This window comes from Macrosteles quadrilineatus, unplaced genomic scaffold, assembly GCF_028750875.1.
Source record: "Macrosteles quadrilineatus isolate MER2022 unplaced genomic scaffold, UCM_ALF_1.0 Scaffold_5__1_contigs__length_97177068, whole genome shotgun sequence".
NCBI lineage: Eukaryota > Metazoa > Arthropoda > Insecta > Hemiptera > Cicadellidae > Macrosteles > Macrosteles quadrilineatus.
Window position 1 is genome coordinate 78,424,421 of NW_026542598.1, and position 64,078 is coordinate 78,488,498.

A 64,078-nucleotide genomic window follows, 5' to 3' on the forward strand; every position below is an offset into this window, starting at 1 on the left:
TCAACAATCATGTGTTCCCTGACGCAAAATATATTTACAATTGACAAATTCCAATACTAAGCTTTATTATACAGCTACGTTAGTAAATCTTCTTCATAAGATATACATTGGGATTTTGATAGAATGTGGGGCAAAGCCTATTTACTACTGGTTTTACTAACTGGTGAAAGGGGGCGCTACACAAAAATACTTAATTTTGACACATCGTTTGTAAAAACCTGTCCATTATTAACGGAGGAGTAGCGTTTCGTAGAAATCGCCTTCGCGTATTTTATATGTGGATATATAAGGATATTATTATATTATATTATATTATATTATTATTATTGTGACTTGTAGTTTTCACAAAAGTTCATGGGTACTTTGGGGGATTCGTACCATCCATTTTCTAAGGTAGTGGACTTTGTAAAAGTGGAAAAATTTAATTATTCTCGGAAAACGTTAAGAGACATAATTTCAGTACCGTTACCTAATAAAATAACTATGTATTCTTCTACAATACATACTCTTAGAGCATTTTAAAAAAAGCTTCAAACATGACCAAAATGTAATGGTTGTACATTTTGAGTTTTATTCACAATAAAAATTCAAAGACTAAACCTTTATAGTTAATTAATTAATCAAACAATGCATATCAGCTGATCGGCAATGAAGTAGAAAAAACAGGGATGCCAAATCATTCGCTAATGTTTGCATTAACAGTGACTCTTGGAACTTGTAATTTAGGTTGCTTAAAAAAAAACAGCTTGTGAATTGAAGATTTTAGTTTCAATTTAAAATAACTAAAAAAAAACCAACAAAGATACGAATTTCACTACATTAAAATTTTTAAAGATCATAATTGTATGAGTAAATTGAAGTTTATTGTAATGTTCTACCTAGAATAGTTCTCGAGTTATAGGCGTTTTAGTAAACGGCCCCCCGCCATATTGCCCCCCTGCCCCCCGGGATGTCGACCACGCTGGAGGGCGACAACATGCGTTTTCGTGATCACTATAGTGCCTATAACAACAATCAGAAATACAATTGCGTCACCCTTTTCATGCATGCTCAACCCCCTTTAGATCCTGGACTAATAGTTCAACTCTGTTCCTATACAGTGATCTGGATTTGAAGCAGTGATAGTTTAAGGTTTGGTCATTTGACCTAATTTCATAATATCTTCATATGAAATCAAGGGTTAGTCCATTTTCTGTCCTTTGTACATCAACCACCAATTTGATCGCCATGAAACGAGTAAAAAGGTTACCGCATAATTTCCGTTTAATATTGGTATCTTTGACTCCCGAACTTCCAAAGTTTCCATGTTGAGCCTATGGCAACTATTTCATCGATAATTTCCCACATGGCAACAAAAAAGTCTTAATTTTTCATTTTTTACAATAGTTATCAACATTAGAATCTTTTTGAAGCAACGAAAGTATTTCGTATGATATTGACTAGATGCTGCAAAGCTCATCCCAATGGATGAAATATGCAGGAGGCTGACCTGCTGCCTGGTCCACAAAGTGCTCACGCTGGGAGAGCCTCAGTACCTCAGCGAGAGGCTTAAGTACAGGGGGGAGATCTGCCTGCGTGGTACTCGTTCCGACCGCAGGCTTCACTTTCCTAAAGTGAGGCTTGAGGTTGGAAGAAAGTAATTTTCTTATTTTGGCCCGCAGTTGTATAATGGCCTCCCTCAGGACATAAAGAGCTCCAAATCGTATGGCTCATTCAGGGCCGCAATGCAGAAAAACAAATTTAAATTGTAAATGTTTTTTCTTTGTAGTTTTTTTGTATATTAAATTTCAGTATATATTAGGTTAGTTTAGTTTTAGTTTGACTTGAGTAAGTTTGAAAATCATGTATATGAAACTCGCTTATAAATAAAGGCCTTTTTATTTATTTATTTATTTATTTATTTATTGTGGGAAATTGACATTTTAAGACTTTTTTGAACTTCACTTGGTTTTAAGAACTTCTATCTATACTCTCTCCTAATAGGGGTAAAACTACTGAATAATTATTTCAGCAAAGTGATAAAATACTGTAACAGAAGCTGAAACGGATTAATGTGAGAGTTTAATAATTAGTCATATATACAAGAAAGTGAGCATTTTACAAGTGTAATCCAGAGCCATGAATCAAAATGTGTAATTTGTCCAGTTAATGGAGCGGTAGAGCAGGAAAAGCCACAATTGATGACTTTAGTAAAAACTGGCTGAATGTGGTTTTAACTCTACTACCACCAGGTTGTGTATTAATCACCAAAGGTCAGTTAACAAGATGGTTAGCTTGCAAGGTGTCTAGTTACTCTTTTAAACATTGGAGCAATGATAATAAGGGCACGAAACACCCCTTAAGTAATTCTCTACGCATGTTTTTGGCGGATTTTCTTCTCCTACAGTGGAAAACTTATTGCCGGAGGTTGTATGTAGCACCTAGACCACTGACCAATTTACTTGGTTTTTTATGGTCCCAGAGGACTAAAACCACATTCTTTCAAATTTGAATATATAATGCAGCAGTTGTAGTTAGATCTTGTGTCAATTTGTCATGAATAACTATGCTTACCTTTCATTCGTTTTTGAACGAGCAAGAACAAAGGAATATGAACCAAATATTAAAGAGTCTTGAAATCCTCCAATTGTCATTACAGTCATCATGTAGAGCTTTAAATTGCATAATTGTTCTAAAACATTCGGTTCCTGATAAATTAAAGTGTTAAATAATAAAATGCATACTTTGTATTATATGTTATCCTTAATATATCGATTTTAAATGTTGTAGTTTGTCTGGTTACGGCAATATTTGAGGGTGATTTGGCAAAAACAAGCAATCAACAGTTCCCTAAAAACACTTTATTACATTTCTTCATACGAATGAAACCAATAATAAATGTAAGTAACTGTTAAGAGGCATAAATTAATTGTAAATCTGTTAGTGAATTGATTTACGATAGAAAAGATTAATTACAGGCTAAATCTGTTTGTAGTAAAAACATTTCAATAAAACAACATTTTGGAGACAAGCCAAAATGTTCCATGTACAACAGGACAATAGAGAGAATATTGTATTGTAATACGTGTTGTCATGTACTGGTGCATCTTAATAGTATTGTAAACATTCCATACACGTACAAAATGTTAAACCTTACCATTTATATTTCCCTAAATTTAAATTGTATTTTTATTTAATATCTATATTAAATATTTCTTAATTTTAGATATTATCCAGATTTTTTTTCTTTTGTCAACATCTAGATTATTTAATACTCTCAATTACCAACAGGGTTGTTGTAATCATTAAATAATTATTTGTGTCTTGACTATACTGAAAATTATAATAAAAAGTGTATACTCGTATTTGTTACAAGAGTACTGCATTTACATAGCCTATAAGACTTAGGCCTAATGTATCTCACATTAATTAAATTAAATCATTGTCAATTTTATTGTATTGTTGTAATGACAAAACCTAATTAATTTCATTTAATAAAATACCCCCGCCACAGCAAACCTGCCGACTAAGCAAATTTCCATTTGACTGAATTGATTTTCAATTAAATATATTTTGATAACATTAGGTTTAACGAGTACCTAGGTTTGCTGCTACAAGGAAACTAATAAAGTTATTTTTTAGTAAAATATTGATAGTTTAGTACAAAATAAATAAATTTGCCAAGTTTGATCAAAATATATCCATAAACAAGCAAACTACAACGTTTGACAATATTCTCCATAAGAATAACATGGTAATTTTAAATTTACAATTTTTTTAATTTTCTCCGTTACTAATAACCGAACAAAAATACTTGTATATACTAAATTATTTGTTTTTTTAAGCTCTTTAAAAAGGTCTAAAGAGAAATTGGGAAATTTTGTGTTTTGAGTGTCAAAAGTGAGAAAAACCAATTTTTACCCCATAAAACCCCCCGTAAAGCCCCGTTCCCATGGTCCGATCATGCTGGTTCGCGAACCCATTCAAGTTTATCTTACACCTTTAAACCAAATTTCATCAAAATCGGACAAATATTACTCCAGTTATCGCGTTCACGGACTTATTTTATAAAATACATATATAAAAATTTGAACGAATGGTGTTTTTGGCCTCTGGGGACATCAAAATGAAAAAGTAAATCGGTCCCGGGCCTAGGTCTTACCTTGCCACCTACGGTAATAGCTACTTCCCTATAGGGAAATTCGCTGAAAAAATTGCAAACTGTTTCGTTAATGTTATTCATTTTGAATTAATACGAAATGTTGGTTGATGTTTGACGTCAAATGATTGATTGATCTAATGTTTGGTTGGTTGATCTGTCGGTCGTACGTCAACGCTGAGTGCGTCAATCGTTAGAATTTCACTAACAACGCAACCATTTCATCAGTAGAGTTTTCTTTAAAAAAAAAAAAACATTACTTACATACAAAGCCATTTCAATTCAAGCATATTACATGTATTACTCGATACAGCTGAAGGTAAATTCTACTTTGCAGATCGAAGCTAATCAAAGTTATTAAAACTAGACTTCACAATTTTCTCGAGATTGCCAGAGATTAACTTAAACTGCAGTAACAGTGAATTATATTTTCCCCTCAATTAGGAAAACTTTACTGAATTCTTCTCATCAAGTTTAATTGGTCATGAATCAACATTCAAGTGAAATATTAAAGAAAGGTTTGAACTCTTTTTAACAAGTCAAATCTTTTTTAATGGGGGGGGGGGGGTAGTTCTAACTTTAATTGCAGTTTTTAACAAGTATATTCAATGCTAAAACGAATGTTTTATGGCTTAGATTTATGATTTATGGAATGATTTTTTAGGGGGGACCAAATTAGTAAAAAAAAATTGTATTGATGAACACTGTCCACATTAACAAATTTTCAGTGTCAATGCTTCACGAGAACAATTTGAGCTGCAACAATACCCATCAAAGCTGTGAATAATTTTCCAGTTGTATAACTTACATCATGAGCTCATCATGTACACCAACTTTTGTCTGCAGAAACTTCAACTTTGTGTGTAGTAATTTAGACTGCTATAGTCGTACCTAGTACAAAGTTTAAACGTTTACAAATGTTCTAGACAAAAAAGGAGATTTCAACTTTTTGCAAAATTTCTAACTATGAGCTTAACATAAACTAAATACATAGCGTGGTTAAATTAATACATGAAATTCAATTTATGGACCGACATTATGGCAGCATTGTCAAAAATCCTCGTTTACAAGAGATAGCAGATCTATGAGAAACTGAGTTCCTGTTACACATAGTGCTCAATAAACTGTACATTGTACAAGTGGAGGAAAATACACGGTATATATAGATGAGCCCTTGATGAAAAAAACGAAACATTTTACATATCTGTGGAAACAAAACGTGTATAGCATTCAATAAAACCCGTACCAAGAAAACGTTTATACAGTAGATAACATGCCTCTCATAGAGATTATAAAATAAGACTTGTTATCAAGGTTGACTTCTTATCGAGGTTTGCAATAACATGTGATTAGGGAAAAAAAATTTCAAGGGGATTTGAAAATGAGACTTTTAATCAAGGGTGACTTACTATCGAAGGGTCTTGTTATCAACACTGTAGTTGGACCAATTTCAGTTTAGAACGTTAACATAGCATTCAAGTGTATGTAAATGATTGTATTTCATCATCTAAATTACAAAAGGAGTTCCTATTACTGGTCCAATCTGTTATCGATCACTTGCTACAATAGAATCACCAAATCACTTGAAAGACAATCAACGCCAAGTGATCTGAGACGCTTATACATTGTTTGGTCAATCACTTCCACATAACGTAAACGTCAGATGCTAACTCTCTGCTTGTGTTAAATGAGCTAATAATTTTCCCACTGCTAAAGTTTGTGATCCCTATCATATTTCACAATGACTGAGCTAATTCTTATAAATTTACAAATAATCTCGATCTGTATAAATATGGTATACATTTTCCCAAAAATGATGGACATATTTTCACCATTTATTAACAAAACAATTTACAAATTTGTAATAAAGACTTTATAAATAACAAAGCAGTACTAAATGCAGGTTCCTAATTAGTTAAGTTTGGATTAATATCCTTAATAAACCTGGATTGCCTTTATTAACACTAGGTTTATACTGGCCTCAATTAGTAGGAAACAGGGAGATTTAATGGTGTAAATAATTCAAACCCGCTTTACCGCTTGTATTACACTTAACATTTAACAGCACCGCAATGTGTACAGATCATTACGGGAATTTACTTCACAAAATGTGATCTCGGATTACTTGTGAGAGGTAAGATGATGATGTTGAATCTTATTGGACTAAAATTTTACGAATATTACTCATTATCGATCTTGTCGAACTCTACTAAAGGTGGTGAACGGGCGAAGAGCGAACTAAAACAGTGACAGGATTTTTGAACATGTATTCCACCAAATTTTATCAAGGATTAAGAAGTATAAATAGGAACAAACCTACTTAAATTCACAATAGTATATTACGTTACTAGTCCTGAAAATAAATGTTTACCGGACGAGTGTGGTCGTTCCCGTGCGAGACGAAGTCATGTACGGGATTACCATACGAGTCCGGTAAACACATTTTGGACGAGTGACGTACGATAGTTTACGCCATACTACTTAATTCGTACAAATCCTTATATATTTCCACCAACTAAAGGACTAAACATCACCACTAAGAGAGGTTATGTTTTTGTTTATAACCAATCATTGCCACGCAAATACAGTATAATCAGCTGATTAGTGTCCGGTAAAACTCATTGCAGAACAGTATTACGCAATGAAACCCCATTTGAATAAGCTGGCGGCAAACAGCTGTTTTCTGGACTAAATCCTTGCGTGGGAAGTTCGTAAAAATAATGTAGTGTGGCGTAAACTTTATTTCGCAATTACTTTCCCCTTAGGACAGGAAACAGGTCGATTCACACACATTAGTTCAGTCACAGTTCAGTCATCCACAATTCCTCAGTCAACTCAGTCAGTTGGTTTCAGTCAGTCTTCTGTCACTTTATTGACAGTGATGTTACAATCAAGATTGTTTTGATAAAATATAATGATTGCCTTATCCAACCACAGTCGCTGGTATGGCCACTTGTAAATTCGTTAAAGTAACTTCAATATGAAATAAAACAATCGTAATTAAGTAATGTACTCGGAAAATTCAAATTCCATCCAGGGATCCACAATCACTGTTTCTTTTAATAATAATCTAAAATTTAAATTATCAACAATAAAAATTCTATTTGATTTTTATAAGGGGATTTATTCAAGAAGGTGGGATTGAGTAATACAATCTTAAGTAATGTTATTTTACAGGTTTTTTTTATAATATGAACATGTAATTAAAATAATTTTTCACGTGCTGAAATACTGAGTTTAAACGGAAAGTTTGGTTTGTTGTTTCCAGATGAGTTGCAAGGTTTATTGTGCAGAAGTTAAACTTCTTGCCGTTACTTGTAGGCGGTTACATTTTTATCTCTATTTAACAAAATTATTTTCATACTTCTCGTTATTTACGTAATAAAATTGCATTAATATTTCAGTGTTAATGTGAGTTGGTTGATTGGTTTCAGTTGGTAAAACACGTATATTTATGTTTTTTACCCAAGTTTATAAGTTATTATCATATATTATTATGTTTTTATTCCTGTTATTTTTCTTGTTTAGTGAGATTAAACTGAATATTTTTTATATTATGTTTGCTAATTATTTCATAATTTATATGAATTGTGTTTTTATTACAAGCAGAGTTATGAGTTAGTAAACCTATTATCTATTTCTCTTATTATTCTCTCTTTATTTTTTCATCAAATTAGTGATTTCAACAATGAAATTTATATTTACTGTAGTTAACTAATAACAAGATATTCGTGAGTTTCAAAGTGGTATTCTTTTTTTCAACTCTAATAGTGAACTCAATACAACTTGAAGATTACGTATCAACTATTAAACGTTTTGCATTGATCAGTTTTGAAGACAAAACTACATCCACTAGATTTTTTACAAAAAATTACCCTTGTTTATAATTATGCTAAAAAAGGAATATATTTACACAAATAAGTTAAATTGTTTTTCCTGATGCATTTTTTTACAGAACTAATTTCAAGCAATCAGACGTTCTTCTGCATCTATTATAAAATTTGTCACACGTAATTCGAAAATATTTCAGTTTGAAATACATACAAGATTTTTAAGCTATGAACTATTTGAACTGTAAAACTCTGCAAAGAAGATTTCGGCAAAAGCCTCTCGATTGTTGTAATAATTCAACTGTAATTGCTGAGCCGGGGAAGATTGCCTCTTCTAAAACTTTGTTCGTTCTTAACAACTTGGAATATATCAAGCTGAGTTTGAGGCTCGCGTCGACATCTATTTAAGTGTTTTCAGATTTCACAACAAGTTTTGAAAGAGTTTACTGCTGTGTTTCATATATTATTAAGTTGAACAATTAATCACGTAACAGGAACAATATTAATAGGAATTGAACATTAACAATATTATTAGGAATTGAATTTAATTGAATTTAATTAATTTGAAATATACTGTCTTTGGAGTTTCAGTGTAGGGTTTAAACCCGATCACGTTTCATCAAGAATAGAAATGTATTCTGTTTTTCATATCATTACGTTTCTATACAATATTTAAAGAAACAAATCAACCAAAACTGCTGAGCTTGAAAATTATTAGACTACAAAACAATTTTACTTGTATTATTTTTTTAAATATTTGGATTAAAGTTACTTGTTAATATCATTTTAAACATATTGTGAAACTTTGGATTTTGTTGTACCCTGGCGATTGTACTTTAGCAGAAAAATACGACAGAAAAGCAATTAAGATTACTCCAGGAAGTTGGTCATCAGGAAACTAAGTTTAAGCTGCAGCGAGTAACTTTTGATTGTATTTTAAATTTATATTCAACATTCTTTTAAGTAGCCTTAGTATGCATTTAGAAGTTTTACATTGAGAGTTATGTATAAAGTTATAATTTGTAATATAACAGTTATCAACTATTTCATTTCATTCTAAATATGGAAACGTCCCCATTCTAGAAAGTTATACGCCAAAGTACAGGGTTTTGTTTTAAGTTTAGTTGAATTTAAATGGCATTAAATCTCAAATGAAGATTTTTATACTAAATTTGCTGTATATATTTGCTATTTAGTTTGAATTTTTGGGATGATGACAACTAATTATATACATTCGAAAACAATTAACAACTGTGTATCAAAAAACAATACTGTCACAATAAGTTCAGGAGTAGCCCGAATTCTACCAGCTTTTAGTAATAAATCACTTAGATAAAATCATGTTTGACAGCTGATATAGGTTGACTTATGTCCTAGCTTCAGTCTGGCACTGCTGTGGCATTGTTACAAGGGTATTGTACAACGTGATGTTCTGTATAACAGCATCTGGTGATACATCACAAGATAGCATCATGTTTGACAGCTGATATAGGTTGACTTATGTCCTAGCTTCAGTCTGCCACTGCTGTGGCATTGTTATAAGGGTATTGTACAACGTGATGTTCTGTATAACAGCATCTGGTGATACATCAATAGATAGAATCATGTTTGACAGCTGATATAGGTTGACTTATGTCCTAGCTTCAGTCTGGCACTGCTGTGGTATTGTTACAAGGGTATTGTACAACGTGATGTCCTGTATAACAGCATCTGGTGATACATCAATAGAAAGAATCATGTTTGACAGCTGATATAGGTTGACTTATGTCCTAGCTTCAGTCTGGCACTGCTGTGGCATTGTTATAAGGGTATTGTACAACGTGATGTTCTGTATAACAGCATCTGGTGATACATCAATAGATAGAATCATGTTTGACAGCTGATATAGGTTGACTTATGTCCTAGCTTCAGTCTGGCACTGCTGTGGTATTGTTACAAGGGTATTGTACAACGTGATGTCCTGTATAACAGCATCTGGTGATACATCAATAGATAGAATCATGTTTGACAGCTGATATAGGTTGACTTATGTCCTAGCTTCAGTCTGGCACTGCTGTGGCATTGTTACAAGGGTATTGTACAACGTGATATCCTGTATAACAGCATCTGGTGATACATCAATAGATAGAATCATGTTTGACAGCTGATATAGGTTGACTTATGTCCTAGCTTCAGTCTGGCACTGCTGTGGCATTGTTATAAGGGTATTGTACAACGTGATGTTCTGTATAACAGCATCTGGTGATACATCAATAGATAGAATCATGTTTGACAGCTGATATAGGTTGACTTATGTCCTAGCTTCAGTCTGGCACTGCTGTGGTATTGTTACAAGGGTATTGTACAACGTGATGTCCTGTATAACAGCATCTGGTGATACATCACAAGATAGCATCATGTTTGACAGCTGATATAGGTTGACTTATGTCCTAGCTTCAGTCTGGCACTGCTGTGGCATTTTTATAAGGGTATTGTACAACGTGATGTTCTGTATAACAGCATCTGGTGATACATCAATAGATAGAATCATGTTTGACAGCTGATATAGGTTGACTTATGTCCTAGCTTCAGTCTGGCACTGCTGTGGTATTGTTACAAGGGTATTGTACAACGTGATGTCCTGTATAACAGCATCTGGTGATACATCAATAGATAGAATCATGTTTGACAGCTGATATAGGTTGACTTATGTCCTAGCTTCAGTCTGGCACTGCTGTGGCATTGTTATAAGGGTATTGTACAACGTGATGTTCTGTATAACAGCATCTGGTGATACATCAATAGATAGAATCATGTTTGACAGCTGATATAGGTTGACTTATGTCCTAGCTTCAGTCTGGCACTGCTGTGGTATTGTTACAAGGGTATTGTACAACGTGATGTCCTGTATAACAGCATCTGGTGATACATCAATAGATAGAATCATGTTTGACAGCTGATATAGGTTGACTTATGTCCTAGCTTCAGTCTGGCACTGCTGTGGCATTGTTACAAGGGTATTGTACAACGTGATATCCTGTATAACAGCATCTGGTGATACATCAATAGATAGAATCATGTTTGACAGCTGATATAGGTTGACTTACGTCCTAGCTTCAGTCTGGCACTGCTGTGGCATTGTTATAAGGGTATTGTACAACGTGATGTTCTGTATAACAGCATCTGGTGATACATCAATAGATAGAATCATGTTTGAAAGCTGATATAGGTTGACTTATGTCCTAGCTTCAGTCTGGCACTGCTGTGGTATTGTTACAAGGGTATTGTACAACGTGATGTCCTGTATAACAGCATCTGGTGATACATCAATAGATAGAATCATGTTTGACAGCTGATATAGGTTGACTTATGTCCTAGCTTCAGTCTGGCACTGCTGTGGTATTGTTATAAGGGTATTGTACAACGTGATGTTCTGTATAACAGCATCTGGTGATGCATAACTAGATAGGATCATGTTTGACAGCTGATATAGGTTGACTTATGACCTAGCCTCAGTCTGGCACTGCTGTGGTATTGTTACAAGGGTATTGTACAACGTGATATCCTGTATAACAGCATCTGGTGATACATCAATAGATAGAATCATGTTTGACAGCTGATATAGGTTGACTTATGTCCTAGCTTCAGTCTGGCACTGCTGTGGAATTGTTTCACGGGTATTGTACAACGTGGTGTTCTGTATAACAGCATCTGGTGATACATCACTAGATAGGATCATGTTTGACAGCTGATATAGGTTGACTTATGTCCTTATGTTATGACTTATGTCTGGCACTGCTGTGGCATTGTTACACGGGTATTGTACAACGTGATGTTCTGTATAACAGCTTCTAGTGATACATCACTAGATAGGATCATGTTTGACAGCTGATATAGGTTGACTTATGACCTAGCTTCAGTCTCGCACTGCTGTGGCATTGTTACAAGGGCATTGTACAACGTGGTGTTCTGTATAACAGCATCTGGTGATACATCACTAGATAGGATCATGTTTGACAGCTGATATAGGTTGACTTATGTCCTAGCTTCAGTCTGGCACTGCTGTGGTATTGTTACAAGGGTATTGTACAACGTGATGTCCTGTATAACAGCATCTGGTGATACATCAATAGATAGAATCATGTTTGACAGCTGATATAGGTTGACTTATGTCCTAGCTTCAGTCTGGCACTGCTGTGGTATTGTTACAAGGGTATTGTATAACGTGATGTCCTGTATAACAGCATCTGGTGATACATCAATAGATAGAATCATGTTTGACAGCTTATATAGGTTGACTTATGTCCTAGCTTCAGTCTGGCACTGCTGTGGCATTGTTATAAGGGTATTGTACAACGTGATGTTCTGTATAACAGCATCTGGTGATGCATAACTAGATAGGATCATGTTTGACAGCTGATATAGGTTGACTTATGACCTAGCTTCAGTCTGGCACTGCTGTGGTATTGTTACAAGGGTATTGTACAACGTGATGTCCTGTATAACAGCATCTGGTGATACATCAATAGATAGAATCATGTTTGACAGCTGATATAGGTTGACTTATGTCCTAGCTTCAGTCTGGCACTGCTGTGGAATTGTTTCACGGGTATTGTACAACGTGGTGTTCTGTATAACAGCATCTGGTGATACATCACTAGATAGGATCATGTTTGGCAGCTGATATAGGTTGACTTATGACCTAGCTTCTGTCTGGCACTGCTGTGGCATTGTTACACGGGTATTGTACAACGTGGTGTTCTGTATAACAGCATCTGGTGATACATCACTAGATAGGATCATGTTTGACAGCTGATATAGGTTGACTTATGTCCTTATGTTATGACTTATGTCTGGCACTGCTGTGGCATTGTTACACGGGTATTGTACAACGTGATGTTCTGTATAACAGCATCTAGTGATACATCACTAGATAGGATCATGTTTGACAGCTGATATAGGTTGACTTATGACCTAGCTTCAGTCTCGCACTGCTGTGGCATTGTTACAAGGGCATTGTACATCGTGGTGTTCTGTATAACAGCATCTGGTGATACATCACTAGATAGGATCATGTTTGACAGCTGATATAGGTTGACTTATGTCCTAGCTTCAGTCTGGCACTGCTGTGGCAGTTACACGGGTATTGTACAACGTGATGTTCTGTATAACAGCGTCTGGTGATACATCACTAGATAGGATCATGTTTGACAGCTGATATAGGTTGACTTATGTCCTAGCTTCAGTCTGGCACTGCTATGGCATTGTTACAAGGGTATTGTACAACGTGATGTCGTGTATAACAGCATACATCACTAGATAAAATCATGTTTGACAGCTGATATAGGTTGACTTATGTCCTAGCTTCAGTCTAACAATGCTGTGGCATTGTTACAAGGGTATTGTACAACGTGATGTTCTGTATAACAGCATCTGGTGATACATCACTAGATAGGATCATGTTTGACAGCTGATATAGGTTGACTTATGACCTAATATAGCTTTAGTCTGGAACTGCTGTGGCATTGTTCCACGGGTATTGCACAACGTGATGTTCTGTATAACAGCATCTGGTGATACGTCACTAGATATGATCATGTTTGACAGCTGATATAGGTTGACTTATGTCCTAGCTTCAGTCTGGCACTGCTGTGGCATTGTTACACGGGTATTGTACAACGTGATGTTCTGTATAACAGCATCTGGTGATACACCACTAGATAGGATCATGTTTGTCAGTTGATATAGGATGACTTATGTCCTAGCTTCAGTCTGGCACTGCTGTGGCATTGTTACACGGGTATTGTACAACGTCGTGTTCTGTATAACAGCATCTGGTGATACATCACTAGATATGATCATGTTTGACAACTGATATAGGTTGACTTATGTCCTAGCTTCAGTCTGGCACTGCTGTGGCATATTTACACGGGTATTGTACAACGTGATGTTCTGTAGGCCTATAACAGCATCTGGTGAAACATCACTAGATAGGATCATGTTTGACAGCTGATAAAGTTTGGCTTATGTCCTAGCTTCAGTCTGGCACTGCTATGGCATTGTTACACGGGTATTGTACAACGTTATGTTCTGTATAACAGCATCTGGTGATACATCACTAGATAGGATCATGTTTGACAGCAGATATAGGTTGACTTATGTCCTAGCTTCAGTCTGGCACTGCTGTGGCATTGTTACACGGGTATTGTACAACGTGATGTTCTGTATAACAGCATCTGGTGATACATCACTAGATAGGATCATGTTTGACAGCTGATATAGGTTGACTTATGACATAGCTTCAGTCTGGTACTGCTGTGGCATTGTTACACGGGTATTGTACAACGTTGTGTTCTGTATAACAGCATCTGGTGATACATCACTAGATAGGATCATGTTTGACAGCTGATATATGTTTACTTATGTCCTAGCTTCAGTCTGGCACTGTTGTGGCATTGTTACAAGGGTATTGTACAACGTGATGTTCTGTATAACAGCATCTGGTGATACATCACTAGATAGGATCATGTTTGACAGCTGATATATGTTTACTTATGTCCTAGCTTCAGTCTGGCACTGTTGTGGCATTGTTACAAGGGTATTGTACAACGTGATGTTCTGTATAACAGCATCTGGTGATACATCACTAGATAGGATCATGTTTGACAGCTGATATAGGTTGACTTATGACATAGCTTCAGTCTGGCACTGCTGTGGTATTGTTACACGGGTATTGTACAACGTGACGTTCTGTAGGCCTATAACAGCATCTGGTGATACATCACTAGATAGGATCATGTTTGACAGCTGATATAGGTTGACTTATGTCCTAGCTTCAGTCTGGCACTGCCACGGCATTGTTACACGGGTATTGTACAACGTGATGTTCTGTATAACAGCATCTGGTGATACATCACTAGATAGGATCATGTTTGACAGCTGATATAGGTTGACTTATGACATAGCTTCAGTCTGGCACTGCTGTGGTATTGTTACACGGGTATTGTACAACGTGGTGTTCTGTATAACAGCATCTGGTGATACATCACTAGATAGGATCATGTTTGACAGCTGATATAGGTTGACTTATGTCCTAGCTTCAGTCTGGCACTGCTGTGGCATTGTTACACGGGTATTGTACAACGTGATGTTCTGTATAACAGCATCTGGTGATACATCAATAGATAGAATCATGTTTGACAGCTGATATAGGTTGACTTATGTCCTAGCTTCAGTCTGGCACTGCTGTGGTATTGTTACACGGGTATTGTACAACGTGACGTTCTGTAGGCCTATAACAGCATCTGGTGATACATCACTAGATAGGATCATGTTTGACATTTGTTATAGCCTAGGGTATAACCTAGAGTAACTAGGTTTAATCTGGCATTAATTTGGAACTATTTTTCCGGATAATTTCTAGGAGTCCTGGGATTATTAAGCTTTTAATAAATGGTCCTGACTAATGAAACGCGCCTAGGTGGCGTCCCTATCTCAATAAAATAATCATTCATCAAACTAGTATTGTTGTACAAAAGGATAAAATTTCTATTCTATGCCATAGCATTTGACAATAAATCACTAGACAGGCGTTTGACAGCTGATCTCCTTCGGCTTGCGCTCTAAATTTTTCTTGTCATTGTTGTGCAATTGCTGAACTATTTTATTACGCCAGATGTTTGACATTGGTTCTCTGGCATATAAAAGCGTAGTTACAAATTAGTTAGATTCTATACATAAAACAAAACATACTTGTTTGTGCCATTAATAAAAAACATGTTTACGTGCTTTTATAAACTCAAAAGACTGTTAGGTTTTCTAACAAAATAAATGAATTGCAACAATATATTTAAGCATCGTTGCTTCTTTTCTGCCCCTCACTAGTATATATTTAGAGAGTATCTTAAATTTAGATCAAACCTGTCAAACTAATCCATTACTACCATAATATCACTTAACCTTGAGTAATAAAACATTTTACCTGTTTCTATAAAAAAAGTACTTAGGCCTAATCATGACTTTTAAATCATTTAAAAGTTGTTTTTTTTTTACTTCTTTAAGAAGCTAACAGAATGAGTAAATGACTCAGACGTTTAGTTTTATTTTTGTAGACGAAGGTTAAATAAGTAGGACTAAGCTGTCTGAATCTCTGAGTAAATTGGATTCTTAAGTTACTCTTTCTCACTTTGTCGCTTCGACTTGATTTCAAAATTAAGTCTTTTCTTAAGTGTACAGTGGTATATTTTTACTTTGGTTAAGTGGTTGAGTTTGAATAGTATTTTCATTAATAGACAAGTTTTTCTGCAAGTTTTTCTAAACGTACATTGTTTTGCTGTGGTTTAAAATCCGTTCCAACTAAGAATAGAGTATATCTGTTACCTAAACGAACAAACTATTTATTTTTATCGTGAATTTTTCTTTACGGTTATTAGCACGTTTGCAGAGATAAGTTTTACGTTTAGTTTGTTAGTTGTTACAAATGATTATTTAACTATGTTGTAACGGAATAAATTTATAAATTTGTAGCCCAACACAATGTATTTATTACCTGTTAAACTATTTGCATGAAGAGAAAATATAATTTAAGATGGTTTTATATCGTTGTACCTGATTTGCAATATATTTGTTGTGTAATGTCAACATTATATAAATCATACAAGAGATGGAGATGCAACCCAAACAAGTTAAGATTAGCGTGGAATAGGCGAGATGCATTTGTAATCTTTTACAATGCACTAATCACTTATTTATAAGATAAACTGAAAATCTTACACGACTGCCATTTTGAATTAGTATCAATCCGGTAGTTCATGCAAAGATAGTTCCTACCGGTCACTATGAACTAAGTTGAAGTCAATCGTTTTTGGTGATCAAACGTTACATTTTAAAACTCACGTACAGACAAATATACAGAAAACAAGCATTTTGGACCCTTGGTCTCTGTGGACGATAACACGAAAAGTTACTCGGTCTCAGGTCCTAAATAGTCATCTACTGTAATAGCTCAATTCGCGAAAAAAAAAACTATTAACAAAGATTACAAGGATATAAAGCAACATTTCCACGTCGTATGATTCATTTAGTTAGCTAAATCCTGAACATTTAACTTGTAAAACATATCGGGGTTTGTGTACATTAAATCGTTCGCTCAAACGTAATGTGGACTCGCATTATTGAGTTAAAACCTCACATCACAATGGGATTTAACCGCCCACGCGTAAAATTATTAAACTTATTTCTTTATTTCACTGCAACGCAGAAACGTGTTTGTAAACCTTTCAATTCAATTTTATTCATTCGATAGCGTTGTAGAAACATTGTAAGTAATATTTTACCAATGAAATATCTTTGCTTATTCTGTATTTATATATAAAATCTTTAAATCGAAATACTATACGATAACGAAGTTTGTTGCCCTTTAAAGTGGTTAATCTGTTATGCATAATTATTTAGTATTACGCTGTTACATAGAAAAAATTTGACTGGGTTAAAATCCCAATTATTACCAAATATTACTGGTATAACTTTTTAATAGTTCAAAAAAGCATTATTTTAAATTTTAACTAAGAAACCTATTTGATAAAAAAGGTGCTCTTTTTCGCTGCATAAGCAGTGACATGAATACAAAACTGTATAATGAAAGAGTCACAAATATGCAAACAAATACTACCTTACCAAGCAAATACCCCCGCCGCAGCAAACCTGCCGACTAAGCGAATTTCCATTGGTCAGAATTGATTTTCAGTTAAATATATTTTAAAAACATTAGGTTTAACGAGTACCTAGGTTTGCTGCTACAAGGAAACTAATAAAGTGTGTTTTTGAGTAAAATATTGATAACTTAGTACAAAATAAATAAATTTGCCAAGTTTGATCAAAATATATTCATAAACAAGCAAACTACAACATTTGACAATATTCTCCATAAGAAATAACATGGGAATTTTAAATTTAAATTTTTTTTAATTTTCTCCGTTACTAATAATCGAACAAAAATACTTTTATATACTAAATTATTTGTTTTTTTAAGTTCTTTAAAATTGTCTTAAAAAAAATTGGGAAATTTTGTGTTTTGAGGGTCAAAAGTGAGAAAAACCAATTTTTACCCCATAAAACCCCCCGTAAAGCCCCGTTCCCATGGTCCGATCGTGCTGGTTCGCGAACTCATTCAAGTTTATCCCGCTTTACACCTTTAAACCAAATTTCATCAAAATCGGACAAAAATTACTCAAGTTATCGCGTTCACGGACGTATATATATATATATTAGATATATATATATAAGTCTATATATATATACCCCCGCCGCAACAAACCTGCAGACTAAGCGAATTTCCATTTGACTGATTGGATTTACACTGAAATGTCTACTTAAAAATATAACATTTATTCCCGATTTAAATAGAATTAGTTTAACAAGTACTTAGGTTTGCTGCATTAGGGAGGGTAAAACTGTTTTTTTTTTTTGTAAAATGTTAATAGTTAGTAAGAAATAAAAACATTTTCCAAATTTGATCAAAATATGTTCGTAAACAAGCAAACTACAACAGTTTACTCATTCTCCATAAGAATAACATGGGAATTTTAAATTTACAATTTTTTGGAATTTTCTCCGTAACCATTAGGCGCATAATAACGCTTCAATATACTAAATTATTTGTTTTTTGAAGCTCTACAAAATGGTTTGGAAATTAATTGCTAAATTTTATGTTTTTTGGGTCAAAATTGGGAAAAACCTATTTTTACCCCATAAAACCCCCCGTAAACACCCGTTCCCATGGTCCGATCATGCTGGATCGCGAACTCGTTCGAATAGACGTAGGTTTACACGTTTGTACCAAATTTCATCAAAATCGGATCATTTTTGCTCGAGTTATCGTGCTGACGGACACACATATATATATATATATATATATATATATATATATATGAATTTGAACGGATGGTGTTTTTGGCCTCTAGGGACCTCAAAACGAAAAAAAAATCGGTCCCGCGTCCAGGTCTTACCATGAGTACTACGGTAATAGCTTATTCCCTATATGGGAAATTCGCTAAAATGTAGGTATACCCCCATACACAAACAATTTTAAGTTAAATGGTAGTTTACCTACAGTCATACAAACATTTCCACAATGAAATATGCATATACTTACTGAAACTTACCTCATTGGTGTATTTTTAATTGGGATTTATTTTCATTTTATAACCAATTTTACAATTTGTTCACCCTAGGAAGAAGTTGTAAAAATATGATAATGGTAGAAATCCTGCACTCTTAGGTTCCGATCTGCTGGCAAAATTACATTTGATTTGATTTACTTAAACTCAGTGTTGACTGACATCTCTAAAATCTTAGTAGAATAAAAACTTACCATATCAATCAACCCGAGTATCACTAAATATTAATTCAAAGTCTCAATTAGGGCTTTCAAATACCGAAGTGTACAACACATGAAGAATATTAATTCTAAAAACTACTTGAAAGAGTTTACTTTAATAATTTGTATGCAGATTTCTCAAAACTAGCAACATGTAGCAAACCAGCTATAGTTTTTCCAGCAACACCAAAATTCTTCGGAAGAACTAGTTGCAGGTACCTCTGTTTTACAAAAAACAAATTTCTATGTATTATTTGCTGTGATTTAATTTGAAACTGACAAAACACATATCAGTAACCCGACGTATTATTCTGGTTCTCGTCGTTGTCCAGAACTTTGAGCAATGTTCAGAACAACACTGGCATCGTCCAATGTTCAGTTCAATAAACTAAACTTGTTTGTCTCGGCTAAGTTCCTAACTGAATTTAAAAGTAGAACGTTTCTTTTTGTACTATCACATTTATTATTTAATTTTAAAATATATACGTATATAGTGGCACTATTGATGAAAGAGAATATTATCATGGATGTTTGATATTTTTGTATTGATCTGATTTTTTAAATACAATTGAAAATTTACTTGGTTTAACAGCAATATGCAAATTTACCGTACTATTTTTATTAGTTTTACTATCTTGAATTACAATAATTTCATAACGTTACACAAGATAAAGAGAACATTCGACTAAGATAAATCAAACCCTGCAATTTGTCTAGTTAATGGAGTACCAAGATAAGCCGAGGATTAATGATATTAAAACACTCGTAAGGTGTCAGTTTAGTAAATTATATTATTAAAATATTATGGCAGGTTTGTTGTATTACTATTCACTGTAGTACTATGAACTAAATGAACTTAGTTGTTTGTTGAAATACTTGCAATCATGTAGGCCTAGGTTTAAGTATAAATTGTTGTGAATGGTACCAACTTTGTGTTTTAATATTTCATTAAAATATCTTAAACTATTGCTGTTTAAAGATATTATTACGTTTTTCATTGATTATAAGAGCAAAGCCTACTTTAAAAATCAAGGAGAGAATTTTAGGTATGTTTGCATCAAAAATACTTATAATAGTGTTAAATTGAACAGTAATAATTGTTAACCTTTTTATTGTAGATCAACTATTTAATTATGTACACTTTATTTACTTGTGACCCATCTGAAATGATTAGAGAGGAGACAATCAGAGTGGTTAGAATACAATTTAACCTCAGTTCTGAGTAGTACCAAATAGGAAGAAATTTACCTTGAACTATTTTCTTCTTTGTAAATCTTGATGTGTCTTGAGATCTAATATTTAGAGTTTAAGTGAAAAGAGAGGAAAACTTTGATAGAGAGAAAAATCGCTAAAAATAATCAACAGTAAAAATAATTGAGTACAACAGTTTTATATTTTTCAACATGAACACAGCACATTACAACCAACAATAATACAAAAACACAAAATGTTAATCCCAAAACATGTGTTAGAGCCATACTAATGGCAAAACTTTTATTTCTTGGAGACAGACTAAAGCCTAAATAAATCAACAAGTTTTTTTGTATACCGTTATTTTATAATCAAGGTAAAACAATAACCAGTTTGAAAATTCTTATTAAAAGTGTTGTGACCAAAGGTTTTACATAACATATTATATTTAAATAGATAAGTAAAAGAAAACTGTATAAAAACATTTTTAAATTATAATAACCTGTTCTTTGAAATTTAATTATGATTGGTTTAGTTATTAAAAACGAAAAGTATTAGACGTGTTGGTGTCATTAACTGTAATTCAATGTTTTCAAATCTCGAGCAAACATACTTAAGACGTTTAGATTTTCCCTCCTGAAATATTTTAGAAAGATGAAAACGCGTTTCAATATTTTCACTGTTATAAAAATCTCAAGAGAATCAGGTTTGTTTCGATTGAATTGACGGATATTACGATAGTTTCCAGGGAGACGACAAATCAAGTTACTTCCATCCCATGACAACATCGCTGTGTTTCATGTTTAACAAAAATTGTTATTTTTACTCTAAGTAGCTAACTTAGACTTCTAATTAAAAAACAAAATGTTTCTGTTATAAAAAACAAACAACCTTATAAATGTGTATCTTAACCTAATTACGATAATGTAATGCTTATTATTGCACAAATCAAATATACGTGTTATATTTTTTTCTCAAATTCAATTTTAATTTGGGGTTTTCATCCAGAGAGAAGGAAGCAAATGTATCTCTCACAACACAAGCTGTGCATGACGTCACGACCACACGTCAATCGCAGATTAACCATACAAGATGTTATCTCCGTGAGTGATCACCCATCACGTTTTTGGTTGTTGGGAATCGCATCCGTCACTCGTAGAATACAACTCCAATTAGTATTTGTTCGTAGAATTGATTAACCTTGGTAAAAATATAAATTATAATTCATTTCTTACTACTGGAGAGTCAAAGAATCTACAAATTTTCCAAATAAGAACGCCGGAAGGTAACATTATTAATAACTACTACAAATATTAACACTACCCATAGGCCTACGTATACAAACAGGAAACAGAATAGACAAATACAATCAACTTTCAAGACTCAAAAAGTAAAAAGTAAACCACCAAAATTCTAATTGAAATATTATATGAAACACAATAATATCTTTGATTTCCAAATGTATGGTATAAAAAAGTAAAAATTATATAAACCGTGGTTAAATTCTTAATTTTCCCTGTTTAACTATCCATTAATTTGTTGAACTAATTTAACAGAAATTACGTATGTTGTATAAATCGCTGTTAACTATCTGAAACAAGTTTACCACAAAGTCAACGCTAAGAGTTTTATCCAAGTTTAATATTTAAACTTTTAAATAGTTTCGAGCAACAGTTGTTTCGCCAAGAGCCATGAAAAGTTTAATATTCCTGCACAATAACGAGTCTATGCACGCATATTGAGCCCAGGCTTGGGACAATGGCTCAGCAAAAAGTGCAATATTCTGCTAAACCAATCATCACCTTCTATCTCACATCTTCTAAGTTTTTAATGTAAAATTTTTGGTTGATTCAAGCAATATTGCAGCTAGTTCTAAGATTTACTATTTTCCACAAATTATGGTAGCTGATCAAGCACAAATCAGCTTATACAAGCTGGCGAGCAGGTTGTAGTGCTTGCCTTACAATGAGAAAAGTCAGTAGCTTTAAAATAGCTTGAAACTGTGAACAGCTTTTCTTGGCCACTGGGCTTTAAGTAAAATGATCCTGTTGTGAGAACAGTTTATTTCATAACACCTGTTAATTTCTATTAATTATTATCATATGTTTATTTGTTATTCTATGTTTGTAAACAGGTAAATAAAGTTAGTTGAGTTTGAGTTATGACATAAAACAGTGCATTCACTTAATTCTTAGTAAAATAATACATGGTGGCAGCGGTTTAGAGCTATGCCTCAGAAGAGAAATCCAAGAAGGAAACAATCTGACTATGAAGATAATGAAAATGAACAAGAACAAAATGAAAGAAGCAGAGAAAATGAATACAACAATTCAACTACGAAGTCAATCATTGTATCAAACACTCATTCAGTTATTCAACCTCCAGCTAGTTTCTCCTTTGTACCAGCAGATTGGCCAAGATGGAAAACACGATTTCAAAGATATCGGTCAGCATCTGGGCTATCTGAAGAGTCTGAGAACAAACAAATCAACACTCTTATATACACATTAGGTGAGAAAGCTGATGAGATTTTTGCATCTTTTAATTTAGCAACCGAATCAACGCTAACATTTGAAGAAGTCTTAGATTTATTTGACAAACATTTTATTCCACGGAGGAACTTAATTTTTGAAAGAGCAAAGTTTTTGAAGAGACAACAAAAAATTAATGAAACAGTTGAAGAGTTTATAGTTAGTCTCCATTCCTTGGCTAGAACCTGTGACTGGGGTTCACTTAATGATGAAATGGTGTTGATGGTACTAATACTGGGTTTAAATGATGAGAAACTTAGTGATCGCTTGTTGCTAGATCCCGAGATGAATTTAGACAAAGCCATTACAGTAATAAGACATGCAGATAACGTAAAGAAAGAGAAGGCAGATTTATGTGATGAGAAAAGAGTTCAAATTGAAGCAACTACGTCATCGAGTTCAAACCAAAATCAAGGATATAGGTTTCGTCAAAAGAAACAAGAATACCCAGCGCAATGTATCTGGTGTGGTTATAAACCGTCCCATCCAAGAAGCACGTGTCCAGCAAAAAGCGCAACATGTAACTTATGCAAAAAGATTGGTCACTTTTCGAAGGTCTGCAGTTCTAAAGAAGCACAGGAAGTAACTGACGAAAATGAAGTAAGTGAACTTGGACCTTCAAATAATAAAGTATTCATAGGTACACTTGGGGATGGGTCGAAATGTAAGCCCTGGAAACTAGAATTAGTATTTGAGGGAAAACCACAAACATTTAAAATTGATTCAGGGGCAGATGTAACAGTAATTCCCCCTGGCATAGTTGATCCAAGTAGGATCCAGCCGACTCTAGTTGAGTTGTTTGGGGCTGGTAGAACAAAATTAGAAACTGTAGGTTGTGTTAGAGCTAATATCCAATACAGAGATGTTAAAATAAATCACATGGTATACGTAGTGAAGGGACTCATAACACCCTTGCTTGGTCGTCCAGCAATACAGGACTTGAAGATTTTAACTTTTGTTAATTCAGTTGCAGAGGTAGACAGTGACTTTTTTACCGAATACCATGAAATGTTTAGTGGTCTGGGCGTCATTCCTGATCCCTACACAATAGCACTTAAGGATGGCGCAAAGCCATACGCAATAACCACTCCTAGGACAGTACCTTTACCCCTAATGTGTCGAGTGAAAAAAGAACTAGAAAGTATGGTACAAAATAATGTAATCACCCCAGTTGAGCATGCTACTGAATGGTGCTCAGCAATGGTAGTAGTGCCTATATCTAATGGAGATGTCCGCATATGTGTTGACTTAACAAAGTTGAATGAATCCATCCCGGTCTTATCATCCGATTCCCAAAATTGAAACGTCTCTCAGCTCAATCTCAGGAGCAAAATGGTTTTCAAAACTTGATGCAAACAGTGGTTTTTGGCAAGTCCCCTTAAATGTAAATTCCCAGGATCTAACTACTTTCCTTACCCCTTTTGGACGTTTTAAATTTCTCAAACTTCCATTTGGAATCACATCAGCACCTGAACATTTTCAGAAATGCATGAACAAAATCTTAGACAACCAGTCAAATGTCGCAGTCCATATGGACGATATTCTGATTTGGGGCAAAACGAAAGAAGAACATGATACAGTTGTTCGGCAAGTACTTGAAAAGCTTAAAAATGTAGGAATGACACTTAACAAAGACAAAACTGAGTTTGGGAAGTCAAGTATTAAATTCCTCGGGCATTTCCTCTCATCCGATGAAATTTCTGTTGATAAGGAAAAGGTTTCCGCCATTCTCAAAATGGACTGCCCAAAAAACGTAAAAGAACTTCAAAGGTTCAATGGGATGGTAAACTTTCTTGGTAAGTTTATTCCTGACAAAGCTAAGATTTTGGCCCCAATGAATTCACTACTTCAAGCTAACGTTCCATGGATATGGGGTCCAGAACAGGCGAAGGCATTTGATGAAATAAAACTCATTTTGACTAACTCTCCTTGCCTAGCCATTTACGATGTAAATCGGGAAACAATTATCTCCTGTGATGCCTCGCTTCAAGGACTAGGATCAACTCTTTCTCAAGTTCAAGATGATGGTTCTATACGACCAGTATCATTTGCATCCCGAAGCCTTCTTCCTTCTGAAAAAAACTATGCAAACATCGAGAGGGAGGCTACAGCTGTTGCTTGGGCATGTGAAAAGTTTCAAGAATTTATTATTGGCAAGAGAATAACAATACAAACAGATCACAAACCACTACTTCAAATTTTGAAATCCAAACATCTTGATGAATTGTCTCCAAGAATTCAAAGAATTCGATTGCGTCTCATGAGATATGATTTTTCAATTACTTATATTCCTGGAAAGCAGCTTCTAGTTCCTGATGCTCTTTCAAGAGCACCTCTCCCATTTTCTGTAGGTTCTGTAGGTCTCTCCCATTTGACTGTGACAGATTATTACTCCAGATATTTTGAGATAGCTGAATTAGAGTCATTAACATCACGAGAAGTAATAATGAGATGCAAAGCCTTTTTCTGTCGACATGGCATTCCAGAAGAAATTAGGTCTGACTGTGGGTCTCAATTTCAAGTCCTTGAACATTCAGATTTCAAGACATTTTCCAAAGTTTATGGCTTCAAGCATGTAACAAGTAGCCCAAAATTTTCCCAAAGCAATGGAGAGGCTGAAGCGGCAGTGAAAATCGCCAAAATGATTCTAAAGAAAAATGTGGAAGACCCTTATTTAGCGCTTCTAGCCTATCGAACGACACCCCTCTGGAATGGGTTCAGTCCCTCTCAGCTTCTTATGAACAGGCGATTACGGAGCACATTGCCTCAGACAGGACATTTGCTTTGTGGAAAACCAGATCTAAAGGATCTTAAAGGGAGAGAAGAAACATATCGTGAGAAGTACAAACACAACTATGATAGAAGGCACAAAGTGCAAACTCTCAATCCTCTTCATATAGGAGACCCAGTTTGGATTGTGGACCTTAGAAGACATGGCAAAATTGTGAAAATCCTGGACAGCCCTCGTTCATATATTGTTGAAACTGATAAGAGGAATGTGAGAAGAAATCGATTCCACCTCAAACTTGCCCCTTATTTAAGAGAGGAAAACAGTGAACAAAATTTGTCAGCAAATACACATCAAACAGAACCATACAACCGTCCAAAGAGAAATATACAAAAACCAAGCTGGTTGAAGAACTTTCAAACTTAAAAGGGAGGATGTTGTGAGAACAGTTTATTTCATAACACCTGTTAATTTCTATTAATTATTATCATATGTTTATTTGTTATTCTATGTTTGTAAACAGGTAAATAAAGTTAGTTGAGTTTGAGTTATGACATAAAACAGTGCATTCACTTAATTCTTAGTAAAATAATACAGATCCTAGCTAATGAAATAGCTTATCTTAGTCAGTAACATAGTAACTCAGATCTTCTCACACCATTTTACATATTTTGGTTAAAATACGCACCTAGGTGGCGTCCCCATCTCAATGATTGATAATTATTGACAATTTATTGAATTTATCTTTCCTTTCGTTTTCGCTTCATTCTTTAAACTGAAATTGAAAATATTCACTCTTAGTGATGAAATTTAATCTATCTATACTATTATTAAATTGTAGTGGTGTCTGTGCGGCTGCCACGACTAAAATACGAAACCGATACAGCACAAATTAAGCACTTGTCGGGACCGTCGGGACCACATAAGTTTGCAGTTGAGGGAGGAGCCTATTTACCATAAGGTATTGAATGAACCAATGAGAACGGTGCGGTGTTGCCAAATCTAATAATACCAGCTGATTTGAAAATATTGCTTTGTATATTTTAATTAGTGTTGTCAATGAATGATGTGACAACATTGCACTAGCCTTGTCTTGTGATTGGCTGCCACCAACTGCAAACTTACGTGGTCCCGACTTTTTTTAGGAATGTCATAGGCCTATTCACTTCCCAGAGTTCTTCTCGGGCTACACCACTTGGATGTCCAAAGTTTTGAGATGAGGTTTTTAAAAGTAAATATTCATTGGTCTCCATGGAAGCATGAGAAAGTTCACAAACTCTGTTTACCGCGTTGACATTTCAATCTAAAGAGTCAGAATTTCTAAATGCTTATATCACAACTTCAGACAGCTGATCCAATCAAATTAAATAAAATATTTTACCTAACCCGCCATGTAAAACTTCCCTATCCCAAGCGTGATGTATATAACTTCGTTACTTCTCGAGTGATGTAAAGTTGAAAAAAAACTCACTCGGTGAGGTAATGAAACCCGTTTAAATAACATTGAGTGCTTAACTTAAAAAATATACCTCTATGGAGCCAACGACGTTCAACGCTATAAATCAGCTGTGCGCTTGATTTTTATTGTTATGTTTTGAAGAATTTTCCTAACCTAGCTTTTGTTTGTAAATGAACGTTACTGTTAGAAGATGAGTGAAATGGATAATGAAAAATATTGTTCGTAACCTCCTGTATATTGTCGGGTCAGGTAAAATCGTGTACGTTACACGTTACGCAAGAGCGTGTTTACATCACTTAGGTAAATTATGCAACTCGCTTCCGCTCGTTGCACAACATTCACTTGCGTGATGTAAAAACGCTCTTACTACACTTGTAAGGTAAATAGCTATTACACAACTATGTGGTAGGTTTATTTATGTCTTAGTTTAGGGAAATAAAGAAAGATTATACAACCATAAGTTTATAAATTTATGTTATTAATATATTTTAATGAAAACAGTAGCACAATTACAATGTAGGTCATGCTTTCTCTGTAAAAATGTTGTGGCTTTTTGTTTATAAATTCGATCTCCTAAACAAGTGTTTGGATTAGGCAGTATATTAGACTACATCATCCCGTTGTGAAGCACGGGTACACAGTAGCTAGTACTCCTTAAATTACGAACCTCTGATTCGGTGACCATTTTTACATTACTCTAACCCCTAAATAAGATTATTAGCAGCCATGAGTACTAACTGTATACATAGCACAGATATAAATGTATCGAAAGAGTATGTTCTACACACAAAATACCAAACTACACTACTTAGTTAAATACGTGTACGTATTACAGATTATTATCTGAAATATAATCTGGATAAATGTTGATCAGTTCCCTGTTCATATTGAAGTAAATCGTTTAAAAAATCGTTGGTCAACGTGACATTGACAAATACAGACAAAGGACAAAAGGTCTGCCTCTGTTCTGAGCCAACGTGATTGGTTGTGTTGTTGGTTGATAAAATATATGTTCTCGTAGAGAAAAAAAGGAATATATTATAACTAGCTGTTACCCACGGGCTTCACCCCGTTTGACTTCATAAGTATTAATAAAATTATTGATTGGTTAAGGTAAACTTAAATAAACAAAACAGAATACATTAAACAAATAAATACAGCTGAGGTATTTTTAACATTAGTTATATGGCAAGTTCCCTTTAGAAAGGAATTACGAACTTAAAGGGCAATTTATAAAATAATGGATGTTTTGCGCAAGGTTTCTCGTCATGACTAACATTTTAAGTATATGGTTTATACGGGTGTGACTTGGAGTTTTCTCAAAAGTTCATGGGTACTTCTGGCTTTATATATAGATAACTATAAGTATAATAACAATACTATACCCTGTCGTATTGTAAAGGCTTACTGATTAACATTATTGCATAAAGAGTATAACACATTTGTAACAAGTTCATTAACGTCTCTATGAGTAGCCTATTAATCCACTCTTTCTGATTGACTGATCCTTTTCCTGATGACTGCTATTCAAGAGGTTATTATTTGTTTTAACACTTAAATAGGTAGTTTATTACCTTTGAAGCAAACGAACATTGTGAATAAAAGAAAGGAAATAGAGTCCATATAACGATGGATTTTCAGGGATTCTATTACAAAAATTATTTCTATTAAAATTATTTATAGTATTGAATTTTGTTATCAGATTTACAATTATTGCTAAAATCATGTTATGTATTATTATCAACACGTGTCTCAACAATAACTTTAGAAATGTTTAAACGCTCATCAACGGGTTAATTTTTAACTTAAACTAAATAAAATTTAACTCAGTCAGCATTTCAGACATGTATGTGTATGATTGAAAAAAAAAATGTTTAAGAGGAACAACAGCTATTTTATTTTGAACTGTGTTTTGGACCACGGCCATAATACTAACAAAAAACTTCAACAATGACCAGGAAACTCTAAAACTAACTGGGTCAAATCAGCCACATTAAAATAATGTTTTGGGAAATTGTTTTTGACGTTATAAAAATAATATAATAAACTTTATCTTTACTTTTATTTACTATGAGCCTACATGAATGCCAAAAGTTACATTGGGATCATCGTTTTAATGATCGCTACGATATACTCATGTTAAAATCATATAGTTCCGACTCCATCCAAACAATTTTTACATAGCAAGTTTTTAAATTTATAATAGTCCTAAAATAGAAATTTTTCCAGATAAGGACGGAACTATATGATTTTGACATATGAGTATATCATAGCGCTAGTTAAAATGATAATATTAATGTAAGATTTTTGCAGTTACATAGGCTGATAGTAAAAAAGTAAACGTACCGTATATTACATTATTTTTAACGTCAAAAAACATTTTCCAAAGTTATAACCTAATGTAACTAATATTACCTAGTTTGTTGGAGTTTTCTGGTCGTTGTCAAAGTATTGTATTATGGCCGTGGTCCAAAACACAATTCAAAATACAATATTTGTTTGCCCTCTTTGTTTCTTGTTTCAATCAGACATATATCTTACATACATATTTTTTATGGTAAATTTTAAGTAGATTAACATAAATACATTTTATGATTCTTGCAATAACTGGAAATAGTGTATATTTAAAGCTGTCTTAATATATTATTTCCAAAGTGACTTTGGACTTATAAGGAGGGATGTAAAGCAAGTTCGGATGACAGTTCCTTGTTATGATATATTTGAGTTGCACCGAGGGGAAATTTATCTCTTAACTTTGTAGGTCTTGTCTGTTAACAACAAACTTATTATTTTGACGTACATTATAATAAATTAGTTTGAATTTTGTCATGAACTTTTGCCCATTTTTTTTGCCTACCAAAACATGGTAGCCCAAAAGTAGTTAAGAGTTGTAACAATCAACTTTAGTCACTAAAAAAACTTGTTTCCACTATGTCGTTCAAAGGCTTAAAGTTTAGTAAACATACAAAAAGTGAGTTTAACAAAAGTCCCGCAGTGCAGTAAAACAGAGTGATGAGATAAATTAACTTTTTGCTTGGACAGTTAGTTGAACACCAGATTGGGACGCGGATTTTTAATTAAATATAATGGTTTGATGGAATCGACTTATTTAAATGACACAATGTGTATTGGATCTATATGTTTTAATTAGTGTAAAATACGACCCTTAGTTTTAAACATAACAATAAAAAAGGTTGGCTTTTTTCAAATGTCATCGGAAAACAGCTTATTTTACGATATTGATCGTGCCTACTGATAAACGATAGTTACAGTAAATTTAATTTTGATAATGAATTAAAGAGTAACTCAGTCCCGTACAATATAGTACAGGATAGTACTATATAGTATTCTGCAATTTTAGGGCAGATTTTACTATTTTACTATCTTGGGTATTGTGGCATTCCGAATCACATTCTAAATTATACTAATCAATTTAAATTGTACATAGTATTTACGAAATGTTGTCTAATTCGTCAAGATATTGTAAAAGTAAATCTAGGAATAGGATTCATCACCGAGAAATTCGTAAGAATCTGGTACGATATTTTAATGCAGTTTTGCTGAACAGGAAGCAGCTGTTCGATAGTACCAGCTGATTTATGCTGTATGATTTGGGAGGGTGACAAAAAGCCATGTTTATTGTTTAATGTGTTGAAAATCAGCCAAATTTATCCGTGATAAACAGTGCCTGAAAATAATAACGATTAATTCTACTTACTCAGTGATTGAAAACTTATATAAATATACATCAAATAATGTCAACAAGTTGCTTATCATTGTTCAAAGTTTTATACAAAATAAATTTAATTGTGTAAAGTAAGCGAGCGGGCTTATTATACATAGACCTTTGCACATATATATAATAAACACCATAGTGGTATATTTCGTGATGCATGATTTTATTCTACTATTTAATACAAATTCATTGGTACGTAACTATACATTATTTACAGTAATGATTCTTCCGCAGAACACTCATAACAAAAATAATTAAATCCAATGTTTAAATAACCAAATAAACTATATTGTTAGTAGGTGTGTACCATGAACGTAATTTCTATAAATGAATCGTATAATTTTTGTTTTATTACATGATGAAATTATGAGTAACACATTTCCATATGTAATTGGAGGACAAAAGTACAATCTGAAAAAAAATCTTTTACAGGGTGCAGAAATATCCCATCGAAATTGCATTGTCTTATGTAAAACACAATTGAAATGATATCAACACTAGTATAGTATAATAAGTGTGATAATACAAGGCCAATAAATAATAATGCAATGCTACTCAGGTTTGCAGAGATTAGACAAACTACTTTTACTTCCTAAATATTATTAACAAATTGAAAACTTACTCTATAAAGTTACTCGATATTTTGTATTGTTTCTATAAACTTAAACACCAATACTGCAGACCAATAGTTTTGTAATGTTATATTTACTGCAAAAATTATATCGCACTAGGGGAACCTTTGGGCCTGTTAATACTGGATAAGAAATGATAAGTTGAATGTTTGGATTAGTGAGCCAGAGATTGCTCTTTTCAATTTGCAGTTTTTCCAGCTGAACGATAAAGTTATGTGATATAAATGTGTTGGTGGATAAGATTCTAATAGCATTATATAAAAAGAAACCGATTATTAAGGGAAAAAATGCTATTAAATCGATTATGCCTACTATAACATTTAAAACATAAAAGTTGTCAAAAAAACAAACAACAAGTTATATTTATCAGGTTTGAATATAAATTTAAAACTGTTATACTAAGGAAATTTCATTAATATTTGATTTTTATAATGTAATGACTGTGTGCCATTTTTGTAATAAAGTTTGTGCAATAAAGTTAAATGAAAGTTTAAGAAAGGCGCTCATTAAGAAGCTGGGTAAACTACTTTCATTTCTCCTGCAATTTCTGTTAATGTTCAGTGATTTCTTTCAAATATAATTACAGCTGTATTCCTGCTGCAATATTAAACTCCCCTTTTGGTTTGATAATAAGACGATAACAAGACGGTATTATTATACTTATGGTCTACATACATGAAATAGTTACATATCCATAATTCATTTTAGAAACAAAACTTAATTTTACACACTCCATTCGTGTATGCCAGTATGTGATGGACAGCAATAGGGTTTGAAGGACAGTGAAATCTCAAATTGTTGACAACCCCTGTAAATATCAAATAAATGAAAGCTCTTAATCTCAATAATTATTAAAGATAACTTTTGCGGGTCAAAGCATAGTACATCGAGGGCATTGCCTAATTGTTTGTTCAAAGTTGTCCATGCAATTTGAAGGGATTCGTTTTTTATCTTGAATTAAAATGATTATCTAACTATACGCTACAACGGAACTGTAAAAATGTAAAATACATTTAACAAATTCCACAAATTTATGGTAAAGGTTTACCCATCCAGTCGTTTAAATTTTGGCCTAAAAGTGATGAAAAATAAATAATCCAGACATAGTAGGAGAAGCAAAGAGCAGAATACCAAGGGCAATATTTTAGGAGGGAGGATGTTTAGAATTAAAGATCTTTTAGAGGCAAACCCCAGCAGGAAGAAGACTCTGACAAAGACCAAAGAATCACTGGAAGGACTAAAAAGAGAAATATTTGCCAAAAAATTTAGATCAAGGCAAGAAGATTTATAAAACAAGGAGGGAAGGAGGTAACTTGTTGGCAAGGCCAAATACCACCTGGTTCATGGTCATAGGAGTAAGTAAGTTAAGATGTAACATAGATAAGCAAAAATACGATCTTGTTTTCAAAAATAAAAAATATGAATACCCCTGCAACTTAATTTCTTAGTACACTATAGAATAGTTTGATTATGAAACTGTAATTTGTATTCACACCAGCATGATGCAAAAACAAAATATGCTCATTTGCATGCAGCATATTTGCCAATAAAAACTTCATCAAAACCAAATACATACAAGTGTAACAATTTTATTAAGGAAATTTTTTGTAAAATACTTGCTGAAGTTATGAAAGTTTGTAAAAACCAATCATTTCACGAGTTGATGATGACATCACAGCGATGGCAGCTACACCAGATGTTTACAGGTGTCACAAACATCACTTAACTTTAACGATCTGCAAAATAAAATTTAGTTTTCATCGACAACTCGACGGATTCTGCGGTTCTTTAGTTTTATGCTGAAACTACAAGCATGAATTACCCTGCATTTTTTGGTCTTTTGGTCGCCGTAAGTCTCTCATTGTTAACTGGGGTGAGTTTCAGTTTTGTTATGTTAAGGGGATCTACCACCTTTAATGAAAATTTTTTTATTTAGTAAGTTAGACATTTTTTTATGCAGGTATTATATTTAGGACCTTTATTTAATGAGCTTTTGAGGTTTTAAATTTAATTTTCACCTTTTGGTTTTTTTTATTAAATTTTTTAGCGTTTTTAGGTACATTGCTAAACTTTGAATAACTTTTTTTTTATTTTTTGATCAATTGTAATGATTATTGATTTATTTTTATCCTTATAATACCTAGAAACTTTTTGGTCATTATAATTAAAATATCATTTCAGAAAAAAAAAGTTACAAGCAATTATATTTTTAAAATAAAAATTTGTAATTTACAAATTTAAAAAAAATCATAATTATTTTATTTTATTCGCTACACAATTTCTTATGCCCAATTATCTCGGTAATATAACAAGGAACAAGTAGTAAAAAGTTTAATGGCTTATCTATAATACTTTAAAAGTTATTCAAACATATGTAATAAGAAACACGGAAAAACAGAACTTGCGGAAAACGGACTTTAAAGTAGGCTATAGCGTTTCCATAGCAATTGTAACAACTTCTATTTTTTAATATTATTTAAAGAAAAAATGTTCAGTTTGTATTCAAATTTTACCCACATACTCAGAAAAGTATGCAGAACAAAAAAAAATAACATTTTTTATGTGAAAAAAATAAAAATTTACCATTTAAAGGTGGCGGATCCCCTTAATTATACTTTTATGTAATTTTGTAGTTATTTACACACGAAAACTTGTGGCGTATAACTATAGGAAACAACATGTAATCAAGATAGTTTTGTTATATACAACAGCGTCTCACAGTGTAAGAAAGCTTATTACTAAGCTAACAGTAAGTATATGTTTCCTTTAAAATGCTGTTTAAACTTACAACATTTAATCGCTGTAACTACTTAATTAGACAATAGGTTATTTATTGTTTAAATTATCAGGTACAAATTACAGTAAAATCGATATGTATAAGAATGTGCGAATTAATATTTGTCATTATCTATATAAATAAAATTAGAGTTTTGTCTGTACTTTGCTCAGAATTATATACTTTTAGGTTATTTTTACGTTTTATACATTAAAGAAGCAGAAACGAGTCTTATCTCTATTTCTGTCTGTCTGTCTGTCTGTCTGTCTTTCCCTTTGTCTGCAACACTCAAGATGGCATTTTACGCAATCTTCTCCGTGAAAACCAGAGTACCTATCAAGATCCAAGTCATTTTAATGTATTCACTGGATTGGCGAGAGTGTCTTTATTGATTTAAATATAGCCTCACTACTTTGTAAATAAAATTACGGACGTTCAAAAATGCAGTTTTGTGCGATTTTTTTCAAATTTTCGTTCAATTTTTATTACATAATCGTCTATGAAATAACGAACAGCTGTTCGGATCAAGATTATTTTTTCTAGCTGTCAATGATATGTTTACAAATGTTGTTTACAAATACCGCAACCATTTCGAATCACGTTTTGAAAGCAAATCCCAACCAAGTGAGATTAAAAACGTTTTTCTTACATAACGGATTTAATTAATCGCAAGTGCAATAATATAGTCTAATAGTGTAACCGTAAATGAAATTAAATAACTAGACATCGTCCAAATCGGAACCAGAAATTCTTTGAGTATAAAATGTTTCTTGAGTTTTGACAACCAGAAAGAAGACCTTGAATCAGTGTTGTATAGTGCTGGGACACTGAAATGATCGTCGCCAATAGCTTACAAAAAAGGTTTCCACTCATTGACGGCGCTTCAATGGCGGTTGTGTAAAGTGTAAAGTAAAAAACCACAACTGCAGTGGGTGATTGTAACAGAGGTTTAACAGAGGAAGTGCTAAACTCGAATTTCCAATGTGTCACTTTCTGTTCCTACTCACCGTGTGATGCAATCGCTGGACCATACAGCCAATAGGCCCATAGCTCATATCTTGGGTACGTAAGCCTACATATTTATTCATAACAACCTTTTTGACGACGATCCTTGATACCGGTACTTTTCCATAGAATACATGGCCTACCTACTTAAGAAATATAATTACAAATGACCAAAACCCCAACATTGTGTGATTTTCGTCACATTTCCTTCTAATGTTAATAGATATACTAATCATTGTTTAGAGAATGCGTAATCTATTAAATAACAAAAAGTTGTTTGGGTAAGGTTGTTTTTTTTTTTCAAACTGACACCGATAAGTTTACGCTATAACTTTTTACGAGAAAATCCAAAAGCAAGAGATCAATAACCTCGGGACTAGATATTAATGTATTTAATTGGTCGGATGTACTATAGTTCTTAGTTTTGCTTTTTCTGTCTGGATTCCAAATCTTAGCTTACCCGGTATGCTAAGAAAATGATAACCTATTTGAGAAAAACATTTGTTGGGCAAACCATCATGAATTGTTTACGCCTTTATATTGTTTATGTATCAATACTTCGTGGCCTTTTTTGGATTGTTGTGTGTATGTCTGTTGGTAACGCATTAATGTCCTTATTTCTCAGTGTTTCACGGAATGGACAAGAGCACCTTTGATACTGAAAATGTCAACCGGAATAAAGTGTTAAATGGTGAGGTTGAGGTTACGTTTAAGTTAACCGATGTGGAAAGTAACTTCCAATTATAGGCCTACTTTAGGGCTACGCTTCATGGATCTATAACACATTTTTTAGTTTAATCATTGGACATATGGACCATAACGATCCGGGTGAAATTCAATTGCGAAGCATTTATTTTGGCTTGAACTGTCAGATACTGTATTTGCGAAGGTTTATATATAATATTTTTGCCAGCATATCTGCAAATATGCAAACTAACTGCTGTTCTTAATCTTAATATAAGAAGGTTTCAACTGACTACTATAAGATCCCCGTGCGTAGAACGGGCACACAGCTAGTCTATTCTATATATAATTCAGTTTTAAAAATCTTTGTACAACTAAATCTAGAGTTCTACTGGACCGATTTTTTTAATTAATGGGTCGTTGGAAAGCTTAAGAAATATGAAAGTTTGTTTTTGTTATGATTTATGGTGATAAATTAAAGAAAACGTGTTTTCCATAAGAAATACATTGAAAACGGTGTTTTTCACACTTTTTATTTGGGCACGACTTTTAGCTGCCATTTTTGAATATTTTCAAGAAGTGCATGGTATCAATTTGTAGGAAATTTTATTCTCTTTCAGAATATCACCTTCCACTTTGGTCGATGTCCTCACCATTCAAAAGTTATTTGCAAAAAAGCTAAGCAACCTCCGAATTTATAGTAATGAGAAAATATTGAGTTTGGGATATTTTTGTTAAACTTTGTACAACTAAATCTAGACTTCTACTGGACCGATTTAGTTAACTAATGGGTCATTCGAAAGCCTAGCCCATGTAGATTTGCAAATAATTATAAAATTGTGATTTTATTTAATATTTGTGGTGAAAAATTTAAAATAACAAAAATACATTAAAAACTGGGTTTTTCAAGTTTCTGTTTTCAAGATTCTATTTGTAGCCAGCTTTTAGCTGCCTTTATCAAGTATTTTAAAGAATTGCATAGTAGTTATTTGTAGTAGATTTTATTCTCTTTCAGAATATCACATTCACTTTGGTCAATTTCCCCTTCATTTAAAAGATATTGGCAATAATCTAAGTGATCTCCAAATTTATAGTGGTGAGAAAATACTGAATTAGATATTATATTTTTGTTAAACTTTGTACAACTAAATCTAGACTTCTACCGGAGCGATTTTGTTACTTAATGGGTCGTTGGAAAGCCTAATTTGTGTAGATTTGCAAATAATTATGAAAGTTTGATTTTATTAGATATTTAAGGTAAAAAACAAAAAATAATACATTTAAAACTCCTTTTATTCCAGGTTTATATTTTCAATTTTATATTTGTAGCCAACTTTAGGCTGCCTTTATTGAGTATATTCAAGATATTTATAATATTAATTTGTAGGAAATTTTATTCTCTTTCAGAATATCACCTTCCACTTTGGTCGATTTCCTCGCCGTTTTAAAGTTATTTGCAAAAACGTTAAGCAACCTCCAGGTTTATAGTAGTGAGATTTACTGAATTAAAGATGTTGTTGTTAAACTTTGTACAATTAAATCTACAGTTCTACTGAACCGATTTTATTAATTAATAGGTCATTGGATAGCCTAATTTGTGAAGATTTGCAAATAATTATGAAAGTACTGTTGAGGTTGCAAGCAAGATCATTTGGCTATAAATCGATGATAAATAACTCAATTTTTTGAACAATTTGTGTTGATCGTGATTTAGCTGCGTGCTTTAATGAAATGGAAGCTGGCATTTCAATGAAGGTTCTTAGGTCAAAACAAATAGAATAACGTAATTAGAATTAAGTAAATGTATCTAAAACTAAATTCCATATCCAAGATATAATCAAATTTATATTTTCTGATTGAGCGATACAGTATCTTGAACTTAACTGATTAAAACTATCAATATCTTAAGTGAAAGCCTTTGAAGTATTTTAAGACCAAGACATATAAAATCACTTAAATAAAAATAGAGTTACGTATCATTGATTGCAGATAGGTACTAAAACGATTGTATTTATTGTTGATTCGTGATTCAGCAGTGTGCTTTAGATAGTCCGATCTTAATAATCAATAGCTCAAATGAAAGCTGGTATTTCACTTGAGGCTTTTAGACCAAAATGTATAATGTAATTAGAACTGCTAGAATACATTTTTAATTGAAGAGAAAAAAAATTCTTTCGTCGAGTAATACATTAGATAAATTAATGATGATACTTGATGACAAATATGTGCTTGCATAGCTTTTTTTTAAGACCAAAATTATGAAAATCGGGCAGGTAGAAGAGCCCTCCTGTAAACCAGCGCCCGCCTGCGAAACATTGAACTCGAAATAAACCAAATTTATCTCCCATAAGAAATGTACAGGGAGGCAGTTTGTGCATAACTCGAAATATACGTCAAAATGAATGTCAATGCTTGATGGCAAATCTGCGGCACGTCCATACCTTTAGTTTAAGGCAAAAATTACGAAAATCAGTCTGGTAGAAGAGCTAACCCGACTTCGAAAAGAAAAACCAATTATTTTTATAGATGGCAATAATTGGTTTACCAGTATGCATAATCTAATCATACGAAACATGTGTTAATAATTCAACAGCTTATTGTTATATTTTTATCTAATTAATTTTTCTGTGATTAAATTTTGTTGTTAACAATTTGCATTTATGTTTAAAGTGTGTTCCTTATGTTAAATGTGTGGTTCTAATGTTATGTGCTTAAACTGTACCATTAATATTAGTGAGTAAAGTGGTGTATGGATTTCATAACCATTATTTTACTAGAGACCGTTGTATTTAATCACAACGGGCACTGTTGCTAGTTGTATATAAGCTCATGGAATTAACCTACATCAAGTTTCCCCAATTGTCGGTGTTACTATTTATACGCAATAAAATAAACCTGATACAAATCAGCAACATATTACCATTTTGTTACCAAATCGTATAATAAGCTAAATGATCAAAAACATTTTTGACACGAATCTCACGAACCTTAATGCATACCTCTTAGGCAATTTTGAAAAAGGATTGAATAACTGGAAATCACTTGCTGTGGAAGCTTACAAATAAATTAAGACAAAAATATTTCGCTCCAATTGATATAAATCTTCTGTTTCAGCGTGTTATCTACAGGTATCGATTGGATTTAGAAAGAGTAAGAATACAGAAAGCAACGGTTAATCACTTGAGGAATGAAGGTACTTCCAGTCATGGTGTTACCACAAAGGGCGCAAACACAGACACTCCATTTGCAGTAATGACCGGAAAAGGTATATTTTGGACAATTATGTAGGTTAGAGTAGTCATGAAGTTTGCCAGCACATGATTCTGTATTGTAATATTATATTTCAAAAGTCCCGAAGTCCCATTTTGGGAAAGATAGTGGTTAACAAGTGCGAAAACAACTCTCGAGCCGGGGAATGGATGTTTTGTGACGAGTCGTGAACTACTGTTTATCACGATGCAGAAATAACAGCTGACTTTTGCTCTGTTTGGTCTCAGGATCATACATACAGGGTCCCCATCAACCCCTTTTACACTTTAACTAATTTCCAGTGTTTCTTTTATTGGAATTACTCTACTTAATTTTATATAGGTAGGCCCTGCTACAGTCTTTTCAACACCATTTCTAGTAACCTTTGGGACTAAACAAGTAAAGTGGTACAGTAATTTCCAACGGCATAACCATTGCACGCTGAGTAAATATGTTGTAATAATGAAGTGCAATTTTATACAATAAAAAATGTTAATAGTAGTGTTCATAAATAAAATGGCCAAATTTGATCAAAATATATCCATAAACTAGCAAACTACAATGGTTCACTTTTTCTTCTGAAAAAGGTAGTAGGCCTAATTTAAAATACAGTTTTGTCCGTAACTTTTAGGTAATACTACGATAACGCTTTGATACCTACAACAGTTTGTTAGGTCTACGATGGTTGTAATGTAATTGGCCATTTTTATGTTTTAAGAGTAAAGATTTGAAAGAATTTAAAAAATCACACTCTGTTTTTATGACCGTACTTTACTGGTTCACAAACTCATTTAAGTACAACAAAAATAAAGATTTCCCCCTCTAAACCAACCATAAGGAATAACTTGCAAGTAGGCCTACTGTATTTTAAATGTTTTTTTAGTGAATTTCCCTATAGGGAAGTATCTTTTACCGTACGTGGCATGGTAAGACCTAGGCCCGGGACCGATTCACTTTTTCGTTTTGATGTCCCCAGAGAGCAAAAACACCATTCGTTTAAATTTGTATGTGTGTCCATGAACGCGATAAGTTGAGTAATTTTTGTCCGATTATGATAAAATTTGGTTTAAAGGTGTAAGACGGGATAAACATGTAACGAGTTATTTTTCCTAGGGGGGTAAATATTTGCTATTTGGCCGCGCACCGATTGTTGAGGTAGGCAAGCGGCGGCGGCGAACCTGGCTAGCGCCCTTTGACCCGGCTTATCAGTGCCGATAAGCCTGGGATATCCTAGTTTCTCAGGATAGCCTAGGACAGACATTCGAGTGGTGGATCCCGTGCAGTGAAGAGTGTTGGTGTCTGGCTGATACGTCGGTGGTGTACGTAGAGAGGAGTGAACGTGACAGTGGTGTCGGAGAACGTTGGTGGTGTGATCGCGCCGAGTGTTTGTGTAAGTTGGGTACAGACCCACTATCGGTGAGTGGACGACGTTCCTTACTTTTTGGTTTAAGAGTTGAAAGTTGTTACTAAAACACTCATCTCTGATTTGATTGCGAGAGTTAGAGTTGTAACCGTGCTGGTCAAAGCCTGACGGTAGTTAGGATTTATTAGTCAGGAATAATATTAATTTATATTCCTGACGGTTCTGGGCAGGTGCTAGAGCGCAAATAATATATTTAATTGGCTGTAGTAGATATTATTTTGCGTTGTACCTAGAGTTAGTTATATTACTAATAACTGTAAGGCCCGACAAACCTAGGCTGCACGATTTGGCGTGCGTAGTTGGAAGCACGCGGCCAGTAGGCTAGTAGCTAATTGTATTAGCCTGTTAACAGAAGCCCAGCTAAGTAATATAACGTTGATGTCGTAGTAGTAGCAGTAGGGTTGTTATTAATTAATCATTTGATTATTTTACTTCAACCTGAACAGCTTGCTTAGTAATCCAACACGTTAGCTTGGTAGCTTGGATAGCGGAGTACCGGCTATCAGATAATATATTTATCTAGTGTTTGGAACGTATTTAATATTTATTCATCTGCTACTAAGTTGCTCAATAATTTAATAGTAGGCTATTGCAATTTACATATAGTTTTGCTTGTTTAGCTTGGTATTTATTGAGACCAGCAGTTTTGGTGTAGTCACTCTTCCTATAGTGCACTTGTATTGTTATCTGGTATTATTATTGAGTGAACTGTTTGATTGTTAGCTTGGGCAATAGAGTTGTGTATTGGATTATAGTGGCCTAGTAGACCCCGCCTGGTGATAACTCGCGTTGTGGTTTTTATTGGCAAGTTGTCGTGTAACTCACCGTGTTTTAGGCACTCTGGGCTTAACTATTGGATAGTTAGGACGAAGCCCGAGTTGCGTAGTCAGCAACGACCCCCTAGGAGAGTGGAGAATCGGCGTAGGCCTGGTAGTGATTATTGCACGTTTGTTTTGGTGACTTGTTTTTTACTTGTTCACAGTGCCCGTGTATGAGCCAGTCCTATACCGGTTAGACCCGGCTTTTGGCCTAGTGGTTTCCCTGACCTTATCGCAGACCCTGGAACTTTACCCAGCCATTGTAGGCTGAGCTAACCCCGGCAAACGGCGGCGACTGCACTTTTAATATTTTTTCCAGTGCAGAAAATTTCGTCGCAAACAAGAATGAGTTCGCAAACCAGCATACCATGATCGACCATGGGGAGCGGGGTTTTCTGGGGTAAAAATTGGTTTTTCTCATTTTTGACCCTCAAAACATAAATTTTCCCAATTTATCTGTAAACATTTTTAAAGAGCATAAAAAGCAAATAATTTAGTACCTATATCAAAGTGGTTTTGCACGGTTATTAATAAAGGTTAAAATTCAAAAAATTTTAAATTTTAAATTCCCAAATTATTCTTATGGAGAATATTGTAAAATAGTTTGCTTGTTGATGGATATACAGTATTTTGATCAAACTTGGCATATTTATTTACTTTATACTAAGCTATTAATATTTTACTAAAAAAACATTTTAATAGTTTCCTGGTTATTTAAATAGATTTAATTGAAAATCAATTCAGAATAATGAAAATTCACTTCGTCTGCAGGTTTGCTGCGGCGAGGGTATTTCAATACCAGTACAGGATGTACCCAAAACAGAGGTTCATTAGATCAAATCTCACAGAGATCCCACATGTCATATTATACATAATTATAACGCTATTGTTGATTTTAATATTTTGTTGTCATTTTGGTGGAATCATATAATTTTGTTTTTCTTTTTTTTATTGCCAAATCATATATGATCGTAAGGATTGAGGGTAAATCATATATCATAATAAGGTGGGGGCTAATGTGCTTACTCCCACTACTTGATTTATTATTGTTATTCCCAAATAACTATGACCACGTAAAACAAGTGGATTTGCCCACTCATTATCTCGTTCTAGAACCAGCCCTGTTGTCTTGGTTCTTGTTATCATGCAAAAATAACTAAACATAATTGATATATTACAAGAAAGTCCATGTACCGTGAAGTATCATTGACATATTTCAATTTACATTTTGGGAATTGGTTTTCCCTTGGCTTTCATAAGTCCCTGTGGTTAAGGTTTAAAAAGTAAATTCAATGATTTCAGTGTCATAAAACGTCACGCTACGTTTACACTTGCTCTAATTGTAGTTCTTAAACTTCGATGAATCTTTTGATTTAAGCTCTATTCCATAACTAGGACCTAAAGTGAAAGTGGCTCTGTTCTAAATTACTTTTAAATAGCTTATTTCACTATTCGAGTTCAGCTCAATGGAAATTTGATCAAACTTTCGGTAAATTTTCAATTTCTGTAACTGAAATGATTACAAAGAAAGGAACAAGAGATGTGAGAATAGAATTTACCATCAAATCAGCCTTGATTAGTTCCAAATGATATAAAGAGATTTTACCTTTAAATATTTTCCCCTTTGTATACTATAAATCTTGAGGTTTGAAATTTAGAATTTTTTAAGAACAGCTATAGTGATAAGAGAGGAAACTTTCTTAAATACTTTGAGCGAGTAATAAACAATAAAAATAATTAAGAGCAAAAATAATTTATTAGTTTTACATTTCTTCAACATGAACACAGAACATAAACAAAACAAATAATATGAAAAACCACATGTAAATGTGTTAAACCTAAAACATGTGTTGGTTCCGGGCCAAAGACAACAATATTTAAATGTCAAAATATATTATATTTCTGAGACAGACTAAAGGCAAAAATATTTAAAATCAATATTAGCTATTTACCTTACAAGTGTAGTAAGAGCGTATTTTACATCACGCAGGTGAATGTTGTGCAACGAGCGGAAGCGAGTTGCATAATTCACCTAAAAGATGTAAACACGCTTTTGCGTAACGTGTAACGTACACGATTTTACCTGACCCGACAATATACAGGGGGTTACGTACAATATTTTTCATTATCCATTTCACTCATCTTCTAACAGTAACTTTTACAAAAGCATAACAAAATTCAAGCGCACAGCTGATTTCTAGCGTTAAACGTCGTTGGCTCCATAGAAGTATATTTTTTTAAGTTGAGCACTCAATGTTATTTAAATGGGTTTCATTACTTCACCGAGTGACTTTTTGAAACTTTACTTCACTTGTGAAGTAAAGAAGATGTATACATCACGCTTGAGATAGGGAAGTTTAACATGGTGGGTTAGGTAAAATACTTAATAGTAACTTAAATTAATTGTTTCCAGTTTACAAAGTCGACGCCTTCGAGAAAGATGACAAAGGAAAGAAGTTGATTGCCATAGCAGCTACGAAGAAACAATTCAAGATGGCGTGTCTCCCTTTGCCAGAGGCTCGGCAGCATTGTGCTACCAAGACGAAGGAAACTCATCTGCATTACGTAGAACTTCTAGAAGGACCGAACATGGTTGAGGCTTACTGTACTTCGGACCCCTCCGTCGTCCTGGACAACGTCAAACACCTCTGCTCGCGCAAAACCTGTGACGGCGATGAGTGCAAACTGTACCTGTTTAAAATCAGAGTGAACAAAGAGGATAAAGAAGAATGCAAGATTAAGAGCTTCGCTTCGGTGACCGGTGGATTCCAAAAACGTGGCGAAGACGATTGCCCAACACTGTCACAAAGGTCAAAATTGTTGGACGAATGCGAGGCAAAGTAAGTACGAAGGTGAATAGTTGAATGAGTAAAATGTCAGGAAGAATAAACGTGATATCTGTATACTAGCTTAAATAACTGTGGTCATGTATCTATAAAGGTATTTACCTACAAATATTGAACCGTGACAATTACTTAAGAGTTGAATTACATTAGTTATTAAATAGTAAATACGTTTGAAAAAAGCTACTATAATTGTTCTTCTTTTGCATGAAAATCTTGATAGATATGTAAAATAGAGATATGTATAACTTTATCACTACATTAAATTAGGTCAGTGTAGACTAATATTTGGGTATTTACATTTTAGCGAACTTCCCATATAGGGAATAAGCTATTACCGTAGTACTCATGGTAAGACCTGGACCCGGGACTTTAATTTTTCTTTTTGAAGTCCCTAGAAGCCAAAAACACCATCCGTTCAAATTCATATATATATATGGTATTTACTCAGGGGAGGTATAGAAGAGGCTACGATGACAGCTGTGGGCTTCTTATTAGCTGAGGGAACGCCATTACCGTAACAAAACGGACAATAGCCATCGGCCTCGGTGGTCAAATGGTTAGAGTGCTGGGCTGATATACTGTAGGTCTCGGGTTCGAATCCCGCTGGTAGCGTTAACTTGTTGTCCAAGATTTTTTTATTATCAGCAAGTTTGGTTGGTTTGGTTCGGTTATTACAGTTTAATTTTATTATTAAGTCATTATAAAATTTTAATTGAGCAATTTCTAGTTTTATTTAATAAACAGAATTATTTTTCCGATTACTAAACTTTTGTTATATTATTTCTTTATCAGCAAGTTTGGTTAGTTCGGTTAGTTTATGATAGTTTAATTTTATAATTAAAAAATAATAAAGTTGAATTTGAGGCATTTATAATTTTATTTTATGAACAGAACTATTTTTGCGATTAGTAAACCTTCATTGCCAAAGTGCTCTCTACTACAGCGCTGTTCTCGGAGGAATTTTGAACTAAATGCCTCATTCGTACCTCCCCTAAGTCAGACCCATAAATATATGTGTGTGTCCGTTAGCGTGATAACTTGAGCAAAAATGATCCGATTTTGATGAAATTTTGTACAAACGTGTAAAACTACGTTTATTCGAACGAGTTCACGATCCAGGATAATCGGACCATGGGAACGGGGGCTTATGGGGGGCTTTATGGGGTAAAAATAGCGTTTTCCCATTTTTGACCCTAAAAACAAAAGATTTTGCAATTTCTTTTTAAACCGTTTTGTAGAGCTTAAGAAAATAAAAAATTTAGTATATTGAAGCGCTGTTGTATGCCTAACGGTCACGGAGAAAATTCAAAAATAGTGTAATTTAAAATTCCCATTATTCTTACGGAGAAAATGAAAAAGTTTGTAGTTTACTTGTTTATGGATATATAATGATAAAATTTGGCAAATGTATTTATTTCATCCTATACTATTGACGTATGGTCAAAAAAACTTTTTACCTTCCCCGTAGCAGCAAACCTAAGCACTTGTTAAATCTAATGTTATTTAAATAGGGAATAAATGTCTTATTTACAGAAATATTTTAGTAAAAATGTAATCATACAAGTTGAAATTCGCTTAGTCTGCAGGTTTGCTGTGGCGGGGGTATTATATCTTTAAATTAGGAAAACCTGGCTACTGACCCTTATTTTACCACATCAAAACTACAAATCGTGATAATTCAGTTATTTTTTATACGATCTTTTTGAACTTGGTGTCGTTTGATAGAGAACTAGAGGACGTCCAGTGGTCGAAAACTCGACCAAAAACATGTTATGTACAGACTTCTCTATTTTCCCCACGCTGTAAATAAAACATGTGAATAGAATTTATTCCATTTGTTTCGATTTTCTGTTTATATTTTGTTGTTATTTCGTCACCATCATGGCAACCCATAAGGCCCGTGTCGTCCCCTTTATAGGGGAAAAAGTATCGTAAAGTACCAAAACGTACATTTTACAGGAGACACAAAAAACTGTTTATCATGTACATAAAACCTTACAGAATACCCAGCATAAATGGTTTTTAAATGTAAAACATCTTAAAACAGCAGTTTATGGACTCAAATTAATTTCAGATTATTTTCTTTTTATAAAAAAAAACCCACTTAAGATACTTTGTTTTAACCTTTTTCTGCCTTCCCGGTGCTTACGATATTTATACTTGGTGGATAAGATGTCCTTAAAACCTCAGATAATAAAAAATAAACAATTTTAATTTTTGTTTAATTCCCAATTATTTTTTGTGCTCATTTTTTAGCCTATTTTAACTTATAAAGATTTTAAAGAAACATGCTTGCCTATTAATATATAGATTTTATGAATGAAATAAAAGTATTCTTGACAATTATTCATAAAGCCAGCCATTTTTTTGTACCGGTTATTTAAATTAGAAATTAAAATGGACAGAATTTTGGAATTTTAAATTAAACTAAGTTAATATTTTTTCAACATTAAATATCTTCAAGCACCATACATACCATGTTTCATAAAGATCAGTCCAAACAACCCAAAGATAAAAAGGTTTTTGTAAAAAATACAAAAGGGCGGATATATGGTTAACAAAGCGGTTTTGGAAAAATGCTATTTATTTTTATCTGATTTTCTTTTTATTTGACCCATACAACAATTCCCTGGAGTTTTTTCTAGTTGAAACAGGAAACCCTGTATAGATGCAAACAAAGAAAATCTATGAAGAGGATCAACAGTTTAATGAGAAATTAAACAAACAGTAACAAAACAATACAAATGTAATTGCTGACGCTTATGCAATATTTTAAAATGTTACTAAAACAACCATTTAGTTATAGTTCTTGCCCTTAGGAAAACTAATATTTTGTCCCAGAGTTCTTCCTATGAAAACTTGTTCTTGGCCCTTACTAGAAATCCTTTATTGCATTTTCAAAAGCTCCCGTTTTTCCCCCACCTGTGATTTTCTAATGTAGTATACAAATAGCGTTAAACTATTGACAATCTCAATAGACATCATAGTATAAATTTTTTTTTTTTTTCAGAGACATAATCAGTCCTGAAGATGCGGCATGGAGTAAAGAAGCAAATATTGAATCTTTATGTAAAGTAGAAGATGCCCCTGCTACTAACTCTGCTACTGAACCAGCACCGGATGCGGGAACGTCTTAACCAACAGAAGAGGAAATGAGTCAACCATGTCTTAGTTTTGAAAATAAAAAGACAAAACTTGAATTTACCATTTTAATTTTACTTACAACCAACCTTTATCCAATATGGCATGTTCTAATATTAGGCAAATATTCCTGTAGAAAAGTATCTATCAATTATTCTACTTATATTCTAATTTATATCTATACAAATTCAGTATATATAATATATATACTTTATATATACAGCCAAATTCATCCGTCATAAACAGGGCCTGAAAACGATAACAATCTATTCTACTTACTCAGCAATTGAAAACTTATTTAAATAGACATCAAATAATGTAAGCAATTTGCTTACCATTGTTCAAAAGTCTGAACACAGGTTTTATTTAATTAATAAATTGTCTAAAGTTGATCAGGTGGCTTTATTACACATAGACCTTTGCATACATATATACTCTACACCATAGTTGTATATTTTGTGATGCATGATTTCTCCTACTATTTAATACAAATTCATTGGTACATAGCTATAAATTATTTACAATAATGATTCGTCTACAGAATGGTGATAACAAAAATAAATAAATCCTGTGTTTAAATAACTAAATAACCAATATATTGGGATTTTTTATAGGATAGCCCTAAAAACCTAAAAATATGACCTAAAAGTAGGGAAATCCTAAAAACCTAGGCCCTTGTGCTTTATGTTACACCCTGAATTAAAGGATATTGTTAGTAGGTGAGTACCATGGATGTAATTACGATAAATGAACCATATAAATTTTTGTTTATTACATGATGCAATTCTGAGTAACACATTTCCATTTATAAATTGGGGACAAAAGTACAATCTGAAAATCATTTAAAGGGTGCAGAGTTATCCATTATGTTAAAGGAACATGCCATGTGCTCCGGCCAAGTCAGTGGAGTAGGGCGGGGTCTGAATCTTAATTCGCCAAAGTTTGCCTTGAAGAATATTAAAGCTACCCAAAATTCTATCCTTATCTGTTAAGATGGTTTTAAAAGGGCGCCACCCCATTAATCATACCCTGGAGTTCATGTGATGCCAATGGGGAATCCATCCAGTTGGGTCAGTTCATCAGATAACAAGATAACGTTTAGGTAATGCAGATAATTAATTACTATAAAGATAAAGAAAGTTTGACTGTTCATGCAATCTTATAACTAAACAGCGAATAAATTATGTACCCTCAAAATATAGCAAAAGAATTGATTAAAATTCAAAAGACTCTAATTCAAATTGTTTTGTAAATTCACACTAAATTATTTGTGTCTAGACAGGCAAATAGATGATAACCAGTTAGCAGACACAATATTTATTCAGCTATCAGATTGTCACATACAAAATACATAATTTAAATGTGGCTCCAATTTGTATATTCAACCCTCAATGTCACAAAAACCACAAAATATTCAAATAATAAAGTATTTCAAAAATGTACATAAATAAATCAGATATTGTCTGCTCAAGATAAACTTTAGTATATGTTTCACCAAAAGCAAGATATTCAGCAAATAATACTACAACATGAAATTAATTAATCAATTGAGTGCAACTGCAGGTGGCCACCGTGCTGAAAAGACGTTTTAAGTACATATAAATTCTCAAATACATCCACATAACCATAAAAATATCATCAAACAAGAACATGCACACTACTTAAATCTAACAAGGCTAAATAATTTATAATAAATATTCTCCAATGAGGCGTGACGACATCCAGGCACTCAAATATTCCTGTGGCACTTAATAGTCTCACACACACCTAGAGGTGGGGGCACTCAAGCACCAAGTGTCCACAATGTCTGGCTAGCCAAGTGTTTATTTGATTATTCCGGGATAAGCTGTGAGATCAGATGGTAAGATATTTTAGACTAAAGAATAAGATGTATGACTTATCGGTTGAAGACAGATGATCTCGGGCTCGGTCTGAAGTAGGTAGGTCCACAGCATCAAGGGTGATTGACCAGTCAGGCAGTCCAGGTCCAAATGTCCAGAAACATAGCAGTGGGTAGACCAAGTGTGGTAGAGTGCAAAGCAGTGACCAGAGTGTCCAGGCTGTTGGATCCAAATCCCAGCAGCAGTAGCCAAAAAACCCTACAAAGTTCCTTACTGAATAGTACATGATCTCACCATAATCAAAATATATATATATATAACAAAACAAGTTCTAGTGCCACACTTTTAAGCCAAAACACAGTTGTATTGTAAAATATTAAATAAATGTAATAGTTGTTCCCTGTTTAAATAAATAATTCAACTAATTTGTTCTAGTGAGTATTACAAATAACAATCCTACATAAAAACAAATATTTAAATATTACCAAATATTTCCACCAAAGATAATCACCCTAGTTCAAAGATAATTACCAAATATTTTAATAGATAAAAATATGCAACTTTGTAAACAACTTCTTGTGATAATGCAAGGTCCTGGAAATTATCTGCATAGTAATCTGTTTTATCTGTATTCCAAATAATATGCTACAATTGTAACTGCCCAAAAGCTTATACAGTATGATTTTATCATTGTATCACACCTACTATGATGTATTGAATTCATACAATAATTATTTTAACCTCAAGAATCTATTACACATTAAATTACACATCAAACAATGAGTACACTAACTATAATTTTTGACCCAGTTAAAATTGACAAAATGGAACATAAAATATGTACAACTAAATAAGTTTGACCTAGACAATGTAGCTACATAAAATGTTGATTATTAAAAATATAGCCTAATATTTACAAATTTGCTAACGTTTGAAATTTATTATTTACAGTTTTCAGCAAAACCAAGTAATTAATTTAATAAAAATACTACTGGATTTTTAATATTTTAACATTTACAGCCCAACAATGATTGTAATTTACTTCACTCAATATTCACAAAATTTTATGTACAACAATAGATAACTTTAAATTTTTAGTTATGCTTGATATTAAATTAACCCCCATAACGTTTATTTTACTTTGATTAACAGCAAAACTCCTAATAAAATATATTTTACCTATTTACAAAGTTTTAGAAACATGTGCTTTTTGAGATTGTTTATGCATGAAAAGTCAATGTTAGAATTTTATAATTCCAACAAAATTTATCATTCAAGGCAACATAAACTACTTATAATTTGATTATGAACATACAATTTACAAATAAAATATCTGCATTAATATCCTCAATAAAATATTCCTGAAGAGAAGGGGGTGTTGTCCTGGATATCCACAATCAGTCAGGTCGGCTTCCACACCATAAATGCACAGTTTTTCCCTATCCATCAGCTGGGCTTATCAGTACTCATGCACAAACCTGAGGGCTACTGATGGTCGGCACGTGTAGCTCCCTTGGCTACAGATTGAATTTATCTTGCTCCTTCAGTGGGGAGGCGGCAATTGCAAGACTTACTAGCAATATTGTGTATTGGGGCAGTTGAAGGCGTCCTTCCAAACAGCAATAATTACTATCGGGTGATCAGTCCGATTTCCCCTTGTTTTAAACATTACTAGCAACGTTACAAACACAATGACGCAAACCCGAGGTGAATATCTCAGCCTTAGGCAAAATGGCAGGTATTCCTAAATATGATTTATTGTATGTGAAAAAGCATCAAACAAATCTCTATTTTTAAAACCGAAATAGATAGGAATATTCTGTTTGTGGAATGTTTGTTAACATAGGTTCAGCATTTTCTATATCAAAAAATTTTTTAAACTCCTTTAACAGGGTAGGGGGTGGGGGTGACTATTTTTTTATAACAATCCCTATTAAGTGACCCCTCATTTTGAAGGGTTTGTCAAAAGAAACACAATGATGCAAACCCGAGGTGGATATCTCCCTAGGCAAAATGGCAGATATTCTAAAATTTATGTGAAAAAGTACCCATGGAGCACCCGTTGGTTTAGAAACGTAAACACCAATATTTTTTACCAATAATTTTGGTGTAATGTTATATTTACTGCAAAAATTAAATCGTACTAGGGGAACCTTTGGGCCTGTTAATACTGGATAAGAAATGAGAAGTTGAATGTTTGGATTAGTGAGCCCCAGATTGCTCTTTTCAATTTGCAGTTTTCCAGCTGAACGATAAAGTTATGTTATTTAAATGTGTTAGTGGATAAGATTCTATTGCCTACATTTAGTCGTTATACTCGTTTATACAATTGCTTCGTTGTTGGAATACGATAACTAGGATTGCTTTCATAGCAATCAAAGCCAGTTGAGTGGAGCATTCATGTTTCATGGTTTATAAAGCGATAAATGAACAAATGTTTATAGATATAATACAAAATACAAATAAATGTTCCCACACTCTGCACTGCTAGCCTTTACTACTTCCTTCACCACTTTCATACTGTTTCCCTCCCTTCCCATCGCATTTTAGTATTGCAGATATATTAATCTAACTGCCGCAGACGGTTCCCACACTGCAGACTGTTCACCAATACTACTTCCTTCACCACTTCCAACGCTGTGGACCTGTTTCCCTCCCATCCCAATACATTTTAGTATTGCAGATACATTAATGTAACTGCCATAAAGCGTTCCTACACTCTGCACTGCAAGCCTTTACTACTTCCTTCACCACTTCCTACGTCTTGGACCTGTTTCTCTCCCTTCCAATAAAATTTTAGTATTGCAGATACATTAATGTAACTTCCACAAACGGTTCCCACACTCCGCACTTCTTGCCTTTACTACTTCCTTCACCACTTCCTACGTCATGGTCTTACTTAAGTTTGCCATTTATGAGATGGATCCATGAATGTGATTTTCAGACGAATTGTTTAAGATAAAATAAATGTTATTTGTTATAACCTTATTTAGCTACGTAAATCAAATCGGTTAAATACTGTACCTAAGAATAGTTATTTGTGTAACTAGTAAGCAATTTGGCACTTTGCTGCACACGAGAGCAACGTTTACGCACGAGCCGCAGCCAAATGCGGAATGATCTCGAGTGCAGCAAAGGCCTTTTGCACTCGTGTTACAAATTATATTTTTCCTACAGTCACGATAAAGCATATAAATAATTAGTCTTTCAAACACTATACAACACGTTTTTTAGGTTCAGCTGGCAACACAAATAGGTGCCCTAGAGAAAGTAGTCCCCGGTCCGTATCACTCCGCTATTTTTTCCTCGGCAAGCAATGTGCTCCGCAACTTGAGAAAATAGTTCCGTATATTTTTGTAATTTGCAGTAGTTTCCGCGCCTAAAAAAATGCTTTAAAGGTATTTTCTTCTTATTAGCTATTAACTATTGTTTGTTATAAGGGATGTTTTAAAAACGTTTAAAAAAAGTCCAGAAAGTTCAGAAATACCGAAAAGAGAACATCCTACTAATATTATAAATGAGAAAGTTTTGATGTATGGATGTATGGATGGATGTATGGATGTATGTTTGTGACAAGTGAACGCGAAAAATACTGGTCGGATTGGGCTGAAATTTGGCATGATGATAGCTCACATTCCCGATTAACATATAGGCATATACTTATTTCAAAAATCCTTTCGGGCTCCGCCCCAGTGGCTCTGGAGTTTCCCATGTTAACCTTATGAGAAATGGAATTATTGAATCTTAACAGCTGTTTCAATTAAACAAGTTGGTTCTGTTCTGTGATGTTCAATAGCATTAAAGTTACAAGGATTACCAACAGGGTGCAGCACTATTATTTCTTTTACATTTATGACAACAGCTAATTTGCAACCAAAAGGTGAGTGAGCGTAGCGAACGAACTTCAACCTGGAGGCGAGTTAGCGTAGCGAACGAGCTAACCTGAAGGCAAGTGAGCGCAGCGAACGAGCTCCACCCTAACGGTGAGTGAGCGTAGCGAACGAGCTCCAACCCAAAGGTGAGTGAGCGTAGCGAACAAACTTCAACCAGGACGTGATTGAGCCATGCGAACGAGATAATCTTGAAAATTAAGAAGTTAAACGGGGCAAAGCCCGCGGGTTACAGCTAGAAAACTATAAACACGAAATGACAGGTTAAATCGTAGTTATAATAGTCAATCAGCTGCTCGTAATATTATTATCCTTAAGTGTTGCCAACCTATTTCCAAGCGTACACGGATTACGTGCATAATAGAACCACGCTGTTTTGTGTTGTTTCGTTGGAATCCTGATGTGCGCCAAGGTATAAACCGTACGACAAAGTATAAATATGCAGCAATTAGCAGCTTTTTGTACTATCAACAGTACAAGGAAGCCGACTTTTAGTACAGGTAAAATTATACTAAAATACCCCCGCCGCAGCAAACCTGCCGTCTAAGCGAATTTCCATTTGGCCGAATTGATTTTCAATTGATCTATTTAAATAACATTAGGTTTAACGAGTACGTAGGTTTGCTGCTACAAGGAAACTAATAAAGTAGTGTGTTTTTGGTAAAATATTGATAGCTTACTATAAAATAAATAAATGTGCCAAGTTTGATCAAAATATATCCATAAACAAGCAAACTACAACATTTTACAATATTCTCCATAAGAATAACATGGGAATTTTAAATTTACCATTTTTTTAGTTTTCTCCGTAACCAATAACCGTACAAAAACACTTTGATATACTGAATTGTTTGTTTTTTTAAGCTCTTTAAGAAGATTTAGAGAAAAATTGGGAAATTTTGTGTTTTGAGGGTAAGAAGTGAGAAAAACCAATTTTTACCCCATAAAACCCCCCATAAAACCCTGTTCCCATGGTCCGATCATGCTGGATCGCGAACTCATTCAAGTTTATCCCGCCTTACACCTTCAAACCAAATTTCATCAAAATCGGATAAAAATTACTCAAGTTATCGTGTTCACGGACACACATATATATATATATAAATCTATATATATATACCTATATATATATATATATATATACATATATAAAAATTTGAACGAATGGTGTTTTTGGCCTCTGGGGACATTAAAATGAAAAAGTAAATCGGTCCCGGGCCTAAGTCTTACCATTAGACCTACGGTAATAGCTACTTCCCTATAGGGAAATTCGCTAAAAACCAGTAACATAAAACATAACAATTTCATAACATAACAACATAAAAATTAGTCCATTCGTGAAACTTGCAGGAAACGTAGTAATTACCATTAGGTATTGGAATCTAAAGAGTCCCTAGTGATTGTGGTGGTGGAAGTACCATTTTATGGGGTTTTAAGTTTATGGGGGTAGTGATTTTGAGAAAATTTTTATTTATGGGATCCAAGCAAGTGGGGTGTCGTTTTCTATGTTTCTTATGATGCAGAATCGAAAAAGAACATAATAAAAGCAATAAACCGACAGTTTATCAGAAAAAGACTAATTTATTAATGAAAAACTAAATATGACAAATTAATTAAGGTAAAATAATCCAGTTAATTAATATCAATCACCTATTACAAAATTGATCATGAGTCTGTGTCACATGTTAAAGTTGTGAGGAAAATTAACCAAGAAACTGGTAGTTACGACTCTTTAAACACCACGTGTCATATTGTTCATCAGCTACTGATGCATCATCACCTTCCATGGAATTGTCAGGGTCTCTAACTCGTTCTTCTCCATCATCGTTTTGACTTAACACTGACAGCTTAGTAGTGGGGATGGGTAGCAGAAACATATTTCAGTTCTGGCGATGATCCTGCAACTTAGGGTCAGGGTGAAGATAATATATAAGACCAAGTATGTAAAACCACCCAGACCCGAATTTTTAAGGACCTTGGTCGCCCGTAATGACGTCATCAATATGGCGCTCGTAAGAGGATGCTGGGTCGCTATGAATTGGTTAATATACCAAAATGCCTGAACCGATTTTAATTAAATTTGGCATACAAGTGCTTGAATACTATATCTAATCCCAGTTTGTCAATGGTCGAGTTTGGTTAGGTCATTTCAAAATGGTGGCCGTTAATAATTAAAATAATTAAACATTGTTTAAAGTTTTGTTTTTTCAACTCTCTCCAGAAATCCGCAGCGATCTTTCATTTTCCTTGCAATCACAGGTTGTGATGCCAATCTCAGCTTTTCATGGAATAGGCAAAATACCCCCACCGCAGCAAACCTGCAGATTAAGTGAGTTTCCATTAGCCTGATTTGTTGATGTTAATAAAATCCATTTCAATAACATTAAGTTTAGTGTTAACTAGGTTTGCTGCTACGGGGAGGGTAATAAAGTGTGTTTTTTTATTAAAATATGAATAGTTTAAATAAATTCGCCAAGTTTCATCAAAATATAACTATTAACTAGCAAAATAACTAATCAGGGTATTCAAAATAGTTTAGAAAGAAATTCGAAAATTTTACGTTTAGAGGGTCAAAAACATGAGAAAACCCAATTATTACCCTATAAATCCCCCAAAACACCCCGTTCTTATGGACCGATCATGCTGGTTCGCGAACTCGTTCGAGTAAACGTAGATTTACACGTTTTTACAAAATTTCGTCAACATTGGGTAATTTTTGCTTGAGTTATTACTTGAGTTGTGCTAACGTTCTTTAAAAAGTACACGTCTAAAGTCATTAACGCTGTTAAAGTTTGATGTTATCTTCTTCTAATATATAAAATTCTCGTGTCACAGTGTTTGTCTGCAAACTCCTCCGGAACGACTTCACCGATCGTTATGAAATTTGGTGTGTAAATTCTGTAGGTATGCGAATCCGAAGTAAACTATTTCCCGTTTCAAAATTCTTAAAAGGGCTCCGCCCCAGTGGCTCTGGAGTTTCCCATGTTAACCTTATTAGAAATGGAATTAATGAATCTTAACAGCTGTTTCAATTAAACAAGTTGGTTCTGTTCTATGATGTTCAATAGCATTAAAGTTACAAGGATTACCAACAGGGTGCAGCACTATTATTTCTTTTACATTAATTTATGACAACAGCTAATTTGCAACCAAAAGGTGAGTGAGCGTAGCGAACGAACTTCAACCTGGAGGCGAGTGAGCGTAGCGAACGAGCTAACCTGGAGGCGAGTTAGCGTAGTGAACGAACTCCAACCTAAAGGCAAGTGAGCGCAGCGAACGAGCTCCAACCCATAACGATCGGTGAAGTCGTTCCGGAGGAGTTTGCAGACAAACACTGTGACACGAGAATTTTATATATTAGATAACATCAAACTTTAACAGCGTTAATGACTTTAGACGTGTACTTTTTAAAGAACGTTAGCACAAATCAAGTAATAACTCAAGCAAAAATTACCCAATGTTGACGAAATTTTGTAAAAACGTGTAAATCTACGTTTACTCGAACGAGTTCGCGAACCAGCATGATCGGTCCATAAGAACGGGGTGTTTTGGGGGATTTATAGGGTAATAATTGGGTTTTCTCATGTTTTTGACCCTCTAAACGTAAAATTTTCGAATTTCTTTCTAAACTATTTTGAATACCCTGATTAGTTATTTTGCTAGTTAATAGTTATATTTTGATGAAACTTGGCGAATTTATTTAAACTATTCATATTTTAATAAAAAAACACACTTTATTACCCTCCCCGTAGCAGCAAACCTAGTTAACACTAAACTTAATGTTATTGAAATGGATTTAATTTAACATCAACAAATCAGGCTAATGGAAACTCACTTAATCTGCAGGTTTGCTGCGGTGGGGGTATTTTGCCTATTCCATGAAAAGCTGAGATTGGCATCACAACCTGTGATTGCAAGGAAAATGAAAGATCGCTGCGGATTTCTGGAGAGAGTTGAAAAAACAAAACTTTAAACAATGTTTAATTATTTTAATTATTAACGGCCACCATTTTGAAATGACCTAACCAAACTCGACCATTGACAAACTGGGATTAGATATAGTATTCAAGCACTTGTATGCCAAATTTCATTAAAATCGGTTCAGGCATTTTGGTATATTAACCAATTCATAGCGACCCAGCATCCTCTTACGGGCGCCATATTGATGACGTCATTACGGGCGACCAAGGTCCTTAAAAATTCGGGTCTGGGTGGTTTTACATACTTGGTCTTATATATTATCTTCACCCTGACCCTAAGTTGCAGGATCATCGCCAGAACTGAAATATGTTTCTGCTACTCATCCCCACTACTAAGCTGTCAGTGTTAAGTCAAAACGATGATGGAGAAGAACGAGTTAGAGACCCTGACAATTCCATGGAAGGTGATGATGCATCAGTAGCTGATGAACAATATGACACGTGGTGTTTAAAGAGTCGTAACTACCAGTTTCTTGGTTAATTTTCCTCACAACTTTAACATGTGACACAGACTCATGATCAATTTTGTAATAGGTGATTGATATTAATTAACTGGATTATTTTACCTTAATTAATTTGTCATATTTAGTTTTTCATTAATAAATTAGTCTTTTTCTGATAAAATGTCGGTTTTATTGCTTTTATTATGTTCTTTTTCGATTCAGCATCCTAAGAAACATAGAAAACGACACTCCACTTGCTTGGATCCCATAAATAAAAGTTTTCTCAAAATCACTACCCCCATAAACTTAAAACCCCATAAAATGGTACTTCCACCACCACAATCACTAGGGACTCTTTAGATTCCAATACCTAATGGTAATTACTACGTTTCCTGCAAGTTTCATGAATGGACTAATTTTTATGTTTTCTTAGGTGAGTTTTACCTGTACTATATTTGTCGGGTGACTGTAGGAAAAGTGTGTTATACTATTCGATCAGTGGTCGTTTCCAAATTGGGACTTAATGTAACCTAAGACTTTCTCTGTGGTATTTGATCAGTTGTTCATCATCCGATTTTTTTTCCTTTGTACTGTGTTTTGGATTTAAATTTAATAAATAGGACCCTGATAAGCTGTGTTTGTATTGTTTTTAGTCAAGCACATTTTAAGCTATTGTGTAACAGCATTATAATGAAACCGATCATTGAAGAAAATAAACGCTATGAAATAGATTTTTCACGCCAACTATAACATTTAAAATTTAAATAATTTCCAAAAACAACCAACAAGTTATATTTATGATGGTTGAATAGAAATGTAAAACTGTTATACTAAAGAAATTTCATTAATGTTTGATTTTTATAATGTAATGACTGTGTGCCATTTTTGTAATAAAGTTTGTGCAATAAAGTTAAATTAAAGTTTAAGAAAGGCGCTCATTAAGAAGCTGGGTAAACTACTTTCATTACTTCAGCAATTTCTGTTAATTTTCAGTGATTTCTTTCGAATATAATTACAGCTGTATTCCTGCTGCATATTAAACTCCCCTTTACGTTAGATAATAACACTGTATTAGTATTCTTATGATCTACATACTTGAAATAGTTACATACCCATAATTAATTTTAGAAACAAAACCTAATTTTACTGCTTAGTTGTATATAATTATTTTCTTTCAAATAAGCTATAAGGGTTTTAAATTTTTCTTATTAGCCTAGTACGGTGTATTAGTGGCCCTGATGTTAGTTAAAAATGTTATCTATATAATTAATACGCTACATGAAACTTTGTCGGTTGAACTCCTCCGCCATTTCTTAACCGATTTTATCCATTGACGTCTCATTGGAAAGAGCGTGTCGCGTAGATTTGCAAACTGGCCTTACATTTTTGAAAAAAGTCACTTGGGCTCTGCCCCAGTGGCTTTGAAAGTTCCCATGTTATCCTTATGAAGAACATAATTGTTTACATTTTGATCAGCTGTATAATTTAACTGCTGTTATTTATTTTTCAATTCAATGAAACACATTGAGTACGTTTATTTACTATTTGAGTTTGTTTAAACATAACCCTCAAGAGGTATTTTGAGAAGGAGAAAACCGGCCGGAATGCTTTAGGTTTATCATTATTTTTATAATGTAATGACTTTGTGCCATTTTTGTAATAAAGTTTGTGCAATAAAGTTAAATTAAAGTTTAAGAAAGGCGCTCATTAAGAAGCTGGGTAAACTACTTTCATTACTTCAGCAATTTCTGTTAATGTTCAGTGATTTCTTTCAAATATAATTACAGCTGTATTCCTGCTGCATAACTCTCCTTTACGTTAGATAATAACACTGTATTAGTATTCTTATGATCTACACATGACATGAAATAGTTACATACCCATAATTAATTTTAGAAACAAAACCTAATTTTACTGCTTAGTTGTATATAATTATTTTCTTTCAAATAAGCTATAAGGGTTTTAAATTTTTCTTATTAGCCTAATACGGTGTATTAGTGGCCCTGATGTAAGTAAAAAATGTTATAACCATATAATTTAATATGAAAAGATGCACTTAAAAGGTACTTAAAAGGTTAATATAAAAGGTACTTACACTTTTTAAACCCTCCAATTGTTCCAATTTAATTCCTCTATTGTTTGAAGACAATAAATCCAAAAGAACTTAACAACATACCGTACTGTACCAATGAAATAAATTACTTTTTCATCCCTCTGTATTCAAAAATAGCTAATTTCCATACACTGAAAACAAATAGTGATCAGCTACCTTTCCTGACATAAACATTACTTTTGCTACATAAACATTACTTTCGCTACACAAACATTACTTTCGCTACAAACAGTAGGGGAGAGTTGGACAAAACGGGACGGTTGGGCAAAACGGGATACCCTACGTTTTAGCGATACTAGTGCTACAATCTAGCGGGAAAGCATAGGTTTTAGCTCTTGGCCGCCATCTTGGCATTCTCAGTTGAACGCGGAAGGCCAGAATTCAGTTTGCTAGAGTTATGATGTTTCAAAGTTTTGTACTGAGTTTTCGGCCAAAATCGTTGGTTTTTGATTGACAATCTTCTTGATATAGTGTCTGTGTGGGAAGGAATACAATTTTGGTAGCATTATGTTTTGTTTGCTGTTTATTTCCGAATATCTTTATGTGATCACCTCGTAGTTTTGCTGCTTAGTTCTGGCAGCAGCCATATTTGATTCCAAATGTGTCAGAGTTGGACAAAACGGGATGGTTTTGAGTTGGGCAAAACGGGATAGGCATTTTTAGAGTTTGAGCTGGAAGAAAGAGAAAGGAATGAAAAAGAAAATGCCAGAATAGTCAAAATGAGAGAAAATGCTAATAAAAAGGGGCTGTTTGATATAAAGTACCCCCGTCGCAGCAAACCTGCATACTAAGCGAATTTAAATTTACCCGGCTTGATTTCTACTAAAATATTCCCTATAAATTTTCAGATTTATTTCCTATTTAAATAACATTAATTTTAGTGAGTAGTTAGGTTTGCTGCTACGGGGAAGATGTTGAGGTGTGTTTTTTCAATTGAAATATTGATAGCTTAGTATGAAATAAACCAAATTGCCAAATTTGATTAAAATATATCTATAAACAAGAAAACTAGAACAGTTTATTTATTCTCCATAAGAATAACATGGGAATTTTAAATATACAATTTTTTTAATTTTCTTCGTAGTCAATGAACATTCAAAAACACTTCAATATACTAAATTATTTGTTTTTTTTAAGCTCTTCAAAATGGTCTAGAGAGAAATTTAGAAATTTAAAGTTTTTAGGGTCAAAAATGAGAAAAACCCATTTTTGCCCCATAAAAACCTCCACAAACCCTTGATCCCATGTTCCGATTATGCTGGTTCGCAAACTCGTTCGAATAAATGTAGGTTTACACGTTTGTACCAAATTTCATCAAAATCGGATCAATTTTGCTCGAGTTATCGCGCTAACGGACACATATATAAATATATATATATATATATATATATATATATATATATGAATTTGAACGGATGGTGTTTTTGGCCTCTGGGGACCTCAAAACGAAAAAGTAAATCGGTCCCAGGTCTAGGTCTTACCATGAGACCTACGGTAATAGCTTATTCCCTATATGGGAAATTCGCCAAAAGAAAATTTGAAAAACAAACGGATAAAAAAAATGAAAGAACCAAGAAAATCTTACCAAACCATCCCTGCTCAACAAATACAAAGGTCCCATTGCACAGGAAAAGTCCTCCTCATCTGTAGATGAAGAAGATGAAGGAAAATCAACTTAGTTAGGTTTTTAAACGATAACCGCTTATTTTTTAAATATATTTTTTTAGATTTTATGATAAACATATAACGTAGAAATTCCTATCCCGTTTTACCCAACCATGGTTGGGTAAAACGGGATGTGTAAGAGTTTAGGAAATGTATATATTTAGATGTATAACATATCGTAAATTTCAAAACAGTGTTTATATGATGAAATATTACAAATATACTACACTTTCATAAACCATTTTCAGATTTTTCATTAATCCCTTTTTTATAAAATAAAAAAAATAATGGTATCCCGTTTTGCCCTACTCTCCCTTTGCCTGACATGAACAAAGTTACAATCAGCTGAATTTTACACTAAAATTAATTGTACAGCCGTATTGTGTATGGATTTAAAAAATGAATATACAGTATTACGAAATATCAGATAATTTTTAAGTTTGATGAAGTAGTTTTTTTCATTGTGATAAAAAGTATCAATACTCGTCACGAAAGTCGCATTTCGGGGCGAGATAGTGTTTTACATGCGAGTTGAGAAATATACTATGTATTGATTTCGAATAAAGTATGTTCAACACCGATTCTTAAATGCTCGAAGAACCTTTATCTGTAAGCTCACTTTAAAAATGCAACAGAAATCTATAAGCAAAACTCTAAGAAAATATAATACCTTTTCTCAATTATACATAACCCTCTCATTAAATTACACAGAAATCTTCTCGATGTAAATAAAACTCCAACAAAAAACATTTTCAACCCACTGGTTTATCCCAATATGGTAACATTAATTTTGAGTGTGTTCGTTAGGTAAAAATTACATAGCAAACTAGCGGAAGCCAGCGGGGTGGGGTTCTAGGATAGTTTCAAAATGAGAAAGGCCTATATATTATGTATCTCTGGTATATCAATCAGCTATATTTCTGGAAAATTATTTCAGCTCAATTGGTCTAGTTTGAACATGATTCTCAATGTGACATACAATCATCCAAACTTTCACATTATTAAGATTCATCTAAACGTGCTCCTATGATTATTTAAATCAAAAGAACAAAATCATGTGTTTCTAATGGCCATTTTCCCAGCTAAACCATCAGCAAAATGTAACATCAGTTGTGGTAACTCGAGCTAATCGCACTTTAAGCCTTGAAAGACGTATTGTGTGATAACTACAAAATAAGGTCCACAGATTAGGTTAACGGACAAAGTTTCCTACAATGCAAATTCAATGATCCAAACTCTGTCTAACTCGGCCCATTGCCGGTTGTCCCGTTTTAGTTGTTAAGTAAGCAACAAAATTTCGAAAAAAAATCTATTGTGTTTTTGAACCAAACTGTTATATAATGCCATAACACGTATAGTTTATACCTCTGTGTTATGCAATACGTACTTTATCTAGTGAGTATACAGTGGCATGTACTTTTTAAATTGTTGTAGTAAGTTTTATTATGTTTGGGGAGCGAGCTGGTCTAATGGTTAGAGCACGTAACTTCGGTTCCTGAGGTCCAGGGTTCAAATCCCGCCAAATAACCAATGGATTTTATCAAGTGTAGAAACATACAGACAGCGTAGCGTAGCGCAACGTAGCGTAGCGTAGCCGAGCGCAGCGTTGTCCAATACACACAGAGAGCGCAGCGTAGCGTAGCGCAACATAAGTTGTAGACGATCTTAAGGGTACATCAGTATAGAGGATGGCTCTGTCGAAGACGACTCGTATTAGTTTTGTCGAAAATATCGAAAATTTTAATAGTCAAAGGTTATATATTAACAGGCCATATTAACATATTTACACATTAAAGACTAAAAAGTTGAAAATAATTTATAAATATTTTTTTTTAACAGAACGTTTTTAAACACACTAAAGAGTAGAAAATAATTTATAAATATGTTGGGAGTATAAATACTTGTAAGATTTAAAACGAAAAACGTTGGGTGCATGCAATTAATTGATAATATACATTAGCTCGCTTTCTTGTCCGGTACAAATTTTGCAATCGATTTTATACTAAGTTCCCGATGAGCCAGAGACTTGAAACTTGAAACATAGCTCACAAATGGATGACAATGCAATATTATATCATTTAATTTTCATATTTCCCTTGGGCTACGCCCCATGGGCTTGTTTTTATCAACTCGCTAGTCGCTTTCCTACAAATTTTGATATAAATTTTAAACGAAGTTCCCGATGAGCTAGAGACTTAAAATTTGAAACATAGCTCACAAATGGATGACAATGCAATATTATATAATTTAATTTTCACATTTCCCACGGGAGACGCCCCATGGGCTTCCACATTTTCCATGTTTACATTTTGAAAGAATGTAAACATATCAATTAATTTAAGTCAGCTGTGAATACTTAAATTTGACAGTTCGAAGAGCAAAGGTTAAGAGGTACAGGTTCTGCTCCAGATATACTCTAAAAATATAAAACAAGCATTTTAAAGTAAAGATAAAACATATGATTAGAGATAATAAGGTTTTGGTTTGTTGTATTAATAGTCAAAGGTTATATATTAACAGGCCATATAAAATATATTTAACATAATTACACATTAAAGACTAAAAAGTTGAAAATAATTTATAAATAAAAAACTTTTTTAAAA

The 64,078-nt window shown here is 33.5% G+C and overlaps 1 protein-coding gene across 1 annotated transcript; it reads left to right on the forward strand.

The window, feature by feature from the left end:
- The first annotated feature begins 33,362 nt into the window (after positions 1-33,362).
- On the forward strand, positions 33,363-47,596 carry LOC128994317 (uncharacterized). The gene is made up of 4 exons (XM_054418762.1): positions 33,363-33,474; positions 39,181-39,331; positions 43,970-44,396; positions 47,413-47,596. The coding sequence occupies exons 1-4, from the start codon at positions 33,415-33,417 to the stop codon at positions 47,537-47,539; spliced, it is 765 nt and encodes a 254-aa protein (XP_054274737.1). The 5' UTR covers positions 33,363-33,414; the 3' UTR covers positions 47,540-47,596.
- The last annotated feature ends 16,482 nt before the right edge of the window (positions 47,597-64,078 follow it).

Excerpts from the sequence above, each read along its gene's own strand:
- LOC128994317 (XM_054418762.1), top strand. The coding sequence starts at position 33,415 with ATGAATTACCCTGCATTTTTTGGTCTTTTGGTCGCCGTAAGTCTCTCA. Across the intron at positions 33,475-39,180 it reads GTCTCTCATTGTTAACTGGG|CGTGTTATCTACAGGTATCG; the intron begins GTGAGTTTCAGT and ends CTTCTGTTTCAG. Across the intron at positions 39,332-43,969 it reads TGCAGTAATGACCGGAAAAG|TTTACAAAGTCGACGCCTTC; the intron begins GTATATTTTGGA and ends AATTGTTTCCAG.